General features: G+C 45.4%; 2 protein-coding genes and 4 pseudogenes across 2 annotated transcripts; 5 read left to right on the top strand and 1 right to left on the bottom strand.

Annotated features, from left to right (window-relative positions):
* LOC139176662 (zinc finger protein 268-like) overlaps positions 1-2,116 on the top strand; it is a 26,206-nt pseudogene extending 24,090 nt beyond the window's left edge.
* A 10,888-nt stretch (positions 2,117-13,004) lies between these two features.
* On the top strand, positions 13,005-18,719 carry LOC139176715 (U2 small nuclear ribonucleoprotein B'' pseudogene; annotated as a pseudogene).
* A 3,580-nt stretch (positions 18,720-22,299) lies between these two features.
* Positions 22,300-37,991, top strand: ANHX (anomalous homeobox). The gene is made up of 9 exons (XM_070769262.1): positions 22,300-23,429; positions 25,630-25,757; positions 28,325-28,448; positions 29,202-29,424; positions 29,814-29,934; positions 31,072-31,364; positions 34,797-34,944; positions 37,055-37,139; positions 37,409-37,991. Exons 1-9 carry the CDS (start codon positions 23,181-23,183, stop codon positions 37,493-37,495), a joined length of 1,458 nt encoding a protein of 485 aa, XP_070625363.1. The 5' UTR covers positions 22,300-23,180; the 3' UTR covers positions 37,496-37,991.
* Positions 37,992-43,872: 5,881 nt separating this feature from the next.
* On the top strand, positions 43,873-47,913 carry LOC109570894 (zinc finger protein 384-like; annotated as a pseudogene).
* A 1,487-nt stretch (positions 47,914-49,400) lies between these two features.
* On the top strand, positions 49,401-50,698 carry LOC109571055 (branched-chain-amino-acid aminotransferase, cytosolic pseudogene; annotated as a pseudogene).
* Positions 50,699-62,618: 11,920 nt separating this feature from the next.
* On the bottom strand, positions 62,619-64,202 carry MBD3L1 (methyl-CpG binding domain protein 3 like 1). Its single transcript, XM_070770192.1, has 2 exons — positions 64,037-64,202; positions 62,619-63,514 (listed from the first exon to the last, which is right to left on the bottom strand). Exon 2 carries the CDS (start codon positions 63,494-63,496, stop codon positions 62,909-62,911), a length of 588 nt encoding a protein of 195 aa, XP_070626293.1. The 5' UTR covers positions 63,497-63,514; positions 64,037-64,202; the 3' UTR covers positions 62,619-62,908.
* Between the last annotated feature and the right edge of the window lie 7,089 nt (positions 64,203-71,291).

Here is a 71,291-nt window from a genome sequence, read left to right as displayed (position 1 = left end):
GTTGAAGGATATCCACCAAAAGCTGTTTTTTATACACTAAAAATAAGTAAATGTAGGACCCCTATGAATTCAGTGAACCCTATAAAAGTTCTCAGCAGGAAATCGTACCATGTCTTTAAGTTTGTTCAGGTGAGGAACAATATGAATGAAATTAATGTCAGAAAATAATTTTTAATATGGTAGCATTCATGAAGAGGAAATTCCATAATGCAAATGAATATAGAATAAAATCCTTTTAAATTCATAATTTATTAATAATTAGGATTTTAGTGAGAGAAAATATAAAGTGGATGAATTGTAGATATCAGAAACTTATACTTGGGAGAAACCAAGCCAAAAAAAAACAAGAAAAGAAAAGATGATTTATGATTGTTTTTGTTCGGATGAGGTAAAGCCTCAGTAGAAATGTTTGCTTCACTATTTTTAAAATTTTATTTATGTATTTATTCATTTATTTATTTGGCTGCATCAGGTCTTAGTTGCAGCATGTAGCATCTTTTTTGCATCATGCAGGATCTTTCATTGTGGTGCCTGGACTTGCTAGTTCTGACATGAGGTTTAGTAGTTGTGGTGTGAGGGCTCCAGAGTACCCAGACTTCAGTAGTTGTAGCAGGCAGGCTCTCTAATTGTGGTTCATAGGCTCCCAAGTGTGTGGGTTCAGCAGTTGTGGCTTACAGGCTTAGCTGCTCCACAGCGTGTGGGATATTACTTTCCCAACCAAGGATCAAACCTGCATCCCCTGTATTGCAAGGCAAGTTCTTAACCCCTGGACCAACAGGGAAGTCCCTACTTCACTATTATTGTGGTTCACCTGTACAAAATAATTTCCTTTAGAAAGGACTTTAAGGTTATAAAGATGTCCCAAAATTTTAGGAAAAGATTGGAGAAAGTATATAACTATCAGGGATATACATGTTCATAATAACAACATAAAGACTTTTTAAAGTGTATGACTGAATGTAATAACCAATATAACAGTAAGGATTGCATCATAAACCCTTGGATGTTTAGGATCTTTCTCTCTGTACTCTAAAATATGCTTTGTGTAGTTTGCTACAATTATTAATTAGTTCCTTCTACGAAGTTACCAAGAATAGCTTAAATTATTATCACTTTTAAATCAAATTACCAAGTTAAAGAATGTTCACCCCTTTAATTATAGCAAGGTAATGGCAGTTCTAAGGGCTTCTGGGAGCTCAGTGGTAAAGAACCCAACTGTCAAACAGGAGACTTGGGTTCGAAGATCCCTTAGAGAAGGAAATGGCAAACCCTCTCCAGTATTCTTGCCTGGGATTTCCCACTGACAGAAGAGCCTGGTGGACTACGGTCCATGGGGTTGCAAAGAGTTGGACATAACTGTGTGGCTAAACAATAACAATGGAAATTCTAGCTAATATGTGAGAACCAAAAGTTGTAAGGAATTGGGGTTTAGGGCTGGGGAAAAAATCCTGTTGTTTGCAGATGTGATTGTCTATTTAGGAAAACCAAAATAAACTACAGGCGAATATTTAAACTACAGGCTATAAGGCAGGGTGATGTTTTGCACAACTCTGAAACATGACAGCTTGGCTGTGAACACAATCTGATCTCATCAGTGTTTTCACACTCAGATTCCAGGCCCTGCTGAGGGAAACATCCTGGTCTGCCCTTGAAGTATCTGAAGACAGTTTTGTACTAATCAACCAAAAGCTTCAGCAAACCTCAGACAAGTGAAATACAGATCAGATAGATTTATCTGTACCATATCTCCCAGTCTAAGAGCTGACATTGGAAAATATGTGCCCTTTTTTTGAAAGTAAATATATATTAAGCACAAAGAAAATTGTCAGGAATATGTAGGAACATTATATAAGGAAAAGCATCATTTTACCAAAAAAAAAAAAAAAATCCTAAATGTGTGTACTTATCAAGAAAGCTTCAAATGATGCAAAAAAAGAACTGAAAGAAGAAATACACTCTACCATTTTAGTTGGACACTTCAGCATTTATTTCTCAGTAACATAACTTGAAGATCAAATATCAGGAAGGCTATCAGATCAGATCGGATCAGATCAGTCGCTCAGTCATGTCCAACTCTTTGCAACCCCATGAATCGCAGCACGCCAGGCCTCCCTGTCCATCAGCAACTCCCACAGTTCACTCAGACTCACGTCCATCGAGTCAGTGATGCCATCCAGCCATCTCATCCTTTGTTGTCCCCTTCTCCTCCTGCCCCCAATCCCTCCCAGCATCAGAGTCTTTTCCAATGAATCAACTCTTCGCATGAGGTGGCCAAAGTACTGGAGTTTTAGCTTTAGCATCATTCCTTCCAAAGAAATCCCAGGGCTGATCTCCTTCAGAATGGACTGGTTGGATCTCCTTGCACTCCAAGGGACTCTCAAGAGTCTTCTCCAACACCACAGTTCAAAGGCATCAATTCTTCAGAGCTCAGCCTTCTTCACAGTCCAACTCTCACATCCATACATGACCACAGGAAAAACCATAGCCTTGACTAGACGAACCTTTGTTGGCAAAGTAATGTCTCTGCTTTTGAATATGCTATCTAGGTTGGTCATAACTTTCCTTCCAAGGAGGAAGCGTCTTTTAATTTCATGGCTGCAGGCACCATCTGCAGTGATTTTGGAGCCCAGAAAAATAAAGTCTGACACCGTTTCCACTGTTTCCCCATCTATTTCCCATGAAGTGATGGGACCGGATGCCATGATCTTTGTTTTCTGAATGTTGAGCTTTAAGCCAACTTTTTCACTCTCCACTTTCACTTTCATCAAGAGGCTTTTGAGTTCCTCTTCACTTTCTGCCATAAGGGTGGTGTCGTCTGCATGTCTGAGGTTATTGATATTTCTCCCAGCAATCTTGATTCCAGCTTGTGTTTCTTCCAGTCCAGCGTTTCTCATGATGTACTCTGCATAGAAGTTAAATAAACAGGGTGACAAGATACAGCCTTGACGAACTCCTTTTCGTGTTTGTAACCAGTCTGTTGTTCCATGTCCAGTTCTAACTGTTGCTTCCTGACCTGCATACAAATTTCTCAAGAGGCAGATCAGGTGGTCTGGCATTCTCATCTCTTTCAGAATTTTCCACAGTTTATTGTGATCCACACAGTCAAAGGCTTTGGCATAGTCAATAAAGCAGAAATAGATGTTTTTTTGGAACTCTCTAGGAAGGCTATAGAAGGACTTAATAATGACATCACCAAACTAGACGTGGTAGACATGTCTAGAACATCCAACAGCAGAATATATGTTCTTTTCAATTACATATGAAACATTCACCAATACAGGTCATGTCCCAGATCATTAATCTTAAAATTTTATAAATAATTAAAAGCATACAAAATTTCTTCCATCTATAGTTTCCCTTGTTGGGGAATTAAGATCCTACAATCCATGTGGCATGGCCAAAAATTTTAAAAAAGAAGAGGAAGAATAAAACAAGATACAGATTGGAAAGGAAGATGACAACTATGTTCAGAGACAGCATGATTGCTTTTACTGACACTCCTCTTAAAACTACCCCTCCAAAAAAGGGGCACCAATGTGGAGAGGGAATAAATTGGGAAATTGGGCTTGACATATACACAGTGCTACATATAAAACAGGTAGCTAACAAGGATCTACTATATAGCTCAGGAAACTGTACTCTGCAATGATCTATATGGGGACTGAATCTGAGAGTGGATATACGTATATTTATAACTAACTCACTTTACTGTACAATAGCAGAAACTAACACAACATTGTAAATCAAGTATGCTACGATATAAAAAATTTTTTTTAAGTCACAAGTCAATTCAGCAAGATAGCAAAATATAAAATCAATACTCACAAATCAGTTCTTTTTTTACATACTCAACAGCTTTCCTGGTGGCTTAGATGGTAAAGAATCTGCCTGCAATGCGGAAGACCCAGATTTGATCCCTGGGTTAGGAAGATGTCCTAGAGAAGGAAATGGCTACCTGCTCCAGTATTCTTGCCTGGAAAATTCCATGGACGTGGGAACCTGTTGGGCCACAGTCCACGGGGTCACAAAGAGCTGGACACGATTGAGCAACTAACACTTTCACACTCTCATCATACAATGGGAAATCTGGGTTAAAATGCACCACTATTTATGATAACACCAAAAACCAAACAAGCAACCAACCATGGAATCATTAAATGTAAGTCAAATGAAATGTATGCTAGGAACAACAATGAAGAGGGGAATAATAATGACCTAGATATAGGGAGGATATGCCCTGTTAAAGAATTGGAAGATTCAATGTTGTTAAAGTTTCAGTGTTCTCCACACCGAATTTTAGATTGAATCCCTTTCCAATCAAATTCCCAGGAGGATTTTCTGTAAAAATAGACAAACTGATCTTGAAGTTTATGAGGAATAGCAAAGGAACTAGAATACTCATAATTTTGAATAGGAAGAATATTTGCAAGACTTGTACTATTTGATTTCTAGGCCTATCATTAACTTGCAGTAGCTAAGAGTCGGACACGACTGAGCGACTTCACTTTCACTTTTCACTTTCATGCATTGGAGGAGGAAATGGCAACCCACTCCAGTGTTCTTGCCTGGAGAATCCCAGGGATGGCGGGGCCTGGTGGGCTGCCGTCTATGGGGTTGCACAGAGTCAGACACGACTGAAGTGACTTAGCAGCAGCAGCAGCTATGACAGTATGGTCTTCTGAAAGGACAGAAGATTAGTGAAACAGAAGAGATTCTTGAATTAAAATGACACACTACATAGTGAATTGATTTTTGTCAATATTATAAAATCAGTACTTTGGAAAGTGTAAAGTTTTTTTTTTTTTCAAAAAATGGTGCTGCAACACTTTCACATCTGTTTGAGAAAAATATATGTGTCTCTGTGTATACTTACACTATATACAAAAATATAGAGGTTGAGCATCCAGCTAAAGGACTAAAATGAGGGTTGAACAAAGATTGTTGTGGTTCAGTCACTAAATCATGTGTGAATATTTGCAACTCCATGGACTGCAGCATGCCAGGCTTCCCTATCCTTCACTATCTCCTAGAGTTTGCTCAAACTCATGTCCATTGAGTTGGTGATGTTATCCAACCATCCCATCCAGCAAAGATGGAAAAATACTATATAAAGATATTTTCTGATAAAGCAAGAACATGAGTTAAGCATAGGAAGAGGAGAGAGAAGGGTTGGGGGAAGTAATAGATTGCCATTGATTATTAGGAGGAAACCAAAGGATACTACTTTAACTGTTGTTGTTCCATCAGTCAGTGGTGGCCAACTCTTTGTGGCCCCATGGACTGCAGCATACTAGGCTTCCCTGTCCTTCACCATCTCCTGGAGCTTGCTAAAACTAATGTCCATTGAGTTGGTGATGCCATCCAACCATCTCATCCTCTGCCATCCCCTTCTCCCTCCTTCAGTCTTTCCCAGCATCAGAGTCTTTTCTAATAAGTCGACTCTTCACATCAGATGGACAAAGTACTGGAGCTTCAGTTTCAGCATCAATCATTCCAGTGAATATTCAGGACTGATTTCCTTTCAGTTCAGTTCAGTCGCTCATTCGTGTCCGACTCTTTGCAACCCCATGAATCACAGCACGCCAGTCCTCCCTGTCCATCACCAATTCCCAGAGTTCACTCAGACTCACGTCCATCGAGTCAGTGATGCCATCCAGCCATCTCATCCTCTGTCGTCCCCTTCTCCTCCTGCCCCCAATCCCTCCCAGCATCAGAGTCTTTTCCAATGAATCAACTCTTCGCATGAGGTGGCCAACGTACTGGAGTTTCAGCTTTAGTATCATTCCTTCCAAAGAAATCCCAGGGCTGATTTCCTTCAGAATGGACTGGTTGGATCTACTTGCAGTCCAAGGGACTCTCAAGAATCTTCTCCAACACCACAGTTCAAAAGCATCAATTCTTCGGCGCTCAACTTTCTTCACAGTCCAACTCTCACATCCATACATGACCACAGGAAAAACCATAGCCTTGACTAGACGAGCCTTGGTTGGCAAAGTAATGTCTCTGCTTTTGAATATGCTATCTAGGTTGGTCATAACTTTCCTTCCAAGGAGTAAGCGTCTTTTAATTTCATGGCTGCAGTCACCATCTGCAGTGATTTTGGAGCCCCTCAAAATAAAGTCTGAAACTGTTTCCACTGCTTTCCCATCTATTTCCCATGAAGTGGTGGGACTGGATGCCATGATCTTTGTTTTCTGAATGTTGAGCTTTAAGCCAACTTTTTCACTCTCCTCTTTCACTCTCATCAAGAGGCTTTTGAGTTCCTCTTCACTTTCTGCCATAATGGTGGTTTCCTTTAGGATTGACTAATTTGACCTTGTTGCTGTCCAAGGGACTCTCAAGAGTCGTCTCCAACACCAGAGTTCAAAAGCATCAATTCTTGGGTGCTCAGCCTTCTTTATGGTCCCGTTCTCACACCCATACATATGGAAAAACCGTAGCTTTGACTATGCGGATCTTTGTTGGCGAAGTAATGTCTCTGCTTTTTAATATGCTATCTAAGTTTGTCATAGCTTTTCTTCCAAGGAGCAAGTGTCTTGTAATTTATTGACTGCAGTCACCATCTGCAGTGATTTTGGAGCCCAAGAAAATAGAGTCTGTCACTGTTTCCATTGTTTCCCCATCTATTTGCCATGAAGTGATGGGAGTGGATGCCATGATCTTAGTTTTTTGAATCTTGATTTTTAAGCCAGGTTTTTCACTCTTCTCTATAACTGTTAAGCTGATAATAAAAGATGAAGAGAAGGGGGATTCAAGGCACTATAAGAAAATATAAAAGTAGCAACTGCAACAAAACTATGAAGCTTCCTAAATTAAAAAAATAAATTATTTGAAAGGAGAAACTATGACATGGAACACTGAAATAACAGGGGAGGAAGAGAAAAACTCTTTATGATTATAGAATTCCAACTGATAAATGTAGAAGAAATGACAAAATTACAAAAAAAAATTGGCAGCCTCTAATGGATTGTTTCAGGCAGGAATTAATTTGTGCCAAAGCTTGTATGCAAAAAATATTATGAGGAACAAATAGACTCAAAGTATTTTCCTCCTTGATGCTTCTTAATTATAAAAAGTAATTTCAGAGTGATAAATTTTAGACATTAAGTATTTTTATATATATGATTGTAAAATACAATTTTAAAAGTTGTTTGAAGGAAAATGCATAGTAAATATAAGTATATTAAGAAAAAGGTTGAAAACCTATTATCTAGCCTTTTATTTAAGGAAGCCAGAAAAAGGAAACTAAACAAAAGAAATTAGGAGGAAGGAAATAATGAACAGCAGAAATCAATTACATAGAAGCCAATGTACAGATCCTTACAGCTCAGTTGGTAAAGAATCTGCCTGCAATGCAGGAGACCTGGGTTCAATTCCTGGATCAGGAAGATCCCCTGGAGAAGAAAATGGCAACCCAATCCACTATTCGTGCCTGGAAAATCCCATGGACAGAGGTGCCTGGCAGGCTATATAGTCCATGGGGTCGCAAGAGTCAGACACGACTTAGCAGCTAAGCCACCACCAATGTACAGAAGTTGATGGAGTGGGAGAACGTAGAATCTGCATCTCCTCACTACAAAGGTACCTAACCAGACACTTGCGGGACCTTGATACCCACGTGGATGGGAGCAACCCCCAAGTGATGGGGGTCAGACATGGATGGGTGGGAAAGGGTAGGAGAAGTGGAAATATGACAGGTGCCATGTGGATCCTGGGGGTGTGAGAGGGAGTTGGGAAGGAAGAGTAGAGCTAGACAGGGAGGGATCCTCAGGGATTGGAGGATCAAGGGGAATGCATCTACCATTTCCCCCCACTCTTTCTGCCCCTGGGAGCCTGCTGAGGTCCCTGGCCTAATCCTCCATACTTTGAAGCAGCAGGCACCCTGGGGTCCCCTCTGGGCTGTGCTGGGCCTAGGCCCTGCCCCCACCATTCCGAGGGCCTTTTCTGGCTGTACAGATCATGAGCCTACAGCCAAGGTTTTTTTCCAGTATTTTTTTTCTTTTGTGGTTCTGTTATAATTTCTGCTGGTTGTTTCATTTATATTTTTATTTTTCTAATATATCAGTTAATTTCCTAAATTTATTTTACTTTTTATGCTTTGTTGTTGTCCCCCTCCTTTTTTGTTTTGTTTGTTTTTGTTTCTGTTTCATTTTGCCATGCTTGGTTCATGGGCCAGAGGTCAGGCCTGAACTCCTATGATGGGAGCACGGAGTCTGAACTGCTAAACTAACAGAACCTTAGACCACAGGGACTGTTAATTGAAGTGAGGTCTTCCAGAAGTCTGCATCTGAACCTCCAGACCTGGTTCTGCCCAACTGCCTACAAATTCTAATTCTGGAAACCTCCGGCCAAACAACAGTAAGACAGGAACACAGACCCACCCATCAAAAAAAAAAAAGAGAGACAATAAAAAAGTATGTTACAGATGAAGGAACAAGGTAAAATCCTGTAAGACCAAATAAATGAAGAGGAAATAGGCAACATACCTGAAAAAGAATTTATAGTAATAATGATCCAAAATCTTGGAAATAAAATAGAGGCACAGATAGAGAAAATACAAGAAATGTTTAACAAAGACCTAGAGGAACTAAAGGACAAACAGAGATGAACAACACAATAACTGAAAGAAAAATACACTAGAATGAATCAATAGCAGAATAACTGAGGCAGAAGAACAAATAAGTGAACTGGAAGATAGAATGGTGGGAATAATTGCTGAGGAGCAGAATAAGGAAAAAAGAATAAAAAGAATTGAAGACAGTCTCAGAGACCTCACTAAGCTCACTAACATTCAAATTATAGAGGTCCCAGAAGAAGAGAAAAAGAAGGAGTCTGAGAAAATATCTGAAGAGATTATAGTTGAAAACTTCCCAAACGTGGGAAAGGAAATAGCCGCCCAAGTTCAGGAAGTGCAAAGTGTCCCACACATGATTAACCCTAAGACAAACACACCAACACACATATTAATCAAACTAACAAATATTAAGCACAAAAAAGTATTAAAAGGAGCAAGGATAAAACAAAAAATAACATACAAGGGAATCCCCTTAAGGCTACAAGCGGACTTTTCAGCAGAAACTCTGTAGGCCATAAGGGGGTAGCAGGATATGTTTAAAGTGATGAATGGGAAAAACCTACAACAGATACTACTCTATTCAGCAAGGATCTCATTCAGACTTGATCAAAAAACCAAAAGCTTTACAGACAAGCAAAAAAGAGAATTCAGCACTACCAAGCCAGCTTTACAACAAAAGCTAAAGGAAATTCTCTAGGTAGGAAACAAAGAGATTCACAAAAACAAACCCAAAACAATTAAGAAAATGGTGATAGGAACATTCACATCAATAACTACCTAAAATGTAAATAGATGAAATGCCCCAACAGACACAGACTGATTGAATGGATACAAAAATAAGATCTGTATGTGTGTTGTCTACAAGAGACTTCAGACCTAGGGATACTGAAAAAGAGGGGATATACAGATATTCCATGTAAATGAAAATTTTTAAAAGTTGCAGTAGCAATATTTATATCAGATAAAATAGATTTGAAAAGAAATACTGTTACAAGAGATAAGTAAGGACTACATAATGATCAAGGGATCAATCCAGAAAGAAGATATAACAATTATTGATATAAACATTTATGCACCCAAGGTGGCACTAGTGGTAAAGAATCCGCCTGCCAGTGCAGAAGATGCAAGAGATGCAGGTTGATCCCTGGGTCAGGAAGATCCCTTGGAGAAGGCAACAGCAACCCACTCCAGTATTCTTGCCTGGAAAATTACAAAGACAGAGGAGCCTGGCAGGCTACAGTCCATTGGGTTGCTAAGAGTCAGATGCAACTGAGCACAGCCAATAGTAGCACATCAATACATAAGGCAAATGCTAACAACCATAAAAGGGGAAATGGACAGTAATACAATAATAGTGGAGGACCTTAACATCCCTCTCATCAGTGGACAGATTATCAAACAGAAAATAAATAAGAAAACACCAGCTTTAAATAACAAAATAGATCAGATACACTTAACTGATATTTATAGTATATTCTACCCCAAAATGGCAGAATACACATTTTTTTTCAATTGCACATGGAACATCCTCTAGGATAGACCACATTTTGGGTCACAAAACATGCCTTGTAAAATTTAAGAAAACTGAATTTATGTCAAGCGTCTTTCCTGACCACAATACAACACTATGAAATTAGAAATCAATTACAGAGAAAAAAAAAACTGTAAAAATGCAAACACATGGAGACTAAACAGCGTGCTGCTAAATAATACTGAAGAAATTAAACAGGAAATAAAAAATACATAGAAACAGATGACAACAAAAACATAACCCAAAACCAATGGACCACAGCAAAAGCAGTTCTAGTAAGTTTATAGTAATTAATCTCAAGAAACAAAAAATATCTCAAACAATGTAATCTTACACCTAAATCAACTAAAGAAAGAAGCATGAAGAAAACCCAAAGTTAGTAGAATGAAATAAATAATAAAGATCAGAGCAGAAATAAACGAAACAGAAACGAAGAAAACAATAACAAAGATCAACAAAAGTAAAAGTTGGTTCTTTGAGAAGATAAACAAAATTGATGAATCTTTATTTAGCTAGACTATAAGGAAAGGAAAGAGAGAGAACTCAAATTGATAAAATTAGGAATGGAAAATTTCTAATAAAGGGAAAATTCCTAAAATTTTAAAAGGAGAAATTACAGCTGACACCACAGAAATATGAAGGATCTTAAGAGACTACTATAAGCAACTATAGCCAATAAAATGGACCACCTGGGAGAAATCTACAACTTTCCAAGATTGAACCAGGAAGAAGTAGGAAATATAAACAGACCAATCCTAAGTAATGAAATTGAAACTGTAATTGAAAGTCCTCCAACAAACAACAGTCCAGGACCAGATGACTATGTGTGAATTCTATTAAACATTTAGAGGAGAGCTAACACTGATCCTCCACAAACTTTTCCAAAAAATTGTGGAGGGAGGAACAGTCCCAAATTTGTTCTATGAGGCCACCATCATCCTGATACCAAAACCACACAAAGATAAAACAAAAAAAGAAAATTATAGATCAATATCACTGATGAACACAACCAAAAATTCTCGACAAAGTAATAGCAAAGAGAATCCATTAAATTAGCAAAGAGAACACATTAAAAGCATCCTACACTATGATCAAGTGGGGTTTATACCAGGAATACAAAGGTTCTTCAATATATGCAAATAAATCAATGTGATATACCATAGTAACAAAAAATAAAACCAATGTGTTCATCTCAATAGATGCAGAAAAACCTTTTGACAAAATTCAACACCCATTTATGATAAAGTGGGCACAGAGGGAACCTATCTTAACATAATAAAGGCCATATATGACAAACCCACAGCAAACATCATTCTCTAGCTAACATCATTCTCAAAGCTGAAAGCATTTCCTCTAAGATCAGAACAAAGACAAGGATGTCCATTCTTGCCACTCTTATTTAATGTAGTTTTGGAAGTCCTAGCCAGAGCAATCAGAGAGAAAAAAGAAAAGGAACACAAATTGCAAAAGAAGAAGTAAAACTGTCACTGTTTGCAGATGATATGATACTATACATAGAAATCCTAAAGATGCCACCAGAATACTACTGGAGCTAATCAATGAATTTGATAAAGTTGCAGGATACAAAATTAATGCACAGAAATCTCTTGCATGCCTATATACTAACAACAAAAGAACAGGAATTGAAATTAATGAAACAATCCCATTTACTATTGCAACAAAAAGAAGAAAATTCCTGGGAATAAGCCTACATAAGGAGGCAAAAGACATGCACTCAGAAAACTATAAAACACTGATGAAAAAAAAATCAAAGATGACACAAACAGATGGAGAAATATACCATGTTCTTAGATTGGAAGAATCAATATTGTGAAAATGAATATACTACCCAAAGCAAACTACATATTCAGTGCAATTCCTATAAAGTTACCAGTGGTATTCTTCACAGAATTAGAACAAAAAATCTTACAATTTGTATGGAAACACAAAAGACTCCAAATATCCAGAGTAATTTTGAGAAAGAAAAACCGAAGTTGGAGGAATCAGGCTCCCTGACTTTATACTACAAAGCTACAGTAATCAAGACAGTATGCTACTGGTACAAACACAGAAATATACACCAATGGTATGGGACAGAAAGCCCAGAGATAAACCTATACACCTATGGTCACCTAATATATGACAAAGGAGGCAAGAATATACAATGGAAAAAAGACAGCTTCTTCAATAAATGGTTCTGGGAAAGCTGGACAGCTGTATCTAAAAGAATGAGTTTAGAATACTAACATCATACACAAAAGTAAACTCAAAATGGGTTAAAGACCTAAATGTAATAAGACTGGTCACTATAAAAACTCTTAGAGGAAAACATAGGAAAAGCACTCTTTGACATAAACCATAGTAAGATCTTTTTTGACCCACTTCCCAGAGTGATGAAAATAAAATCTAAACAAATGGGACCTAATTAAGCTTAAAAGCTTTTGCACAGCAAAGGAAACCATAAATAAGACTAAAAGACCACCCTGAGACTGGGAGTAAATATTTGCAAATGAAGCAATGGAGAAAGGATTAATCTCTAAAATATACAAAGAGCTCATGGAGCTCAATATCAAAAAAACAATCCAATCAAAAAATAGATGGAAGACCTAAATAGGCATCTCCCCCCAAAAGACATACAAATAGCCAAAAGACACATGATAAAATACTGAACATCGCTAATTATGATCATTATATTTCTATCTTACATTTCTATTATGTTACTATAATTAGTATTATAATATACTAATTATAATTATTAGAGAAATGCAAATCAAAATTGTAATGAAGTATCACCTCACACATGTCAGAACGGCCATCATCAAAAAATCTACAAATAATAAATGCTGGAGAGGATGTGGAGAAAAGGGAAACTTTTTGCATTGTTGGTGAAATTATAAATTGATACAGCTACTGTGGAGAACAGTATGGAGGTTCCTTAGGAAGCTAAAAATAGAATTACCATATGATCTAGTAATCTCACTACTGGGCATATACCTTGAGAAAACCATAATTCAAAAGGACACATGTATCCCAGTGTTCACTGCAGCACTACTTACAGTAGCCAGGACACAGAAACAATCTAAATGTCCAATGGTAAATGAATGGATAAAGAAGATGTGGTACATATATACAATGGAATGTTACTTAGCCACTAAATGGAATGAAGTAGGGTCATTTTTAGAGATGTGGATGGACCTAGAGTCTGTCATACAGAGTGAAGTAAGCGAGAAAGAGAAAAATAGATATCGTATAACAATGCATATGTGAAATCTAGAAAAATGGTACAGATGAACATATTTCCAAGTCAGGAAGAGAGACAGATGTAGAGAATGGACATGTGGACCCAGGGGAGGAAGGGGAGTATGGGAATAATTAGGAGATTAGGATTGATATATACATTGTGCTATGCAGTGCTTAGTTGATTAGTCAGTCATGTCTGACTCTTTGCGACCCTATGGACTGTAGCCCTCCAGGCTCCTCTGTCCATGGGGATTCTCTAGGCAAGAATACTGGAGTGGGTTGCCATGCCTTTCTCCAGGGGATATTCCCAACCCAGGGATCGAACCCAGGTCTCCCACATTGCAGGCGGATTCTTTACCATCTAAGCCACCAGGGAAGCCCAAGAACACTGGACTGGGTAACCTATCCCTTCTCCAGGGGAACTTCCTAACCCAGGAATCAAACCAGCATCTCCTGCATTGAAGGCAGGTTCTTTACCAGCTGAGCTACCTGGGAAGCATGATATATACACTACCATGTATAAAGTAGATAGCCAGTGGGAACCTGCTACAAAACACAGGAAGCGCAGCTCAGTGCTCTGTGATGATGGTTGGGGTGTGGGAAAGAGGTCCAAAGAGAGAGGAGATATATGTATGTGTATATGGCTGACCACTTCATTGTACAGCAGACACTAACACAACTTGTAAAGCAATTTTTTTTTCAATAAAAAACCAACGTAGAAGAGAAAAAATACTACTGAAAGTTGATCCTTTGATTAGTAAAACTCACTTCTGGTCAAGAAGAAGCAAGAAAGAGGAAAAAAGAGCCTTGTTGGTGGCTCAGTGGTAAAGCAACTGCCTGCAAATGCAGGAGACATGAGTTTGATCCCTGACTTGGGAAGATCTCACATGTCAAGGAGCATCTAAGCCCACACATGACAACTACTGAGCCTGTACACTAGAGGCTGGGAGCTGCAACTGCTGAAGCGCACGTGCCCTAGAGCCCATGCTCTACAACAAGAGAAGCCACCACAATGAGAGGCCTGTGCATCACAGCTAGAGTGTGGCCCCTGCTCACTGCAACTAGGGAAAAGCTTGCACCGTAAAGACCCAGCAGAGCCAGAAATAAATACATAAACTTTTTTAAAAAAGAAAGAGGAAAAAATACATTTCCAATATCCAGAATGAAAAGGGATATCACAATAGAATTTACATCAAAGTAAATGAATGAATAAATTAATTACTATAAAATATAAGTGGAAGTAAAAGAAGGTTTTGTAATAGGCAAACACAAATGACAGTTTAGATATTGTGGACAAATTCCTTAAAAATCACAAGTCAAAATGGATACAATAAGAAAAAAACCAATTTAGTCCTAAATCTATGGAAGAAATTGATTCTAAAAATAAAAACCTTTCCACAAAAAAAGCTTGATGCCTAGATGACTTCATCAGTGAATTCTTCTGACATTTAAAGAAGAAATAATTCCAATTCTGTAAACATTGGAGTTATTATTCCAGGAAATAGAAAAAGTTAGAGCGTACTTTCCCCAAATATTTGAGACCTGCATAACTTTGGTGCCAAATCCAAACAAGCACATTAGAAAAATTGAAAACGTAGACATTTCTTTTTTATGAAGAGAGACTCAAAAGTCATAAACAGGTGTAATCTAGTGATATTTAAAAATTATATCATGAGAGATTCTTACAGGACATGGTAGAACCCTCTGGCTATTTGAACACTCTAACCCAAAACACAATCACACCAAATCATCCAATTTACATTAACAATATGAATGACAAAAAGGAAGAAGAGACTTCTGTATGCTCTGTTTTCTCAGTTTGGCCACGTGGTAGATACTGTGTCTTTAAAGACCATGAAGATGAGGGGGCAAGCCTTTGTTACATTTAAGGAACTGAGTTCATCTGCAAGTGCCTTGAGATAGTTACAAGGATTTCCATGTTATGGCAAACTGATGTGAATCCAGTATGCAAAAACAGATTCGGACATAATATTATAAAATGTGTAGCACTTTTGCTGAAAAAAGAAAAAAGCCAAAACTGTGGAACTGACTGCAAAAACCAACCATGGACAAAAAGCCTGGTCAGGGAACACCAAATTCAGCTAATACCCAAGGAAATGCAGCACTGATCCTCAGGTCCCTGATTACCCTCCAAACAGTACTTTATTCCTTAATAATTTACCAGAAGAGACTAGTGAGATGATATTATCCATGTTGTTTAACCAGTTCTTTGGTTTTAGGGAAGTATGTTTAGTACCTGAGAGGAACTGACATTGCTTTTGTTGAATCTGAAAATGATGGACAGGCTGGAGCTGCCAGAGATGCTCTACAGGGATTTAAGATCACATTGTCCCATGCCATGATGATAACCTATGCCAAGAAATAACATTTGGGATAACTGTCTTTAAAGGACTGGTATTATTTATAGTTTTTGTTTTGATAACATTTGGCCAGGCCATTTTAATAGTTTGGGGGAGAGGGGAAGTGTATGTGAAATTGTTGAAAGGATTTAAAAAAATTACGTGGTCTTTGTTTAGCCTTAGTGAACTATGAACTACGAAAGCCTTAATTTTGTACAATAAAACTTTTATTTGTATTCTGTAAAAAAAACTATATCATGATCAAGTATGGTTTATACTATCCATTCAAGGATGGTTTAATGTTAAAAAAAAAAAAAAAAACACCACACAATCACTGTGATCCACCACATTTACAGAAGAAAGGAGAAAAACCAACTCAAAATATGCAAAAAAAAAAGTTGATGAAATTAAACAGGTATTTAAAGCAAAAGTTCTTAAAACTATTAATAGGAACTTCTTTAATCTGATAAACCATATCTACAAAAAAAATATTTCAGAGATACTTCATGATGCAAACACATAATTTAATTTTAGATGAAAAAATAATGTACTATTCTCTCCTTACATATAAGAATAGAAAAAAATTACAACTATTATCTCTTTAATTCAACAAGGAATATTGGTGTTCCCCAGTGCAATAAGTTTTTTTAAAAGTATGAGGATTAGAAAGAATGAAGGAAAACTAGTCATTCTTACACACTATATTTATGTACTTAGAAAACCCAAAAGAATCTACAAATAAACTCTTGGAATTAAGTGAATTTAGCAGAGCTGTTAGTTATTGACATAATGTCAATATACAAAAGTCAACTGTGTTTCCATATCTTACAAAACAATTAGATAATGGACCTAACAGTACCATTGACAATAGCATCAAAAATATTAGAAAAAAGTCTAAAGAAAGGTGAAAAGCCTCTATATAGAAAACTACAAAATATTACTTGAAATTAAATAAATGAGATCTATTTTGTATTTGTGGATTGGAAGACTCGATATTTTTCTTAAACATTTCCCAAATTGATTGATAAATTCAATGCCATCTCAGAGTCATAGTAGATACATTTTTGTCCATAAGCTTATTCTGAAAATCATGTGAAAATGCAAAGGTGAAGCATAGCAAAGATAAACAGGAGGAAAATTGAAGGATACACACTGAATATCAACTTATCCCATGATTAAAATTATATAATTTTCTATAAAGCTAGACAGAGCAATGAATGACATATCCTTTGAGAACCCAGGAGACCCACACATGTACCATCATCTGATTTCAGACAAAAAGTGCCACTTCAATGCAGTGGTGAAGACACCCTTTTTAATAAATGAGCTGGACCAACTGGGTATTCTGTGGAGAGGAGTCGACACCTCCATATATCATACCATGAACTAAAATTATTTCCAAGTGAATTGCACACCTAAATATAAAGGGCGAAAAGAGACCTTCTAGAAGGTTAAAGAGGGGGAAACTGGTAGCTTTTGAGAAGGCAGGTCAAGTGCAAAAACAGGAAAAGCTAATGTTTGGTGACTTAAGTCAATGGTGGTTACTGTGGAGGGATAGTGACTGGACGTGGGCATGAAAGAGCCTTCAAACGTGCTGGAAGTGGTGAGGATAGTGTCTGCACATGAAAAACTCAGAGGTAAACCCTAAAGATCCATGCACTTTATGTAAGTTGTAAAGATAGAGAATCAAAACATCAAGAACATTCACAATGTGCTTTCATTCTCTTGGACTTGTATGTCTGTTCAACTTTTCGCATGTAATATTATGTAAATCTAAAACGTTTTTGGTTAAATAGGCTGTTTTTAAACAACAGAAATAAACAGATTGATTTCTTCATGCTCTACACAGAGTAGGGAATCAGCAACTCCTGAGAAGATGGGTTCCTTAAACACAGGGACACTCATTCGTCTGTGACGTCAGTGTCCACTGTGGACCTGGAATGTGACCAGCATCGGGAAGGTGGACTGAGTGGTAAGGATGCAGGTTACACTGGGACTCCCCTCCTCCTCTCCCACCCTGTAGTTCAGGGTGCTTCCAGGTGACAGGACAACCACACACCTCAAACCCACCCTCTGCCAGTTCTGTGACCGTAGACCAGTGACTTAACCTTCTGATGGGTATCTTGTCATTTGGAAATAAGGACACCTCACAGAGTCACGTATGCTCAGTAAACAGTCCCTGGACTCCAAGTCCCTGTCCCCAACCAGCACCTGACTGACTACCAGCGGGAGAGAAGGGTTGCAGCACGTGAAGTGGGTCTTGTTTGGAGACAGCACCACTGCCCAGCCACCTCCGAGCCTGAAGCAAAAGCAAAAATCAGTTCTATTCATCTCATCTTTAGAATTTTTTAAAAAAATATCTTGCTCATCATGGATTCTCTGGCAAAAGTTGTGGTTTTTAAAAATACTGTGTTAAAATACTATTTATCTTGATGACTGAGTTGTTTGGTTCCTCACTTGCCTCCCCCTGGTGCAGGCCTTATTTGGACAGTAAAGTTCTCCAGCCTGGGCCTTACAGATCCAGACTCCTGGGAGTATCAGGCACCCACATGCTGGTCATGGCCCTGAGTGGTGATACTGGCACCCAGGGTAATGAAGAAGGTGCACTGCGGGGGCCCTGCACAGGACCCAGAGGAGGGGGATGTATGGCTTTGACCCCCTGAAAGACCTGTGGCAGGACTGAAACTTATCTGAGCTTGAAGGAGAACAGGGTCTAATCCTCTAGCAGAGTTGGCAGCCTCAACTGCCTGTGGGTCAGTGTGTGGGGAGGGTCTTCCTGTTCCCTGCCCCCCACCTGCACCTGCCTTCTTCCAAGAAAGGAAGGACAGCTGAGTCACTCTTGGAAGCTCCTATTTATACTCTGTGTCCTTCACAGCATTTTACCAAGGATGTCAAGTAACCTCTCTCTGTCCAGCATTGCTTTCCCAGGGTGTTCCCCAGACGGCCTGCTCCCTGGAATTCTGTGAACCAAGGCAGGGCCAAATAACTGGTCTCCAGCAGCTGCAAGCACTCAATATGCAGACAGACATTTAACAAATCTGATACCTCCAGCCTACCCACTGGAGGTAGTTACTCTGGGGCCTTCTAGAAGGCATCCCAGGGCAGTGAGGGTGGGAAGGAACTCCATCAGGGGGACCCTGGGGATGAAGGTAATTCCCTGGCTGGAAGAGAGGGGTTCAGGAGGCTGTATCTAGGTGGGCTTCCAGCCTTCTGTGAATCAGGGATTTTATTTGTTGCTTGTATTTTTTGGCTGCACTGGGTCTTTGCTGGTACATGCAGACTTTCTCTAGTTGTGGTGAGTGGGGGCTACTCTCTAGCTGTGTGCAAGGTCTTCTCATTGCAGTGGCTTCTCTTATTGCAGAGCATGGGCTCGAGGTATATGGGTTCAGGAGTTGTGGCTTGCGGGCTTAGTTACTCCATGGCCTGTGGGATCTTCCCAGACTAGGGTCTGAACCCATGTCCCCTGTATTGGCAGGTGGATTCTTTACCCGTAGACCACCAGGGGAGTCCCTGGATCAGGAATTTTTAAAAATTACTCAGCTAATCATTATGGGGAAAGTACATGGATGACCACAAAATTTCTGAACAGAAGTCATAAGAGGGAGGTTACCTAACCAGATTTTCAAGGTGTTAAAAATCAACAGTGTAGGAAAGAAACAAAATGATGAAGAAAATGGCACGTGAGAGTATTGGCTCATTTAAGTTTCTCAATCCAGAGCAAAGAAGGCCTGTTATTATCTCTTCACCAAAGAGAAGAGAAGATATAGATAGGGTTAAAGTCACATAGCTTTAAGCTACTGAACTGGCAGTCCAACCCAGGTAGCCTGGGTTCAGAAGAGAACAGAAAAACTGGAAACAGCTGATCTTTATGCTCTAGAATGCATTATGTGGTAATGATTGCATTTCATACTAGAGAGCATGGAAGAAGGGAGGCAGCATCTATTTAATACTTAACACATCTTGGCCTACCTTTTGTTGGAAGGTCAGACCTCTATTAAAAATGAAGCTTGTGAAGAGTTGGCCCTGATTTAGAATACTTAAAATTATGTGCTTAAGTTAAGAATGTAAACTTTTGAGTCTTACATTTAAAGGAAGTCACTTATAGGTGGAAACTATTTTAAAATTCACTGGACCCATACTGAGAGAACATAAGAAGAGAATATAACTCACTCAGAGGGGGACTGGGAGGCTCAAACAAGACAATGTTTATAAATAGTAACTTCTTATCTGGCAGCCAACAACAACAACTGACTTTATAGATACGAATTAGAATCATAACATTTGTTGAATTGCATTTAAATTTAATTTTATAATGTAGGTAGGTGGACATTTTGGGTTCCACTGACATTTTAACTTCACTGGTGCTTAATGGGTGGACAGCAACCAGCTTAATGGGTGGAATGTTGTCACTGAACTCCCAGCTGGCCCTGGAGAAAGGACCTGGGAACGCATTCCCACAGTGGCAGGGTTTCCTGCAGCAAGCCTCTCATTGCCTCTGTTCACCAGTATCTGCTCTAGAATATTGCGTGGGTGGGGGTTGCTTCCTCCAAGGAAGCTTCCTCATCTGTGTTTTTTCTTTCACTTCTTGAAAAGAACCTTAAAAGGAGAAAAACCAATTATCTTTTTATAAAAAGTAGAAAACATGAATAAGCAAAAAGAAGAAAATTTAAAAGTTAAATAAAAATGATAAATAATTTGTCACCAGGTGGCAATCAGTGTTTAACAAAATGGCATGTATCATTTCGTGTCTGTACTTTTCAGATGGGTTCATAGCACTCACCTTGTTTTGTAACAGGCAGTTTTCAAGAAACAATGTATCACTAATAAGGGTCAGGAGGCACTCTTTCTCTGCACAACTACTAATTAACCTTACTGAGCCCACCTTCTTTCTGAAGTTTGATGTATTTACCAAAAACTTCCACCAGATCTTGGATTGTTTCCAGATTGTGAACAAACACTGAAATGTTTCTCTTTTTGCCAAAGTCTTCTTGCCCATAAGCTTAGGCAGAAGCTCTGGTATCAAAGAATTTTTGCCTCCACCACCATTTAAAAACCAACTTACAGGACTTCTCTGTTGGTCCAGTGGTTAAGGATCCGGTTTGCAATGCAGGGGACACGGGTTCTATTCCTGGTTGGAGAACTTAGATCCCACAGGACACAAAGCAACTAAGCCTGCCCTCAGCAACTACTCAGCCCACCTGCTCTAGAACGTGCAGCACACTCTGAAACCCTGGCGTCACAATGAGAAAATTGTTGCGCCAATAAATAAAAATATAAAACACACACACACACAAACGCAGGACTTCCCTGTCAGTCAGTCCAGTGGTTAAGACCTTGCCTTCTAATGCAGGGGGTGCAGTCCAATCCCTGGTGGGGAGCTAAAATCTCACCTGCCTTGGGAGGCCAAAACCCCAAAACTTAAAACAGAAGCAATATTATAACAAATGCACTAAAGACTTTAAAACTGGAAAAACAAAGAAAATTCTACTTGAAGTCTTCCTGGTCTCATCTCTAGGGCGCCTTCCAGCTTGCTGTGCAAAATTCACAAGACTGTAACCTGTACCGGGCAGAGGCCAGGGCAGGGACGGCGGCAGTTCAGTGATTTCCCCTGTGTGTGGACCAGGGACGTGGAGAACTCGGGTTCTGAGACCCTCACCGTGTGAAGGCAGAGGTGCACCCCTAGGATCACAGGAGGTGGGATCTACAGGGGCCTCCCCTACGATCCCGGCTCCTTGATCCCCCTCCCGCGCGACCCAGGCTGGGGTGCGGATCCCTCCGGGCACGAAGGGGAGGCGGGGAGTGTCTGCCCCATGGGCTGCAACCTCATTAGGGCTTTGGCTCCGTAGAGCTTCAGGGGTTGCTTGGGGTCAGCCCAGGGTCACAGCTTCCTCCTGCTGCAGGGGTTTGGGGGTCACGACACCCTCTCCTCCAACCCAGCCCTGCTGCTCTGGGGCCTTTAATGCCAGCCCCCCAAGATCTTGGCTTCCATGCAGCTCCCCGCCCCCCAATCCCATGGACCCTCGAGAACCTCTCGGCTTACTAAGAACTGCCAGAACCACTAGAACCCCCCACCCCCGCCCCCCGGCACCCAGGCTGATCCCCAGGCCCCCCGGATTTAGGAAGAGAGGGTGAGGCCAGGGTCGTCGGGCCAGGTACTCAGTGATTGGCCAAGGCCTCGATACTTTGTAGCCACCGCACCTCGGAACCGCCTCCGGGTATTTGCGTGCTGAGCGTGGAAGCTGGGAACCGGGGCCTGGCTAGGGGGTGAGTTGGGGGCGTCTGGATGAAGGTGGGTGAAGGGGGCGTTCAGGAGGGAGTTTATGGGGTACGGTGACTGAGTTCGTGGTCCTGGGTGGGGGCCTGGGGAGGCCTCTTGGTCCCCACGGGGAGCAGGGCACCTGGAGAGGTGGGGCGGCTCAGGGCCACAGCCAGGCAGAGGGTGTCCAGGCAGGATGGTGCAGTAGAGCTGTCTATCCCCGCGGAGCCGGGTCCCCTCAGTGTTCCGGGTACCCCTCCCCAACCCATTTCTTTCCCCAACTCCAGGATCCTCTTCGTGTGAGTTTGGCCCTTAGCCTCCTCCCTGCCCTTCCTGGAGCCTGGTGGGGGGGTGGGATGGAGCAGTGGGCCCCAGAGGAAACCTGGGTCCCTCGAAGGATGCGAGGTCTCCGATCTCCTGCCCGTCGTGCTGGGAAGAAAGGTAGGGCCCTGAGACAGGAGCCGGTGACAAGGCGCTGAGGTCTGGGAACAGCGACGAGGGCGCATCTTGCGTCCCTTTAGCGCGCGCGTATCTATAGGTGGTACAGGGCGGCGAGAGCTGGAAACAGGCCAGACCCTTTGCCAGGGAGCGTGGCAAGTCTGTTCAGATTCTTACGTGTGTGGAAAGTGGTTTGGTAGCATCTGCTAAGTACACATCCTTTAATTTGGCTGCCGGCAGCCTGTTCCATAGCCCTCAGGTAGTTGGAACACAGGTCTGGACCTTATGTTTGAGAAAGTGCTCACTAGTGTGGGGCTGGGGAGGTGGTTACAGTTCCTCCTTCCACCGGGTCCTTTTCAGAAACCAGTGGAGACTAGGGGTCCTTCCTGCAGCGCTGCCAGACTAAATATTGCCATAAGGAAGCTCTCTCCGTTTGGTGTATATATACACAGTCAGATTGTAGTTTTAAAATGTGAGAAACAGAGAGGTGATGATGTGGGCAAGGGGCACAAAGGGAACAGAGGTTCCAGGAGTGAGGAGCGAGGAGGACTCTTGCAGCCACAACACACAGCCAGGATCTGGACTGTTGTGGGGACTCATGGGAAACTGCAGGTCCCTGATGCACCTGTCTTCTCTCGCTGTTGCCACATTACAAGTACCTGTGGCAGGAGAGGCCTGGCAGACTTGGCTGAATATAGATGTGTGGTCAGCTGATCGCCATGGGCAGGCCGTGGTCCTGACTTGTCGTCTTGTTTGCAGAGAGGCCCAACCCGCCTGGCAATGCAGAGCTTCCTGCAACTGCTGAGGGGAAACGAGGGCCCCAGCCTGCCCTTGTCGGAGCTGGTGACCCTCGCAGGCAGGCTGTGCCGGGACCTCCAGGATGACCCCACCCAGGTGCAGTCCTTGGTCACAGCCGTGCTGGACAGCCAGTTCCGCCTGTACCTCTTGGACAATGCGGATGTGGCCCTGGTGTGCGCCAGCGTGCTGGCCCAGCGAGAGCAGCACCAGGCCGCCTGCCGGCTGCTGGAGGTAGAGCTGGTCTGTGAGATGGGGGTTGGGGCATGGGGGTGTGAAGAGAGGGGAAGCGGCCACCACCATCCTAAACACGACACAAATGCCCAGAGTCAGCATTTGTCACCTTGTGGAGAGGTGCCATAAACCAAGCTGGGATGGTCCACTCTCTCTCTACTAAGTTTTAACTTGCCTGGTAACTGAAGATGAGACTGTCCAGTTTTGGAATCTTCGTGGTCCTGGCTTGGAAAGTTGGCATCCCAGTTAGTGAGACAAGCAAACAGACCCGTCTCTCAGTCTGCTGGCTGTGGGTCTGCATTCGGGAGCTCTGAAATCACAAGTATGTCTGTAAGTCCTCTGGTGGCACTTTGAACATCAAGTTATTTGGCATGAAAACCTGAGCTATGTCCACATGAAGCTAGTGATGTCTTTATCCACTTTATGTTACTGCGGTACATTTTACTACTCAAATATTGGTATATTTGGTTGCACGATGGTGCTTGCCCAGATCATACTGGAGTGGTGCAAATTCTGTAGTGTATACCTGTGTTACTTCCTAAAATGTGTGAAGTTCTGAATTCCAAACTCTGTGTGGCTCGAAAGGTTTTAATAAGAGATTTGGGGGCCAGTGTTTCCTTTTTCACTCCATATGCATGTATGCATGTACATCTATGCATAAGTCATGCTGAGTTTACTTTCAAGATACTCGGTTCTTTCAGTTCTTTCTATTTCTGCTCCCTCTCCCCCAAGCCCTGTGACATCCACCTGGCTCCCTTCTCCACTGGCACCCCCATGTTCTCTCCTGCCCCCTCCATCTGTTCCTCACCTAGCAGCCAGGGGGAGTTTTAGAACTGCAGATGGGACCGTGGTGTGTGCTGAGGCGGTGGACCCAGAGCCTGCCATCAGTGCTGGCTTGCTGTCCAGTCTTTGGACCCCTCCTGACCCCCTTTGTCATGCTGGCTTTCTTGCTGTTTCTGGAGTTCCTGAGATCCTCTTCTTTTGAATTTTGCAGGTGTCATTTCCTCTGCCCAAGGCTGGAGCCCCATTCTGTGTGGCTGGAGCTTTCCTACGTGTCTGGTTTCTGCTTTAAATGTCACCCTGTACAGCTAGTGCCTCCTTTATTGTCAAGGATATAAAGGAGCCCTCATCCCCCTCTATGGCTCCTTCCTCAGCTCATAAGTAGAAATCTGTTTATTTTTCAACCTGTGTTTGTCTGCCTTCCCTCCTGCACTGCAGGCCCCAGGAGCAGGGGGCGCATCAGCTCTGCTCATTAAAGGATCCCCAACACCTGAAACATAAGAGAACTCAGATTTCCAGCGATGTCAGACGAAATGGATGAACACAGAGTTGTCATAGCTGCTGTGTAGGCAGTCAAGGATGAAATGTGATGCAAAACTCCCAGGAGAGGGACTGTAGCTCACTCGGGATTGTCTAGAAATGCCTCTGAGAAAGTAATGTGTTCTGAGACCTGAGAGAAGCCATGGGGCCACCACCTCAGAAAAGGGCGTTTCCTGCCCAGGGCCACTCATGCAGGTGGGGAGGCCCTAGGTGGTTTCCCTGCCCATAGGTTGTGCCCTGGGTCTACTGCTTTATCCTGGCAGGAGACTGCAGGCTTCGACCCAGCAAAATGGGTTTTTTATTGCTGTGGAAAGAAAGCTAAATGATTCTCAGCACCTCCCTCACCAAAATGGTCCTGAGAACACTGGGGTTCAAGCACAGGGGCTGTGTCTAGGCCAGGCCTGTCCTCAGCATCCTTGGCCCTCTCAAAAGTCTGGTCACATGACCACGTCCCACTGGGTCTGGGAGCCATCAGTGGTGTGACCAGGACCCCTTCATCCCCTTCAGCTCAGAATGTGCTCTCTGAGACCCAGGGACCCACCCAGCTGGTGGGAAAGGCCTCTCATACAAGATAGGGGTGACGCCTCAGGCCCCTCAAATCTGATCTTTCATACGGTCCTGGGCGCAGCTCTGCCTCCTGTGTGCTGTGGCCATAGCCCAGATGTGGCTTTCCCCTTGCCTGCCCCTCACCTGTAGGGGGTAGAGGAGAACTGTGCCCCCCAGGGGCTCCCTGCAAGCCTGGTAGGGACTGGAGCCCAGCCATGGAGCTCATGCCCTCACCATTGGGAGCCAGTGGGTGGCTGGTCTTAGGGCTCAGGCAAGTGGACAACAGGGCTCCAGGGCAGGGAAGGGTGCGGATCTCAGGAGGCTCTTTCCACAGGGGTGCCAGGTGCCAGGTGGCAGCCCCAAGCTGGTGCAGCTCTGGAATGACATCCACTACCGTCTGGCCATGAAGAAGCTCGGCGTGTCCACGCTGACACCGGTGCAGAAGTTCCGGTGCAGGAAGAGGTATGCGCTGGTCTTGGCACTTAACCCCGGGGCTCATGAGGGATTTGCTTTCCAGAACTATAGAAGGGCTGAGGTGAAGTAGAGGGAGGGAGGCGAGATGAAACAGTGATGTCAGTGCCCAACACTGAGCCACCTCTCCGCCTGCTCGGCTGTGGGAACACTGTCCCACCTCTGCCCACGGGACAGGACGGAGAGCCATTCCCAAGACCCAGGATTTCAGCGCAGCTCCTCAGGGCTGCAGGACCTTTTAAAGACAGATAGAGATGAGGGTGCTGTAAGCACCGTGTGGATGTGTGTAGTGCTTAGAACAGCGGTCCCAGTCTTTTTGGCACCAGCGGCGGGTTTTGTGGAAGACAATTTTTCCGTGGACCAGTGCATGTGCAGGGGCAAGGGGGATGATTCAAGTATATTACAGTTATTGTGCACTTTACTTCTGTTATTATTACATCAGCTTTGCCTCAGATCATCAGACATTAGATCCCAGATCATCGGACAGGGGGACCCCTGGTTAGAAGACAGTCTGGCACATGATAGCTGCTGAACAGATGTTAATTAACAATCACCACTATGACCATAATCAGCACTAAGTAAACATTACGACGACCAGTTCTAACCATCACCATTATCACCATTCACGCATGAGGACACCGAGACACAGACAAATTAGTGACTCACCTGGTTACACACTAGAGAGACGCAAAGGCAGGATTCCAGCTTAGACGTTGAAGCTGCAGAGCCTTTGTTCCTTATTTGGGTGTGCTCCACCGTCCAGAAGGGGCTGCAGGTCTCGCTCTGAGCTCCCGAAAGCCCAAGTGACAGGAGTTGCTGAGCCAAGGGCCTAGTTGATGGAGGAAGAGATGGATGGATTCCTTTTGGGTCAAACAGAATTTTTCTCAGAGTGCCCACCAAATATGTCCTCAAAGCCAAGAAGTTTATCAGCCTTGAGGTTATCAAGGGTTGCAGTCAGTCCCCTCCCTATAGGTTTTTAGGGCCTGCCTGAGGGTGGTTCAGCAAAGTGACTTGGGGAGCGGTTTGCTGTTTGTGAAGAGGCCCCTGGGGCTCTCCTGGAGCTGCACTTGGATGTAGATGACGGACTGGAGACTGGGGAACAAAGCAGATCCCCTAATTCAGAGCAAGGAATGCCAGACAGGACAAGCTCAGTAGAGGGCTGTGGCTCGGTGGCCCTTTGTTACGGTGGGGGCTGCAGCACAGGGCGCAGAACCTGAATGAGGCCTGAGCACAGGACGGCACTCTGGGCATGAGGAGGGGTGATACACGTTACAAATGGTGGTCAGTGCAGGAGCAGAGACAGGAGGTGCTTGGAGGTTCTGGGAGAGGCCGTGGCTGGGGAATGGGTTGTGTCAGGATGGACTCAGGAGGATTTGCTGAGAGGTTGAATGTATTGGAGAAGGTAAGATAATAAACCCAGGCTCTTGGCCTGATTGGCCGGGACGTGGTGTTCTCTCCTCACTGGAACGGGCAGGACAGGCTGGGGGAAGATGTGAAAAGTGGGAAACTGAGCTTCACTGGATGTATGGGGTGTGTTCTTGACATTCATGGGGATTTTTAATAGGTATTTGGATATCAAATCTTGTAGAAAACCGGTGTTGTTCATTTATATGTCATTTAAAGAAAACTATTTATTTTTGCCTCTGCTGGGTCTTTGTTGCTGTGCGGCTTTTCTTTAGTTGCAGTGAGTCACTCAGTCATCCCCAACTCTTTGTGACCCCCATGGGCTACACAGTCCATGGAGTTTTCCAGGCCAGAATACTGCAGTGGGTAGCCGTTGCCTTCTTTGGGGGATCTTCCCAACCCAGGGATCTAACCCAGGCCTCCCGCATTGCAGGCGGATTCTTTACCAGCTGAGCCACGAGGGAAGCCTATGAATACTGGAGTGGGTAGCCTATCCCTCCTCCTGGGGAACTTCCTGACTCAGGAATCGAACCAGGGTCTCCTGCATTGCAGGTGGATTCCTTACCAACTGAACCATCAGGGAATCCTTGTAGTGAGTGGGGGCTACTCTCTGGTTGTGTTCTGCAGGCTTCTCATTGTGGCTTCTCGTTGCAGAGCATGGGCTTTAGGGTGCTTGGGGCTCAGTAGTTGTGGCTCCCAGGCTCTGGAGCACAGGCTCAGTAGTTGTGGTGCATGAGCTAGGTTCCTCTGTGGCACGTGCGTTCTTCCCAGACCAGGGATCAAATCCGTCTCCTGAATTGGCAGGTAGATTCTTTACCACTGAGCCACCAGGGAGCCCCTTGTCATTTTTTCTGTGGCAAAAAATTCCGTTATACAGTCAGTAAAGCGGATAGCATAACCCACCTCAATATCTTCATCATCCAGCTTCAGCAGTCAGGACCACTGGTCAGTGAGGGGTGCTGGGAACCCTGATGAGAGTGTGGAGTGTGGGCCCAGGCACCACCAGGCCCCTCCCTGCTCAGGGCTTGGATCCAGGGCCTGCAGCACACGGTGGGGAGGAGGGTGGCCGCTGAAAGGAGAAGAGTCCAGGGGGCACAACAGGTGCATCCAGAGGAGCAGGGGTCTGTTACCACCTCCTCAGTGTCCTCCTCTAGGAATCCACCACCTGCCTCCCTCTGCCCTAATGGCCTCAAGAGCCGGAACTTCCCCAGAGAAGTTCGCCAGAAGCTGGAGGACTTTGCCTCGGGCGTGAGCACCAACCCCAGCAAGGCTGAGCGGGTAAGAGCAGATATGAGCATGGCCAGGCACCCTCCCCTTCGCCAACACTCCCTGTCCTTAGGGGAGGCCCACCCTTGGTCGGTTCACCCCCACTGTTAGGTGGGGGACTAACGCCCTTGGGGGCTTGCCACCCTTAGGTGACATCACCACCTTAGGGGGTAGATCCACACCCTCCCTAGTGGCCTATCTGCCAGGGCGATGGTGGGCTCTGACCACCCTGAACTCCCTTGGGGATGGCGCCCTTTGGTTGGCAGCCCTTGCATGTCTACCCTGCACAGGTTGGGGAGTGAGTTTCATCACAAGCATCTTAATACCCTGTCAGCCCGTGTGACTTCAGGAGACACTCACTGAGCACTCGCTGAGGCCGGGGATCCAGCAGGAGGGGTGGAGGGGGCTGTGCCCTCCAGGAGCAGGTGGAGGGGGCAATAGTCTTCCCCCTCAGACCCTGCTGCTCAGAAAGCTGGCTTGCTCTCTCCTCCCCGCGTCCAGTCAGCTGGGCTCCCCCAGAGCAGGGCGCTGTGGCCAGTGGTGCCAGTTCACATATGAGAGGTGCCTGGTCGCAGGGTTGGTCATGGCCGATATGCTCTGGCCTGGGAGGGTGAAGGGTCAGTGGTTGGGTGGCACCTCGGGAGGATCTGGTTTGCCAGCTGCGCGGAGCCCTCCTGGCTGTGAGTGACTGGGTGGTGGCTTGCCCCCTTGGTGCTCTGGCCTCTCGGCTTGGGAGTGGGCTAGTGGTGGGTTGTTTTGGGGCAGGAGGGCCTGGCCTCTGAGACGCACCTGACCACGGAGCAAGTCTACAACTGGTTTGCCAATTACCGGCGGCGCCAGAGGGCCCTGATGCAGCGTGCGGCACCAGCGCCAACCCCAGACTCAGCAGAAGACCTCACGTCGGGGGAGGCGAGTCGGCACCTACCCCCGCAGCCAACAGACCACCCCCAGCTTGGCTCTGGGCTTGTGGACAGGCCTCAGTGGTCAAGTGAGTGGCCCCTCTGACAAAACCTGTATCTAGGACCAGCCAGGCCTCCTCCTCCAGTCCGAGTCTGCACGTTCAGCACCTCACCCTGTGGGAAGTGAGCTCACTGACGCTAAGGGTCAGGTTGGGCTCAGGGTGGCCCAGGTGGGCTGCAGCAGCATTTTGCTTTGAGCGATTACTGTGAGGTCAGGCCCAGGAGTCGGGGAGTTGAGCCAAACACCAGAATTGGGGTGGCCTGGGTTCATAATTGTGGGTTTCAGTTCAGACCAAAGACAGATCAAGGGTCAAACAAAGAGCAGCAGGCAGCCAGCGTGACTGCTCTCAATCTGCTGGGAAGGAGGCTGGGACTCCAAGCATCACCCAGCCTCCCTTCCCCTCTGATCGGCTTTTAGCAGGACCTGAGAAAAGTGGGCCTCTACAGACCCTGGAGACCACCCAAGGGCCGTGGGAGCCGGTGGCTCTGACCCCAGACTTCTCTGGAGACGAGACTATGCCCAAGTCACTGGCTCCCAGGTATTGCCACGCACATAGGCCGGGGGACTGTCTCCCTGTTCAGTTTCCCACTCTCGGTGGGAGACCAGGAATGGAGTGGGCATAGGAACACCAGCCAGACCCTGGGACCAGGTCTGCGATGGCTGAGGGCAGAGATAGCTGTGATCCCAGGTAGGAGGGGGAGCCACTGGCAAGGAACCCACGTCATGTACAGCACACTTGCTTCCTGGAGCCTGACTCACAGCCTGACTTCATGTAAATTTTGGAGAATGGGGAAACAGACTTAGAAGAACATGCAGAACTATCTCCTAAAGGCAAATGGCCTTCCTCGTGGTTTGTTTATCTCCAGCATTTGGTGTGGTTGGTATATCTCTAAGTTAGTAACCACTAAGTTAGTAAGTCCCTCCCACAGCCCAGTGTCTCATCTTACCTTGCCGCTCCTGTGACGCTGCACAGACTGCTGTGAGAAGACTGCTGGCCAGCAGGGGGACTGAGTCTGAGCGAGGGGTCATGTTCGTGCTGTATAAGCCATCAAGCTGTGCCCGCTTTTCCCTGTTACCCTTGTGTTATTAGCATCTCTCATGACATTACCTGAGCTGACACCTCACATTCAGGCCAGCACTACCCAGCCATGTGGCCTTAGGCAAGTTCCCATGACCTCTTGGTGTCTCACTTTTTTCATCTGTGAAATGGGGACAGTGATAAGCTCTGCCATGCAGGTCATCACACAGATTATAGAGGTGGGGAGTTGTTAACAAAAGCCCAAGAGCGCCATCTGAGATACAGTGAGCGTTTGTGGAATATTGATTCTTTGAATTATTAACTTCTGCGTGATAGTCCTTTAGGATCCACCTTCATATAGTCCCTCAACTGTTAGGCTGTTCCTAATCATTTTCAGCTTTCACTATTGCAGAACAATGCTTCATTGAAAGCACTTGTAAATAAACTGCTAATGTATCTTAGGTTTCTAGCAGTAATATTTTTTACTCTTGCAGCCCCAGGGAGGATGGTGAAGGCAGCATGACTGGGAATGTGGTGGGCCCCACAGCCATCTGAGCCCAGATTCCCAGGCTGAGCTGGAATATCCTCCCAGGCCCCCCTTCCCTGGTCTGAGGGAGCCTCTGCCCACCAAGGGGTGGTGTTCCCTGTGTCCCCCAGGTCTCTGCAGGGTGGTGAGATATACCAGGAGGGACCTAACCATGATCCTGCCACTCTGCCCCCTGTCTGCTCTGGCCCTGGTCTCTGTCCTCTGGCTGCTGCCAACGATATGCTGGATCCCTCTCTGGCTGCCCCTGAGTCGTGGCTGATGTCTCTCGCACTGGCATCCTCCAAGGAAGTTTCCTTCCAGACTGGGCAGCTGATCCACAGTCATGGGCTGGACCTCACCATGCGCCCTACAGACGCTGCTCTGGCTGTGTCCTTCACCGCCCTCAGGGAGCCCAGCCCCACAGGTGGGTCCACTCTAGACAGACCACGTGTTTCTACATCAGATGCTTTGACGGCTTGTGTCTCATTTGAAGGGGCAGGATTTTGAGGGGCGAGGACTTTCTGCCTGAATCCCATGTATTTTATTAGACCCACAAACCAGTGCAGTTGGAACAGTCTCTTCCCACGAACAGCTGGATGTTTTTTTCATTTATTTTTGTTTTCAAAATAAAATGTGCACATGACTGAAAAATAAGATAGTGAGGAAAGAGTTGGAATGGAATGGAATGGCTGCCAGCCCTGCCTCCAGTCCCCGTGACTAGCTTGTCCACATCTGCTAGCACAGAGGAGGGCTGAGCTGCTCGGACTTCTACCCTCTTGTCCTGGTTTCTTTCTTAGTTGTAATTGTAGCTATACATACCCTTAATGAAAATGTATTCAGGTATGTATCTTGTGCACCAAACATGACAGCATCTTGTGACCTCCATAAGGAGGATATTGGCACTGAATTCAGCCTGTCACCTAAATTTCTTAGTCTTCTGTGGTTATGCATGCATGCTAAGTCACTTCAGTCATGTCTGACTCTTTGTGACCCTATGGACTGTAGCCCGCCGGCTCCCCTGTCCTTGAAATTTCCCAGGCAGTACTGGAGTAGGTTGCCGTGCCCTCCTTCAGGGGATCTTCTTGACCCAGGGATCAAACACATCTCTGTGTCTACCTGCATCGGCAGTCTTTACCACTAGCGCCACTTGCGAAGCCCTCTGTGGTTATATATATATATATATATATATATATATATATGTCTTATAATTTCTCGTTGCCTTTCTTTTTTCTTACATTGTCTGCTTTTATCACGTCCTTAGCTTCTCCCAATATTTCAAACATCACCTCTGAAGACTTGTTGCTGGGAGCCTCCTTCTCCCTGTCTCCATCCAAGTGCAGTCTGCCTAGGCCTGGGATGGAGCCATCATCCTGAGAGCGCCTGGGTTTGCTTCAGTGTTGAATCTCAGTTCCCTGACCAGGGATCAAACCCTCCTCCCTTGCGTTGGAAGGTGAAATCTTAACCATTGGACCGCCAGGGAAATTCCACTTCAGTGTTTCCTTAATTGCAAGTCTTGTTCTTTCTTTCTTGACTCTTGTTATGTTAGAGAATGTCTTTAACTTTAGAAGAAAGGGTGACCACAGGTAAATTTTCTGATTCCTTGCATCTTTTGAAATTGTCTTTAATCTTCCCTCATGCTTGATTAATGATTTGTCAGGGACAGAATTCTGAGTTCAAAACACTTTTTTCCCTTAGAAATTTGAAAGCAACATATCAGTACAGCATCCAGCGCTGTCATTTTAAGTCAGATGCATTCTGATCTTTACATGTTTTACATATTTTTCCTTTCTTGGAGCTTTTTATTTTTTAAGTCTTGGTGTTCTGAAATTTCACAGGGATGGTTCTAGGTGTGAGTCTTTTAAAATCACTTTGTTGTTAAGCCTTTCAATTTAGAGAGAGAGCAAGGTCTTCTTTAAGCTCCAGGCATTTTCTGTAATATTCTTTGATAGTTTCCTGATAATTTCCTCCTTCCAGTTCTCTCTTTACAGCACAAATGTTATTTGGATGTTGGAAATCCTGGGCCAATCTCCCAAAATGCTTACCTTTAAAAAAGTTGCTTTTTATTGTATATGCTTTTGTCTTAAAATTTATCTTCTGATCTAATTAAAAAAGCATTTATTTACTTGTTTTTGCTGCACTGGGTCTTGGTTGCAGTGAGCAGGGACTACTCTCTGGTGGCAGTGTGCAGGCTTCTCACTGCAGTGGCTTCTCTCGTTGCAGAGCACGGGCCATAGGCGCACGTGGGGTTCAGTAGTTGTGACTCATGGGTTTAGTTGGCATGTGGAAAATTCCCGGACCAGGAATCAAACCCATATCTCCTGCACCGGCAGGCGATTCTTAACCACCAGATCACCGGGGAAGTCCTATCTTCTGATATTATGACCGTTACGTATTTTAAGAGAACTCCAAGCTCTCTTTTCTTAATTCTGCTTTTCCTTTCTTCATAGATTGTGTTACTTTTTATAGATGCAATATCTATACTTCTCTGAGTATCCTGCTTACAAGCTTCAGTAAATATGCTTTGTTGCCTGAAGGAGGAAATGTTAGGATCGTGGATTCAGGTCCTTTCTTGGAAACAGGAAGAGGTGGGGCCTGAAAGTGGAAAAGCCTGGAGACTTATTTCTCTGAGGTGGTTTTTCCTTCTGAACAGATTGGTCTTTCATTTCTGAGACCTTTTCCTGTCCATATGTACTAACAAGGCTGGAGTCAGGACAGGCAGTGGCCAGCCTCATACTGGGAAGAGGGGAGCTGGTTTTCACACCACGTCAAGCATTATGTGAGGGTTGATGTTCTGTGGGAATTGGTGAGCTCCCTGCTGACCACCTGAGCACCTCATTTTCCTTCCCTCTCTGCAAACTCCTCAGGGTCCTTGACCCCTGCTTACACCCTGGCTTCCCTTCAGACACCCCACCCACCACCCTGGCATCGGACGTGTGCCCTGCATCTGCCGAACATGGACACCTCCCACCTGATAATTGCCCTGCCCATGACACTCCCTTTGTTCTAGGCTTGGGGCTCTTTATTTTCCTTATTCTTAGAGGAAGAAGCTGTAACCCGTTGATCTATTCTGTGTGAATTGAATTGTTCAAATTTGCACTTAACCATATTTCATGGACCTCAGAGTATCTTTGAAGTTCTGTGGGAAGAAGATACGACAGAGATGGAGGCAGTCACACAGCAAACGGTTCGGCAGGTCTGAGCAGCTGAGAGATGAGATGGTTGCTCTGGCAGACAGGAGGGAAGACCGTTGTTTGGGGTCTGAGATCAGGAAGCTTGCTAGTTTTATTGGCCAGATGGACTTAGGGCACAAATGAATCTTCGTGCTTAGCTTACTTTGCTCCTAAATGTCAACCCGGAACAGATCGAGTCCGTGTGGTTTTCCTTTTTAGAGTGAATGGCACCCTGAGAGAGTTTCTACAACATTTAAGTAAAGAGAAAGGGTGGGGCAAGGGAGTGACACCTTGCACTGACATGAAGTCAAGGTGAAACCCAAGTTAAAAGGGGAGGGAAGTGGCGGGTGGCTGGGCTCAGCCTGTGGTGAAGCAGGGAGGCACCGAGGAGTCTGTCCTCACACGGCAGTGGTGAATGTGGGCAGATTTGGATACTGAGTCTTTGTTGGGCTGGTGTGAGGTCTAGAATGACAAAAACTTGAAGCCAGTGAAATATGACATTGTTTTGGTCTCTGGAAGCCTGAAAAAGCCACTGAGATGGATAGAAGTGGCTTCTCTTTCCTCAACGCAGAGCTGAGGCCGGGGGCTGGCAGACTGGACGCTGCCTCTTCATGGACCTCTGTGTTGGGCACGTGGACTGTGCTCCTGTCTCCCAGCTCTGGGTTGTGGGGTTTCCTCCCCTGCAGGATTTGCTGACCCTCCCAGCATCAAACCCCAGGGCACATACCTGGAGGAGGATCCGGGTTCCTGTGGTAGCCAAGCAGAACAGCAGGCAGGCAACCTCCGGGTAACCCAGCCCCCGGCACAGGCTCCTGATTTCATCCTCAACCAGAGGTAGGTGCAGAGCCATCGGGCTCAGGTGACACTTCCTACGGGCCACGCATGGGGTGATGCCTGGACGGGAGACTCACCATCTGCCACGGGGTAGATGAGGTCTTTTCCTTATGGATTTCTGGAAACCTCAACAGTTCCCCCATCCTACATGATCATAGTTTTTCCCACAGACAAAAGAACACTTGCAAGCATGGGAGCAGATACAGGCATGTGGATGGTGCTTCCCCAGAGGTCTCCCTGGGCTCTAGCAGCCTCTTTCAGGCATTTTCTTTTCCCCAAAGATTGTTTCAGTTTCTGGACAGCATCAAGAGCCTGCTTTTATATTCCAAATTATAATTTTAAAGGAGCTTGGGAGGGCTGTGAATAGGGGATGTGCTGCAGACTGTGGCATGGGGCATGACAGTGGTTCAGATTTCACAGGAGAGTATTGGGCCTCTGGTGAAGGGGGAACCTATGATAGAGGGTCACAGGACAGGGTCCCCAGGGTTTGGGGTCTCCCAAATCTAGGAGCTGAAGATCAGGTGCCCAGTGAGGGCAGAATTACTGGGGGACATGCGAGAGGAGGGGAGCAGCCTCCTGAGGAAACAGGCTCTGCTTGTGGTAACAGCCAGATGATGTGGGTTTATGAGCAGAAGCCCTATGGAGAGGAGCAGCCACAGGGCCCCCTCGGGGCTGCTTGGACTCTCCACTGGTTTTCTCACCCTTGGACTCCGATGCTCCAGCTCATCTTTGTTCTGATCTGATACCCTTGATTCTTTATTTAAAAACAGCTTCGCTGGGTGTAAAGTAAACCAACAGGTTTAGATGGTACAAATGACAGTTTTCTGAGTGTGACTTATGTATTCATCACAAACCATAACTATGCTTTAGGTCATGGGCGACAGAGCTGTTTCCATCTGCCTCCACCCCTCACTCCCATCTCCCCAGGACCAAGGATCTGCTTTCTTTAGCTGAATTTTCTAAGAATTTCATATGAGTGAAATCATACAGCATCTGCCCTTTTTTTATTATATGGCTTCCTTCACTCAGCCTAACTGCTTGAGACCTGTCCTTACTGCTGTGTGTATCAACACCCACCTCTTGTGTGTATCAACACCCTTTCTCCTGTGTGTATCAACACCCTTCCTCCTGTGTGTATCAACACCCTTTCTCCTGTGTGTATCAACACCCCTCCTCCTGTGTGTATCAACACCCTTTCTCCTGTGTGTATCAACACTCCTCCTCCTGTGTGTATCAACACCCTTCCTCCTGTGTGTATCAACACCCTTCCTCCTGTGTGTATCAACACCCTTCCTCCTGTGTGTATCAACACCCTTTCTCCTGTGTGTATCAACACCCCTCCTCCTGTGTGTATCAACACCCTTCCTCCTGTGTGTATCAACACCCTTTCTCCTGTGTGTATCAGCACCCCTCCTCCTGTGTGTAGCAACACCCCTCCTCTTGTGTGTAGCAACACCCCTCCTCCTGTGTGTAGCAACCCCCTTTCTCCTGTGTGTATCAGCACCCCTTCCTTTTTCTTGCTGAGTCCTAGTCTTGGTGTGGATTGACATATGTGCTGGAGGCATTTGGGAGCTCCTGGTTTGAGTTTGGTGTGTGCCTGGCTGCACACATGGTGGCCTGCACGTTTGCCTTCGTGTCTCTGGGGTGTATACACCTAGCAGTGGGGTGACTAGGTCACAGGGTAGATGTGGTTTGACTTCAAGGACCTGCATGACTGTTGTCCTGAGTGGCTGCACCTATCTCCTGCCCTGCTCCCGCTGCTGCTCTCCTTGACTTGGTTCTAAGCACCTTCTGGCTTCTTCATGCCTCAGGCTGTCCCTTTGTGGCCTTCTCTCCCTTTACGTCTCTGCTCACCACCCCCTCTTCTGTGAGCTTGCCCTGGTGTGCTTGCTCCCTGACTACCTGAGCCACCTGCTTGAGGTGTTCTGAGGCCCCTCTAGCATCCTGCACACCTGAGCGCCTTGCAGGAGGAGGCTGTTCCCAGAGAGCCTGTCACCTGGAAGGGCTTCAGACAGGTAGAAAGCTCTCCGAGTATGGGGCTCATAGGGGACAGTGTGACCCTCAAACAGGGCCTGGCAGAGGGCCTGTCCTGACACCGTCCCTTTTCCAGCTCCTCAGACCTGACTCCGGCCCCACCAGGCTTCCCTGGCCCCATGTCTGCCGTGGAGCTGAGCCAGCCCCCTCCCTCCAGCCAGGTGAGACCCTCCTACAAGTACTGTGGGCTTCCTTCCTGACTCCTGGGTCCCCAGCTTGGGTCTTCAGGGTGACTAAAATGGGCAGAGCTGAACGTGAGCCAGGGACGTTTGGAGGCTGGACTTCAATGGAAGGGGAGCTGGGAGGCGAGTGTTCTGGGGCAGGGTTTCCTACCGAGTCCAGAGGGTGAGTCCCAGGGTCGGGAGTGCCAAGTGGGAGGGCAGAGCGGCAAAGGGCGTCTCCGCGTGTGACACTTGCGTTGGCTTCCCAGGTGCAGTGGTCTGACGGGCAGACCTCCAGCGACGCCTTCTGGGGAGCCAGGATGCTCCTGGAGCTTTCAGCGGGTAGCCTGGGCTGAGCCGCCTCTTGGGAGCCTGGCCAGTGCTCCAGGGGAGCAGCTGTGGACATCCAGCAACTCAAGTAACAGAGCTTTATCCCTACTGAAGAAGGAGGTCCCCAGAGTTTCCTGGGGGTTCTGCTGAGCCCCCCATGCCCTGTTTGAATAGTTTGGTTGTCAACTTTCTGTATTGGAAGAAGCATCTGAGAAACATTCCTGAAGTCAGAAGTCAAAGGTGGGTCTGTTCTATGCAGGCAGCAGCAGATTGCAGTCAGGTTCCAGGGTGGGTTCTGGGCAGTGAAGGCCTTTCTCAGAGAGGGGATGTTGCCCTTCGGGCCTCCCACCTGTCCTGTGACAAGGCCAGACTTCTCCCAGTAGATGTTGTGAGTGAGGTGTAGGCAACCTCTGGCATTTCTGAGTCTGGGGTTTGCACAGAGGCACGTGCACTGGGGGAGAGCCTGCTAGGCTGGGGGGGTGCCTTGCCCAGGGTTGTGAGTCAATGTGTTTGCCCAGCGAATGTTCTGTTCAATTAAAAGTTTAATGTTCTGACTCCCTGTCCTTCATTCACTTAACTGTCCTGGACACCTGCCCCTCTTAGGCCAGGCCCACATTTCACAGTGTGAGGGCACTAATTCATGCATCAGGACCCTGGTGATGGACATTCAGATCCTTTCCAATGGCTCTGTTTTATTAGCATTGTCACATGGGCATCTCTGCCCTCTGCCTCTCACCTGGTGTTATGCCCCGGGAATGAGAAATTGGCCCAGAGATGGAAGCAGTGGGCAGGGAAGCACAGGCCCCAGGGCTAGGCTGGTTGCAGCTCCTGGTCCTCCCGTGACACGCTTGAATGGGAACTTTGACAACTAGGACTGTCACCTCCAGGAGCAGCCCCTTGACCCACCCTTGCCTTCCCATCGTGTTGGTTGACAGAGGTAATATAATGGGTAATAGAGTCAGGTTTGTGCCCTTGGGGCTCACAGGATAGTGGGGGAGGCAGAAGAATAAAGGGGCACTTCCAGGTAGTTGCTGAAGGTGGGGTGAAGCGGGGAACAGCTGAGAACTAAGGACACTTAAAGAGACCCTATGAGCTTCCCTGGAGGGAATGTCTCAGCTGAGACTGCCTGTGCTCAGCCCCCACAGCCCTAGGGCCCCCACGCTCACTGCTCCCCCCGCAGCCCCATCCCATCCCATTGTCATCCCTAGAACCACAGGGCTGAGTGTCAGGAGTGACAGATGTGCAGCTCAGATGGCCACTCACCTTCTAGGTCCCTAAAACTAGGGCCTTTCAGTTTTAAAACATTTATTTGGGAACAGTTGAAAACTTAAGAAAATGTTGAAAATGGAAAATGTATCTTATTTTCTTTGAACCATTTGAGAATAAGTTACTGACCAGATGCCCATCATCCCCCTAATGCTTCTGTGTGTTCCCTTCAGATAAGGCATTCTGCATGACCACAGCTCCTCCATTGAAATCCGGAAGTCAGTCCTAATTGCTAGACCTGGAGGAAGTCCAGTTAGTTGTCCCAATATTGGCCTGAATGAAAGAATCCACATCCACTCCACAACATGTGCTGCATTTACTCAGAAAATCTCTCAATGCCCTCCCGCCTGGGACGGTCCCTGGTTTCTCCTGGACTTCCGGGACCTTGACTTGGGGATTACAAACCAGTTTCTGTGCAGAATGTCCCCCAAAGTGACCATGTAATTTGGGGTATGCATTTGGAAGGGATATCCCAGAAGTGATGATTGGTCCTTACTGCAGCCTCTGGGCCTCATGTGAATCTTGCTCACCCTGTTACTGCTGGTGTTCATCTCCATCACTTGGTTAGGGTGTTCCCAGCCAAGCTTCTCCACTATAAAGTTACTCCTTTTCTCTTTGTGTAAGTATTTTAGGGGACGGTGCTTTGAAGCTATGCAAATATCTGTTTCTCATCAAAGTTTGTATTAACTAATTCATTGGTCTCCCTAATCTGCTTACCTGTTTCTCAGAATTCATGAGCACTTTACTTTCATTTCCCAGTTCTAGGATCTCAAACATCACCAACTTGCCCCCACATGCCCATACAGTGTTCACCCCATCACCAAGAGTCACTCTTCAACTTTATGGTTTACCCTTCACCCCATGGTGGTTGGTGTAAATAACTGAGTCCACGCACATCATTAACTCGCTCTTACCCACACAGGCTGTCCCCACATGAAGCACACTCTTTAGACTCACTCACCCTCATTCATCCAAATTCTGCACAGAAGGGCAGCACAGTTAGTGAACATACTTTAGGGTGAGGGGTCAGGGCTTATAACACCCTGGGCTGCCAAGGGATGTGCCACCCCTCAACTTTCCCAGGAAACACGCAGAGCTTTGGGTCTGTCCAGATCTCTCCTATGGTCAGCAGAGCCTGGGTGCCCGGCAAGGAGTTATCTGTGTGGCAGCTGGTCAGATTAGAAGCAGGACCGTGGTGAACAGGTTGCATGAGGACCTCCACGGCGTTTTCCTCCTTCCCACCTTTGCAGACACTGGGCTCTATCCTGAAAGTCCTAGAGCCCTGACTTGGCAGCTGCATCATGTCTGTTTTGGAGAAAATGGACTAAAGTGTCTGGAGCTGACCCTTGACAGACAGGACCTCCTGCAGAGGGCCACCTATGTGGGGTCAGAACTGTGGGTGAAGGCAGGAGGCTCCTCCCCCTCCCCTCCTCCACTCAGCACCTGGGGGGACGGGGCTCTGCCCTCAGAGTCCTGCCAATCAGGCTGCCTGCTCAACCACTTCTCTCCCTGCTTCCTGGCTTGACCCAGGCCCCTCTGAGAAGAGGAGTGTTGGCCCCGCAGTCTGTCCTGCCAGCCTGTCTGTAAAAGGCCATGGACGGCAGTGAGAGGCCGTGCCCAGGTGGAGTGTTCTCTCTCTCTGTCTCCCCTACTGAGATCAAGACACCATGGCTGTTCCAAACTGCTGATGGCAGGTGGAGAGGACTGGAGGGAGGTGAAGAGTGGAGCTGGCTACTCCTGGACATTCAGAGCTCCAGGAGTGCGGGAATTGGGTGCAGGGTGCAGTGTCAAGCTCCAGGATGCCACCCCTGTTCCTCTTTGTCCTCATCCTCCCATGGCGCCTGGAAGCAGAGAGCTGTTTCCAGAGCTCCCAGCCAGTCAGGGCCAGAGGGCCCACGCAGCAGTGGGTCTGCCTCTCCTACCACCCACCCTGGTCTGGAGAGAAAGGAACAGAGCAGAGGGTGCTGGTGTCCATCCCTTAGGGCTGCTGTAACAAAGTACTGCAAGGAATTACTTCCCTGGTGGTGCAGTGGGTAGGACTCCGAGCTCTCACTGCCTAGGATGCAAGTTCAGTCCCTGGGTGGGGAACTAAGATCCCACAAGCCATGTGATGCAGCCAAAACAAACAAAACCCCCAAAGTTCCACAATTTGGGTGACTTAGAACAACAGGAATTTTTGATCTCATGGTCCTGGAGGCTGGATGTCAATCTAGGTGTGGGCAAGGCCTGAGAGCACCAGGGGAGGATCTGATTCAGGGCTCTCAGCTTCTTGGAGTTCTTGTCTTAGGACAGCATAGCTCCAGCCCTCACAAGGCATTTTCCCTGTGTGTATGTGTGTCCAAATTCATACACATTCATGTCCTTTTTACACCAATACCCCTAGGGTTAGGGCCAACTTGAATGATTTCATCTTGACTCATTTCCACATAATGTCATAGTCATAGGTACTGGGGGTTAGGACCTCAACACATGAATTTCTGGGGTTCATCATTCAACCTGTAACAGTGTTCTTGTCTCTGCCAGCGACCTCCCTCTCCCTGCTGGCCCCAGATGCCATGGCCCTTCCTGGAGCAACCCCATCAGGCTTACTGGGGACTCCAGGCAGAAGACCCCACCCCTCCTGGCTGCAGGACTTAGGTCTGGGGCTGGAATCCTCTGCCCAGTGAGGGCTGGGAGGAGACTGTTCTGGGGTTGGAGGTACTGAAGTATTAAAGGTGCTGAGCCAGAGGGCACCTCTCCAGGGTCTTCAGGGTCCCCTATGACCTGGACAGAAAGCACTTGCAGCTCTAGCCCCCCAAGGGGAAAGGAGGGGAAAGCCCCTCCTTCTGTCTGAGACAGGCGGCCCCCCTATGTATAGCCTGTGGAGCCCTGGGGTGTGGTGGGAGCGTCAGCAGAGCTGTATCCATGTTGGTGGGGCCAGAGGGCCCAGACTGTGTCCTTCATATCCAGAGAGTGGAGGGTGTGGATGGAAGTGAGGTGCAGACACCATCAACTCTAACCCAGTGTAAAAACACTAGCATGGAGCCACCCCTGGGGAGTCCCAGGTCAGTGTGTGCATAGGCGGGGCTTCAAGTGAATCTGGGCCCCTCGGGGTTAGACCACTGGGAAGCCTGTCCTGTGTGGCCAGTGATGGTGTTCATTGGACTCACATGTTTGGACCTTGAAAAGTGAAAGTGAAGTCTCTCAGTCACGTCTGACTCTTTGCGACTCCATGGACTGTAGCCTAAGAGGTTCCTCCATCCATGGAATTTTCCAGGCACGAGTACTGGAGTGGGTTGTCATTTCCTTCTCCAGAGGATCTTCCCTACCCAGGGATTGAACCCAGGTCTCTGGCATTGCAAGCAGATGCTTTTACTGTCTGAGCCACGAGGGAAGCTTGCTTGGACCTTGGTGGCGCCCAAGTGAGAAGTCACCCAAAGCTTCGTGGCTGTGGTTGTGGTGAGCCACGCCCCCCATACATGGGCCCCAGGGCACCTCTGTGTCATCACCTGAGCAGGATGCCACCCTCCGACAGCCGTGCTGTCCCAACCCAAGCTCAGGGACACAGGCGGGAGGGCAGATTGCGGGTGCGGCTCCTGTGGGACACGTGGTATCGGATGTGGGCATGGGACCTTCATCCTTGGGTTTTGCCCCAGGCTTCTCTTTACCTTCTCACTAGAATTTCAGCAGGACCACAGGCGACCCTTGAGTCAGGGGATTGGGCAACCACCCTCTGTGGTCGTAAGGGAGTAATGACTTATGGTCGCCCTCCTGCTCCTGGTTTCGCCTTGGCAGATCCAACCAACTTGCATTGTGTATCAGTATCAGGTCAGTCGCTCAGTCGTGTCTGACTCTTTGCTACCCCACGAACTGCAGTACGCCAGGCTTCCCTGTCCATCACCAACTCTCGGAGTCCACCCAAACCTATGTCCATTGAGTCGGTGATGTCATCCAACCATCTCATCCTCTGTCATCCCCTTCTCCTCCTGCCCTCAATCTTTCCCAGCATTGTGTAGTTCTGCACTATTTCCTATTGGAAAAAATCCACATGTGAGTAGATCCGAGCAGTTCCAACCTATGTTTTGAAGGGTCAACAGTATTTTACAAAAGCATCCCTGGTTAAGGTGTTCTTCCTCAGGGCGCAGAGTGGTGCTTCTTACAGAAGCCGTCACAGGGGTCCTCCTACAGAGCTGTGCGTGCACACAGGGACAGGCCAGTCCCACAGCCACCTGAGGGCCAGTGCCCCTGTGTTCTTGCTCGAAAGAGTATTCTTATGTTGATGCTGTTGGAAAAAAGTTGACACACTGAAAAGTGTGTGTTAAAACTCACGATATTATTTAAGTTTAAATGTGGGTTTTACACCAAAATGAGAATATATTAAATTTTTTTCCGGTTTTAATGGAAGTAAACTCATTAACAACTTGTCCTTTTTGTTGTGAAAGTCACAGTTTAATAGGCAGTATATTTGTAATACTACATAAAGTGAGTTTCTTCTGTAAACATGGACATCCTACACTAAATGAAATATGTAAGCATACCAAGCTTTGTTATTGCAATCAGAATTTGTTCAAGGTCACTTAACACTCAGCTATTAACTGTGAACCCACGTGGTCCGGGGTCTTTTCCAGTGGAAGATGTCTAAGCACCATCCCAAGCTTTTCTGTACTAATTGATCTGTTTGTGATGTGTGCTTGGTCGCTTCACTCCTGTGGTCTGTTTACATTGTCCTTTTTCAGGTCTACTTTGTTAATGTGTGTGTTTACCAGGAAATCATCGTTTTTATGAGTAAATCATCATTATCGTCTAGGTTTCCAATTTGAAGCAATGGATTTCTCTTATTTGACTTTAATTTTTCTTCTGTTTCTGGTTTTCTACAGAATTGTCACAATTGATGAGCACATTCTGATACATTATTTTGAACTGCAATCCATATTTTATTCAAGTTCCCTTCCTTCTGCCTTTTTATGTTCCAGGATCCTATCCAGGGCACCACATGACATGTGGTCATCATGTCTGTTCAGGCTTTTCTGGGCTTGTACAGTTTTCGACACTCCCTTTGTTTCGATGCCTATGACCCTGTGGAGGAGGACTGGGCAGGTCCTTTGAGGCTATCCCGTACTGGGATTTACTTGGAGTTTCTCTCATGATTAGACGGGTCATGGGTTTTGTGGAAACAGATCACAGAGGTCAAGAGCTTCCTCACCACTTTATGTCAAGGGAGCAGGCCCTCAAGACACTTATCACTGTTGATGTTAACTTCGGGCACCTGGGTGAGGTCCTTTGTCAGGGTTCCCACTGTGTGTTGAAGCCTTTCCTGACTGCTCCCGTTAATCCTGACCACTCTCTTCTCTGAGTTTCCTAGCTCTGATATTCAAATCACAAAGTAGTCGTCTCCCTCCTTCCTGTAGTATCTGTTCTCTGGGAATCACGTGTCTAAGAGTCTCCAGAAAGTTGATAGTTTTGGGGAGAAAGCAATATTCTGCTGTCCCTCCTGCCCCTGGCTCAGCCCTGGACTCATGGTAGGAAGGCGGTCATTAAATCAAGCTTCTGAATCGAGTCCCCCTAAACTGAGTTCCCCTGCTGAGTTTATGACCCCGCTTTCTATCCTTTCTTCTTCCTTTTCTTGTCCCATCTGTGCTCGCCTCAGGACTGAGAAAGATCAAAGAAAAGGGGAGGGGAGGTTGAAACCAAACAGGACTCTGCAGGGCCCTCCCAGGTACAAAAGACCCTCTATATCCCCCATTTCTTGTTTGTAGAGAAAGGTTTATTCTCCTTGGCCTTTCCTGAGTTCCAAAGAGCAGACATGTGTAGTTCCTAGTTAGGAAAGGGAGAGAATGCACGCAGGAAGGAAAAGCAGACCCAGATGGTCTTAGAGGAAACAGCCCTCATAATTGCCATTTTTAATGTTTGTGTGTTTCACCGGTTTCTGTGTCATCATAGGCAAAACAGCTAGCAGAGAGGAGATGAAGAGGTTGGAGTTCATTGTTATCTTGTGATATTTCTTAATCATAGTTTTGAAGGTCAGAATATCTCTGGGTTTGCAATCCTCTGGCCAAGCGGTCCACGGCTCGGGTGTAGGTGAGCTCACCTTGCTCTGGAGAAACAACCTGACTTTGTATGTTAATGATGAAACCTGCAACAGCACTACGACCCTGGGGTGAGTGTTCAGTGGGCACAGGGTTGAGGTCAGAGGGGACAAGAAAGTGGGTGAAGTTTTGGATAGAGAGGTTAGTCATGAACTTGGCCCAGGAGCTCAGTTTTAGGGGACATGGTTTCATGGAAGGTTGCTTCTGAGAACAGAGATTAAAGGGGGACTGCAGCCGAGGTGAGGGAGACACAGGGATTCTGGTGGTGGGAGAAGAAGTTGTAGATCAGAGAGCTAAGGAAGAATTTGGAAGTTTGGCTGATGTGGAGGAAGGAATTTCCCTCCACCTCTTCTGGCTGGTCTTAGATTTAAGTTGATATGAAAACAGATTAACAGGAGAAGGTCACATAAAGGTTTAATAACAGATATACCCAAGAAAACTGTGTAACTCTCCAAAATACTCTAAAACCTCACCTTTTCTTTTTTTCAGAGATAATGCACTTATAAACACAGAAATGGTTACAACAAAGATGGCCATATGAATGGGTATATATACATATATCAATTTTTATATATAAATCTGTGTCTGGAAACTGACTATGGGTCTTAGGAAGGTAAGTCCAGTCATCGCATTTCCCCTAAACTCCCCCTTTTCTTCAGCCCCTCTTGTGTGGTTTCACAAAGAATCCACAGCTCCTTGGACTGGGAATGGGGAGATAGAGTACAGGGCCTCAGCTGGCAGAGAAGGTGAGAAGCTCCAAGGAAAACCATAACCCACACTTCTAAGCCCCCTTGACCACTTTGGGGATCTCCTGCCCCTTGGCAATCACGTCTAAGGCCTTGCCCCTTCACAGATAAAGGGCATCTGACTCCCCATCTCCTTCCAGCATTAGGTAGGAAGTTAAGTGAGATCATGAGGGGAGGACAACCACTCCCAGGGATGGGGGTACTGGAGGAACCTCTATTCTTTTGCCAGCAAGAATAGAACAGGAGGCTGCTTGCATTTAGGGGTCCCTCTTATCTGACATCTGGGAGGACCAGCCTTTAGTCCTTCCTCAGCCTGAGTCTGGAGCTTTATGAGGGTAAGGAGAGAGCTGGTGCCCATGCTGGGAATGTCTCGGTGAGGTCATTAGCGAACACCTTCCCTGAGCACCAGCCTACAATTTTAAAACCTTTGCTTAGGTGGGGAGGCTCCTCGATTACACCACCAGCTCAGAACTCTGCCCATCAGGAGGGCTGACGTTCCTTCCAAAGAGGAGTTGGGAAGAAGGATGGTATCCTGTCAACCAAGGCTGTGCCTGCGGAGATGTGCCCAGGGAGATGGAGCCATGGTCTGTCAAGAAGAAGAGGACTTTTCCCACTAAGAGGAGTTGGGGAAAGAAGGGACCAGGACTTCCTCCCCTTCTTCCCAGTGGACAGCAGCACAGGTCTCTATAAGCTCACCAGGTGCACCACCAGGGTGGGGCTGCAGGTGACAGTGAGGCAGATGTCCTTATGGTGCTCCACTGTCTTATAGGGGTTTAGGTCAAAGGGACGCTGGGATGGAGGGTTGGAGTTTCTGTCCCCACATCCCCACCTTTCAAGACTGCCCCAGGGGACTGTTAGTTTGGTGACTGTGGCTACTGCTGCTGTGGTAGCTGTGAAGCCAGGGGGGCCTGGCATGGGCCTCAGGACAGACTGAGAACATGATTTTCATTAACAAGATGAAGGATCAGCTGTTGCCAGAGAAGGCTTGTGGGCTGGCTCTGCTCCCTTACCCCACCTTGCTGACAGTGCATGCCTTGGTGTCCCTGCTCTTGGACATCAGTATGGACACAGAATCCAAGACAGACCAGCCAAGTGTCCATTACACAGAACATTATGGTGTTCCCTGTGCCATCAACAGATCTGATGACCGCTGGAGTCTCCTGTTCTCAGAGGTGGAAAAGAGAAGTGAGTCAATCAAGCATCCTGGTTTGGTTATCACATCCCTCTCAGGCTCCCTTGTGACCACAGCCTCATCGGCTCAGACCTTCCCCATTTAGCTCTCATGACTGTCTTAGCTCTTCCCCCAGCTCACAAGCCCTGCAGGTAGTCCCCAACATCACTAAGAACGTAGCGTTGACCCCAGCAGAGGAAGGAGGTGGTGGTGGAGCTGGCACTGTGGCTGCCTCTGGGGCTGAAAGAAGAACCAGGCGCTGGAATCAGGGCTGCCTAAGATGAATGACCCATATGTCTTTTCCCCTAAGGATGAGGATGGTCATCAGAAAGACAGCAAGACCTTCAGGTGCTGGATGTGCTCCCTGACTTTCTACTCAGGTCAGAGATGCAGATCCACTCCAAGTCACTCACTGGGGCCAAGCCCCACAGGTGCCCACCCTGTTCCAAGACCTTTGCCAATAGCTCCCACCCAGCCCAGCACACCTGTATCCACTCAGGTGCTAAGCCCTACAGTTGTAATTTCAGTGGGAAATCCTTCTGCCAGCGCTCTCACCTCCAGCAGCATACCCAAATCCACACCAGGGACAAGCCGTACAAATTGCTCACCCAGGCTGTGAGAAAGCCTCACACAACTCCATCCTGTAGAGATAAACCCACAGGTGCCACAACTGTCAGCAGGTGTACACAGCCGCAACCTCACTGGAGGGGCACCTGTCCACACGCAGTGAAGTAGCCCGAGGTGCGCTGTCTGCACCCTGTGTGTTGGAAACGTGCTTGATGAAACACAAGCACAACACAGCTCTCCTGATCTCCAGCAGCAGGTGCAGCAGTGGCAGTGACAGTGGTGGCTCAGACCTTCCCGTTAAACATCACCTTCAGCTAAAGACAAAAGAGGAGGTGTGGGGGATGGTGGTTTGGGACCTCAAAGGGGAGGAAGGCAATTCACATGCAGATGGAAAGCAAATGTTTGGTAAACAAATTGTTGGGCTGCACCTGCAGGCCTGCATGCCCTGTGCTTGCCCAGCCTCAAGACAAGAGAAAAAGCCTGGAGTCAGAGATGGCCACAGAGACATCAGTGGTTTAATGGATGGGGGATCTTACATATGTGAAGTGAAGCCCTGGAGCGACACCCCACCACATGTGGTAGAAGGCAGGCAGGACAGGGCAGCAGTCTTCCCTGTCCGGGAGGAGTGAAACCATGTATAAGCCCCGTTTTCTTGTTTTTTGAGTTAAGGCTGATTCAAGAGTTAACAAGTGGGGAATGTGAAGATGTGGAAACAAAGAATAGCTGTTGAGGTGTGGAACTGGTAACAATTTAGACTATAATTCCCCCACATAGAAGAATTACTGGACTCCAAGTTTCCTAAAAGATACAGATAAAGGCCTGACACACATGCCCAAGTTGTTTTTACAGGAAGCAGGCTCTCTCCTGACTGCAACACTGTAAACCTAGACAGGTTGAAACCCGAAAGTTGATGATGCTTCAAACTTTACCTTGATGCCAACCAATCTGAGAATTGAACATGGGTTGCTTATGCCCTGCTCTGTGAACACTATAAAACTCCTCACTAGCTCCTCCAAGACACACTCATTAGCCTGTTGTGGCCCCCTCTGCCTGGCTCAAAGCAATAAAAGCTACTTTTTTCTACTTCACCCGAAACTCTCTCTTGTTTCTATTCGGCACCAGTGAACAGAGGCTGAGTTTTGTCAACAAGTCTTGATAAGCACAGATTAAAAACCAGTAATATTTTAGGCAAAAAAAAAAAAAAAAAATTCAACTATATTTATCAGCTTACTTAGTCCTATATAGTTTTTTTTTTTTTTTTGGACAGTGTTATGAAATCAGAGTTTCCATTAGACTTTTAAAATATCTTGCCTAGTTTAGCAGTATGACTTAAAATTTATCAGAAACATCCTTTCAATGACCCTTCTTTTTTAAAAATTTATTTGCTTATTTATTTATTTTTGGCTGCACTGGGTTTTAATTGCTGTGCTTTCTCTGGTTCTGGTGGCTTCTCTTGTTGCAGAGCACAGGTTCTAGGTGTGTGGGCTGAGTAGTTGGGGCACATGGGCTTAGTTGGTCTACCTCATGTGGAATCTTCTTGAACCAGGAATCAAACCTATGACCCTGCATTAGTAAGCGGATTCTTATTTACTAGACAGGCAATGAAGTCCTCTGTGACTCTTTTTGAAGATATGGCAGTTTTGCAAAGCATCAGCTTAGCTGCCTATGGATGATAAAAGTCTTAAAAAGGCAAAGGTTAAGATCTGATTACAATTCTTCTTGGCAAAGAAGCTTATCCAAGTTGTGACATGCAAAATTTTAAGATAACAACTAAAATTATAACATTATACCAGGACATATACAAATTTCAGGAACTTTGAACAATTTCTAGTATGTATATTAATAACATTTGTTCATATTGTATAATCTGAGGAGGCTTATCATTCATTTGACAATGCTTTCTGTGCAACTTAACATACCAAGAAATTATAGTCAATTATATATTTTTATATATATATTTCCCTCCCCCCCCCCCCCGCCCCCCCGAGATGCCTCAGGGGCTCTCTGAAGCATCCCAAAGCTAGCTGAAGTCAAAAGAACTGTCAGGTAGTTAGTATAGGAAAAATGAGTCCAAAATGCTGGTGACTAAAAGACAAACTGAGCTTGTGGCGCCGGGCGCAGCGTGTCGCCGCCGCTCTCCGCTGCCGCGCGCCCCGGAAGGCTCCCCATGGCCAGCCCGCCCCCCGCCGCCGCGGCCCTCGTCCCTCAGGACTGCAATAATGGATGCTCCGCAGAAGGTACCGGAGAAGGCGGATCCAAAGAGGCGGTGGAGACTTTCAAGGCTGAAGATCTAATAATCACACGAGCCACCGTTTTAAAGGAAAAACCAGACTCCAGTACTCCGGTTTTTGGAACGGTTTTTACAGATCACATGTTAACAGTGGAGTGGTCCTTGGAGCTTGGATGGGAGAAACCACGCATCAAACCTCTTCAAAACCTCTCACTGCATCCGGGTTCACCGGCTTTCCATTATGCTGTGGAATTATTTGAAGGGTTGAAGGCATTTCGGGGAGTAGATAATAAAATTCGTCTGTTTTGGCCAAACCTCAACATGGATAGGATGTACCGATCTGCTATGAGGGCAACTTTGCCGGCGTTTGACAAGAAAGAGCTTTTAGAGTGTATTCAGCAGCTTGTGAAATTGGATGAGGAATGGGTCCCCTACTCAACATTTGCGAGTCTATATATCCGTCCTACGTTCATTGGAACTGAGTCTTCTCTGGGAATCAAGAAGCCGACTAAAGCCCTGCTCTTTGTAATCTTGAGCCCAGTGGGACCTTATTTTTCCACTGGAAGCTTTAATCCTGTGTCCCTGTGGGCCGAAGTATGTAAGAGCCTGGAAAGGTGGGACCGGAGACTGCAAGATGGGAGGGAGTTATGGCTCATCTCTTTTTGCCCAATGTGAAGCAGTGGAAAATGCATGTCAGCAGGTTCTGTGGCTCTATGGAGAAGATAATCAAATAACTGAAGTTGGAACTATGACTCTTTTTCTTTATTGGATAAATGAAGATGGAGAAGAAGAACTGGCAACTCCTCCGCTAGATGGCATCATTCTTCCAGGAGTGACGAGGCAGAGCATCCTGGACTTGGCACACCTGTGGGGTGAATTTAAGGTATCAGAGAGACACCTAACCATGGATGACTTGACCACAGCTGTGGAGGAGAACCGGGTGAGGGAGATGTTTGGTTCAGGCACCGCCTGTGTTGTTTGCCCTGTTTCGACTACACTGTACAAGGATGAGACTATACACATTGCAACTATGGAGAATGGTCCTAAGCTTGCAAGCCGCATCTTAGAAAAACTGACTGATATTCAGTACGGAAGAGAAGACAGCGACTGGACAATCACTGTAGCCTGAATGGACAAGAACGGGACGTGTGCGCTTGGGACAGACGGTGGCATTTGAATTATGGGAAATGTCTTTGGCTACCTGATTTTAGTTGTGCTGTTGTTCATATTATCTGCGTTACCAGGGTGATTGTTTCCTCATGCCAGAGAAGACAAATCACAACTGTCCAATGATCTTTTCTAAACTTGCTCCTAGAAATTTTCCTTACCTTCTCTAGAGAGTTGATTATGGAAGCCATATAATTGTAGAATTTTCCTCCATAATCTTAGTGCCTCCCTTAGGGCTTCACTCAAATTTTTTTTTTTTAATGTTTATTCTTTAGCATAAGTTATGTTCTGCTTCTCAACCAATGAGTGTCTTTGTGTTTGAAAGCTAATCTGAGTACATTTCATAGGTACCATTTCCCGGGCCACATCTCCATTCTCAGAAAAGTGTGTTGTTGTTGTTGTTTATAAATCAAAACTTAGAGAAACTGGATTTCTTTCCCTTACATTTCTTCCAGGTCCCCTAAGTCCTCTTAGGGAGAATCTCTCCTCCTTCCTGATATCACAGTCTGCACCAGGCTCCATTGGTACATCAACAAGACCACCCCTGCTGTCTCCAGATTGTGTTTAATTCGTGGGCAGGCTTCACTACAGGACTGAGGGTCTTGTGCCTTATAGATCTTTGCATCCCCCAGCCTGGCCCATAGTAAGGAATGAATGAACATTTAGCTTCTATAGAAGTGTACCTTCTTTGTTTCTATATTATGAAACTTCTTTACTAGAATTTGTGATTGATTCTGACTTTGTCTATATTTACCTCATGTTGTCTTTAATTTCCATGGACTGCCAAGTCATTAGAGATACTCTGATTGTAGTTTGTTGGAGGAATGATTTATTTGAAGAGTGTCTGGGAATTAAAGTAATAATTCTAAAAAGATGGTGATATCATATCAACCAAATGGAAATGACATGTTATATGTTATATGTCGAATACATAAATGTTAAAGTGTTAAGTACAAAATAAATCATATTTAGTTTTTTGGTAGAAAGAAAAAAAAAATAAAAGACAAACTGAAAAACCTGTGAAAGTGGAACAAAAGAACATTTGTGGACTGGAGTGAGAACTTCAGGTGAAACAAACACACCCCCTTCTTGGCTAGCCCGATTTTCATAGGGCAAGCTCAAGGGGGAAGAGACAAACATATAAAAGGAGGAAGCCAAGATGGATTGAGGCCACTCCTATGGGGTCAGTCTGCCTTCACGCCTCAGGGGTGTACTTTCCTTGCTTGCCAAATAAAACTCTGAACTGTAACTGAGCTATGACACTGGCCAGCTGTTTCAAATCTTTGCTGTGGCAGACAGAACTGAGGAAATTACACTCTTCCCCAACATATCTTTAATTAGAATTTGATAGCAGTTTGTAAGAAATATAAAAAAATGTTTTTTAAAAAAATTTGGTCATATAGAGTATTTAAGAACAAATATAAATCAGTTAAAGGCAATATAGTTCAAACAGTCTGTTATCAGACACAGCGTTCTAAGGAAACTTGTTCTCTTAGCAAACAGGGACCAAGTCTGGTCCTGCATCAGTCTACTTTTAATAACAAAATCTATTTACCAAGTTGAGTATAATCTAATCTTAGCCTGACTATGTATAAAATTCCTTTTTTACCCAAAACGTATCCCATTTTCCTACTGTATAGTGAAATGTTTTATTATTTTCAGTAGCTTTAATTACATATTTAAATTAGAATACCCAACTCTTAAAAACCTCAATTTTTAGTGAAAACCAAGAGGCAAGTAATAGTTAACAAAATCTGGAGAGACTATTTTAGATTTTTTGAGAACACAATTATTCCTATGGAATTTACCTAAAAGCTTTAAAGTTTCACCATATCAGGTTATTTTTCTCTCTGACAAATTTGCAAAAGATATAATAAGATTTCATTTAATTTTTATTAAACCTAGGCGCAGTAAAAGTATTATACTTAATGTTGATAACTCTGAAGACACGTCTTTATTAATTAGATCAACAAACTTGAACATTAATACCATGTATTAATTTAATAATATACATTTCCAAGTTTATGTGAGCCTAAAATTCATTTAGCTTAATTTCTCTTGTTAGAATTGTCTGCTTTATAAATGCTTACTTTTCTTTAGGTCAGTTAAATAGAGCTAATTTACAAATTAACTTCAGCAATGCTCTCCAAAGACAAGGACATATATAAACACACAAACAGACCTCATAGTTCTTGTTTTAAAATTTCAGCCTTATAGTCAGGTTTAGCAATGTAAAACCCATCAGTTTACAAAAGAAGTTGGATTAAAATTAGGTTTCTGGCAGATAGAACAAATAAAACTCACTTGTCTAGATAGATAAATATATACTTAGGATTTCTATTTAACTTTGATGAGTCAATTTCTAAATTACTTCACCCTCTCTTCAAAATTTGCATTTTAAAAAGATGGCAGAGGTAAGAGTTCCTGAGAAGGCCAGGTGGGACATTTGCATCTCAAAGGCACAAGCCAGACCCCCCTAGGATGACTTTGCTTCCCCTTTGTTTAATATTTACAAGCCTCTCAAGATAAATAGGGAAGGTTTGTTGTTGTTCAGTTGCTCAGTCATGTCCAACTCTTTGCGATCCCATGGACTGCAGCACGCCAGGCTTCCCTGTCCTTCACCATTTCCTGGAGTTTGCTCAAACTCATGTCCATTGAGTCGGTGATGCCATCCAACCATCTCATCCTCTGTCGTCCCCTTCTCCTCTTGCCTTCTATCTTTCCCAGCATCAGGGTCTTTTCCAATGAGTTGGCACTTCCCATCAGGTGGCCAAAGTACTGGAACTTCAGCTTCAGCATCAGTCCTTCTGAAGGAGGAAACAGACAGAACAGGCTCTATCTTGAAAGCAGGACGCTATCTTGGGCTGGACTGTGGACTTTGAGCTATATGCTTAGTATCTATGGAAACGACATACCAATGGAAAACCAGACCCCCTGGATGAAGGAGCCTCAGGACTTGTACCTAGAATCTCTGTCACCTAAAAGAATATGCTAATTATCTCTGTAACAGAACAAAGTCATAAATCCCTTAATGCTTATCGGGGTATGACCACAGGCCTATTGATAAATGTCCACTGTTTAACTATCTGGGCTTATCTCACATGAATCATGGGTTAACTTTGATAGTATCTCTCTTTTACCTTGTCCAGATTAGTTTCAAGGAATTTGGGGAGGTGGGTTTGAGCACATACACTTAGGGTATATAAGGTTTTCACAAAAACTGGTCAGGGTCCTTGGCTAAGAGGAGCCTCTGCCTTGGGCCTGCCGGTGTAATAAACTGCACTCCACTATCTGCATTGTCCTTCTGAGTGAGTTTGTTTCCCGGAACGTGTGGCTACAACACTTCCAATGAATATTCAGTATTGATTTCCTTTAGGATTGACTGGTTTGATATCCTTGCTGTCCAAGGGACTCTTGAGAGTCTTCTCCAGCACTACAGTTTGAAGGGATCAATTCTTTGGCACTCAGCCTTTTTTTATTGTTCAGTTCTCACATCTGTACATAACTACTGGAAAAACCATAGCTCTGACTATATGGACTTTTGTTGGCAAAGTAATGTCTTTGCTTTTAATATGCTGTCTAGGTTTGTCATAGTTTTTCTTCCAAGGAGCAAGCATCCTTTAATTTCATGGCTGCAGCCACCATCTGCAGTGATTTTGGAGCCCATGAAAAGGTTTGGGGAGTGGTAAAAGGATTGGTCCCCTTCATGGATTACAGTCTTGTTATGCTGAAGGGGCTTGCAATGAAGCTATGAGCCACGCTGTGCAGGCCCACTCAAAATGGATGAGTCATAGTGAAGAGTTCTGATAAAACGTGGTACACTAGAGGAGGAAATGACAACCCACTCCAGTATCTTGCCTTGAGAACCTCATGGACAGTATGAAAAGCAAAAAGCTATGACACTGGAAGATGAGCCTCCCAGGCCAGAAGATGTCCAGTGTGCTATAGGAGAAGAGAAGAAGGCAATTACTAATAGCTCCAGAAAAAATCTTTTTGCCTTTTCTACTGTCCATGGAGTTCTCCAGGCAAGAATATTGGAGTGGGTTGCCATTTCCTCCTCCAGTCAATAGTAAAGGAAATCAACTCTGAATATTCATTAGAAGGACTGTTGCTGAAGTTGGAGCTGCAATACTTTGGCTATCTAATGTGAAGAGCTCATTGTAAAAGACCCTGATGCTGGGAAAAATTGAAGGCAAAAGGAGAAAGGAGTGGCAGAGGAAGAGATGGTTAGATAGCATCACCAACTCAATGGACATGAATTTGAGCAAACTCCAGGAGATAGTGGAGGACAGAGGAGCCTGAAGTGTTGTAGTCTATGAGGTTGCAAAGAATTTGACATGGCTTAGAGATTGAATAACAACAACCAGAAAGAATGAAGTGGATGGTCCAAAGCAGAAGTGACACTTAGTTGTGGGTGTGTCTGGTGGTAAAAGTAAAGTCCAATGGGGTAAAGAAGAATCTTAAAGAGGAACCAGGATTGTTAGGTCCATGAATCAAGGTAAATTGGATGTGGTCAAGCAGGACACATCAAGATTGAACATCAATATCTTAAAAATCAATGAACTAAAATGGACAGGAATGGACGAATGTAGTTGAGATGACCATTATTATATCTACTACTGTGGGCCAGGATCCCTTATAAAAAATGGAATAGTCTTCATAATCAATGATAGAGTCCAAAGTGCAATACTTGAGGGCAACCTCAAAAACAACAGAATGATCTTGGTTTGTTTCTAAAGGCAAACCATTCATCATCACAGTAATCCAAGTTTATGCCCCAACCACTAATACTGAAGAATCTAAAGTTGACCGGGTTCTATGAAGACTTACAACACCTTCTAGAACTAACACCAAAAACGATGTCCTTTTCATTATAGGGGATTGGACAGCAAAAGTAGGAATTCAAGAGATACCTGGGATAACAGGAAAGTTTGGCCTTGGAATACAAAATGAAGCAGGGCAAAGTCTAACAGAATTTTGTCAAGAGAACACGCTGGTCATAACAATCACCCATTTGCAACAACCCAAGAGACAACTCTACATAAGGACATCACCAGATGGTCAATACCACAATCCATTTGATTGTGTTCTTTGTAGTCAAAGATGGAAATGCTCTATATAGTCAGCAAAAAAAAAGATCTGGTACTGACTATGGCTCAGATTATGAACTCCTTATTGCAAAATTCAGGCTTAAATTGAAGAAAGTAGGGAAACCACTGGGCCATTCAAATCCCATATGATGATGCTAAAGCTGAAACTCTGGTGCTTTGGCCACCTCATGCGAAGAGTTGACTCGTTGGAAAAGACTCTGATGCTGGGAGGGATTGAGGGCAGAAGAAGGGGACGACAGAGGATGAGATGGCTGGATGGCATCACCGACTCAATGGACGTGAGTTTGAGTGAACTCTGGGAGTTGGTGATGGACAGGGAGGCCTGGCGTGCTGTGATTCATGGGGTCACAAAGAGTTGGACATGACTGAGTGACTGAACTGAACTGAACTGATGAATAGATTCAGGGGATTAGATCTGCTAAGCATAATAGCTGAAGAACTAGGTATGGAGGTTCATAACATCGTACAGGAGGCAGTGACCAAGTGGGCAGAGAAAGCCAAGATTTTGGTGGTAACATTCGGAGCAGTGAAAACCTTATTGCAGGGACATGCAAGGAGACTAAGTGGCTCATTCTCTGAAAAGCCCCCGGCTCCCTGAGGTTTTTGGCAAAGCATTTTTAAAAGGTAAGTGAAGGGGGGTCGGTGTTGCAAGGTATATGATCAGCTTGTGCACAATTCTCTGATTGGCTGATGGTGAGGCAGCAGGGTGGTGTCACAGTGGTTCAGATTATGAGTCCTTAGGCTCCAGGAGGCCTGGGGCTATGTGCTTATGGTCATCAAGTAGTTCTTCCATTTGGTGGTGGGGGGGGAGGTGGTTCACATCTGCAAAAGAACTCAGAAAATTTGCATCTAATACTATTATCTGAGAACTTGAGGGAATAGCTAAAGCAGAGGATAAGGGGGAAGGCCTGTCCTGGGTAGGCCCCGCAGGGTCCTGCTATTACACCTTGAGCTGGCCTCAGGTGTCTGATCTGCCATTGGTACTGAGCTCCCTCTGGGAAAGTGGTGGCTGAACAGAAGAGATGGATTATCTTGGGGGCCCCCCCTAGAATCAGGGGCCCCTCTGGCTCTCTACCCGCCACTGCACTGTGTGCTGCAGACCCTTGCTGGTTCATCTCATGTCTTTCAGCTGGGCGAAGAGCAGAGGCAGCCACTCAGAGCTTTCACAGGCTGCACAACATCCCCTGAAGTGTTTGTATTTTAAAATAGCGCCATTATCATTTCAGTGGAACAAAGCTAGTAGAGGTGATGGAATTCCAGTTGAGCTATTTCAAATTCTAAAAGATGATGCTGTGAAAGTGCTACACTCAATATGCCAGCAAATTTGAGAAACTCAGCAGTGGCCACAGGACTGGAAAAGGTCAATTTTCACTCCAAACCCAAAGAAAGGCAATGTTAAAGAATGTTCAAACTACTGCAAAATTGCACTCATCTCACACACTAACAAAGCAATGCTCAAAATTCTCCAAGTCAGGCTTCAATAGTACGTGAACCATGAACTTCCAGATGTTCAAGCTGGATTTAGAAAAGGCAGAGGAACCAGAGATCAAATTGCCAACATCCACTGTATCATTGAAAAAGCAAGAGAGTTCCAGAAAAACATCTATTTCTGCTTTATTTATTATGCCAAAGCCTTTGACTGTGTGGAACACAAGAAACGGTGGAAAATTCTTCAAGAGATGGGAATACCAGACCACCTGACCTGCCTCCTGAGAAATCTGTATGCAGGTCAAGAAGCAACAGTTAGAACTGGATATGGAACAACAGACTGGTTCCAAATAGGGAAAGGAGTACGTCAAGGCTGTATATTGTCACCCTGCTTATTTAACTTATATGCAGAGTACATCATGAGAAATGCTGGGCTGGAAGAAGCACAAGCTGGAATTAAGATTGCCAGGAGAAATATCAATAACCTCAGATATGCAGATGACACCACCTTTATGGCAGAAAGCGAAGAGGAACTAAAGAGCCTCTTGATGAAAGTGAAAGAGGAGAGTGAAAAAATTGACTAAAACTCAGCTTTCAAAAAACTAAGATCATGGCATCTGGTCCCATCACGTCTTGGGAAATAGATGGGAAAACAGTGGAGACAGTGACAGACTTTATTTTGGGGGGCTCCAAAATCAGTGCAGATGGTGACTTCAGCCATGAAATTAAAAGACGCTTACTCCTTGGAAGAAAAGTTATGACCAACCTAGACAGCATATTAAAAAGCAGAGACATTACTTTGCCAACAAAGGTCCATCTAGTCAAAGCTATGGTTTTCCCAATAGTCATATATGGATGTGAGAGTTGGACTATAAAGCAAGCTGAATGCCAAAGAATTGATGCTTTTGAAATGTGGTGTTGCAGAACACTTTTAAGAGTCCCTTGGACAGCAAGGAGATTCAACCAGTCCATCCTAAAGGAAATCAGTTGTGAATATTCATTGGAAGGACTGATGCTAAAGCTGAAACGCCAATACTTTGGTCACCTGATGCGAATAACTGAGTCATTTGAAAAGACCCTGATGCTTGTAGAGATTAAAGGCAGATGAGATGGATGGATGGCATCACCGACTTGATGGACCTGAGTTTGAGCAAGCTCTGAGAGTTGGTGATGGACAGGGAAGCCTGATGTGCTGCAGTCCATGGGGTTGCAAAGAGCTGGACATGACTAAGCAACTGAACTGAGCTGAACATCTCAGTGGGGAGTGAGCATCTGGGCTGGCAGCAGCTGCATCCAGGGCCCTGGTAAAGCTTCAGGCTGATGTGGGCCTGGGGAATTCAACAGCCAGCACTCTGGTCCCAATTCCACTGCTGATCAGTCCTGCCATGGGGAGACTTGCTCAGCTTTTTGGGACTTGGTTTTCTCCTTTGAAACAAGTGATGGTGGCTGGATGCTGGATGGCAGGAGCAACTGGAGTGGTGCTGGCTGAGCATTCACCAAGGGCTTGCAGCACAGAGTGCAGAGCGTGCAGGGGAGCTGTGGTTCTGGGGAGGCCCCTACAAGTTATATGTCTCCTCTACTCAGCAACAGTCCCCAGCACACAGCCCAGTTCCACTGGCAAATCACACTCCCAAAACCAGTTCAAGTGGAGCAGCATTGTCAGTGGTGGGGACAGAACTGGTTACTTGGGGTGCATCAGGCCAGACCTCCCACACGGATGAGGATCCTTGAAGGCCAAGAGGGAGGAGAACTTCGCACCCCATCTTCATGACATTTCTACCCCTGCACCTACTTACTGGGGAAGGGTAATATTATTTGTTGTAAATAATATGCACTAGGTTTGAATATTATATTAACATCCTGTTTCTTTCACAGCCTAGAGTTGTGATTTGGTTCTTTCACCATTCTGGGCTCATTGAAATGACATGCAGACTTTGACATTCTTCTTTTAATTAAGAAGTCTTGCAGGTTCATCAGCTTGTTGTGGGTGAAGGGAGAAGGGCCAGCTCTCTGGCTGGTGAAGGAAGCTCCAAGTCTCCCTCCTCAGAGGGCTGATTCATTTCATGTCATTCAGCTGGGCCAAGAGCAGAGGCTGCCCCTCAAACTTTCACAGATCGAACAAGAACACCTGAAACGTTTATGTGTTTAAATAACACCTCCTGGGACTGGGTCCTGAACTTGGACAGTGGCCACCATCTGACAGCTCTGTGGGAAGAGGAGACACTTCCTGCTTCTCTTGTGGAAGTTTCTTTTGATCAAATATGAAGAATTTATAGTTTTCTGATTTAATATCTTGAATTGCATTAGCTCTAAGTGAGGTAAATATGCAAAGAAATCAAGATGTGCAAGTAGATAGGATGAAGCCAGAGGAAGGACATTTGTAGAAAAACTAAGGGCAGTAGAACTCTCCATCCTCAGGCCCTTCTAGGCCTAGATTCGAGTCCTCCTGAGATCCTGTCCATGACCTCAGAATTCCTTTTCCCAATGATTTTCTCTTCAGGGGTAAAGATTTGTGATGCAGCTTTTGAGGCTACAGCTGCACCTCATTACATAAATATCACTGTTCCCTGTGACCTAGATTTCCAGCATCCTTGCACTTCTGTTCTACAATCCCCTTTAGGGCAGGAATTCCCTGAAGGTTTGTCAGCCGATCAGCTATGTCGCAGTCACTTCTCCCTGCCCGGTCCTGATGGCTCCTTTTTAGCTCTGCTTCATAAGGATATCTGACTGTAATCCTGGCCAGTGTATGACCCCATACTTTCCTTGCTGTCCAGTGGGACTTGTGGGTCCCTGTGGTTCTGAGGCCTATGATCTTGGACAATCACTACTTCACATACTTAGTCATGTTGTTACTAACTGATCCTCATGGGGAAGCTGGGGCCAAGCCCATGAGCTTACAGCACCCCCCCACACACACACACCCCGACTCCCATCCCTGGGATGACTGTGTGCTTTTCCACAGTCTTGTGGTGTGGTTATGTCAGGGTGGTATGGACCTTTCTTATTGGACCTTTGAAAGTAGAGACATGAAAGGGAAGCATGTGGAGGTCCAGTGGAGGAAATGCCACCAAACTGATGATCCGCAGACATGCACAGACACAGCACTGATGATTGAAAATACAGAATGCTTCCAATATGGGTGGTAAACAACACTGCTCCAAGCTGACCTGAACACCCACCCCATGAGCTAATACCCACCCCATCTAGCATTTTGAACATCACTTCCTGGAAACACCCTGTAAGAGCAAGGGCCAGATGTAGGAGGCTCAGCCGAAATGCCTGGGTCTGTTACCTAGAAGACATCTCCCCGAGTCCCCTTTTCTCCCATCCAGAGTTCAAAGGGTTTGGCTAGAACAGAATAAAGCAGAGGCGTTGGACACATTTCTGGGTCCTTCTTGACCTGGATCCTGTCTAGTTCACAGGGATCCATATAAACATTATTCTCTCCATTAAATCTTCAAGGAAACTGTGACTTGGGTCTTGTGGATTCATGCCATGTCATCCCTCAGGGATATCAGGATTGGTGAAACAGAAACAGACATGGCCTCAAATGAAATTGAAATGTGACCTCAAGGCAAGATCATCTCCCCTCCCAGGAAACCTTGGAGTACATGTGCCCCTGGACTCTATGCCATGACCCGCATCACTGTTCCTCCACACCTCCACCCCAAAGCCCCAACAGTCTCAAACTGCCTAAGAGAGATTCCAGATCCAGACCCCTCCTGGGTCCTTCAAGATGGGAAACAGGCTATGACAGGAGGAGTGAGTCATGAATATGGAGGCAATCACCCTACTTACTGGGACTTGAAACTGGAATGACTAGGTCTCTGGGAAGCATGAATCCTGGGGTAACACCAAGGCTATAAAAATTGTCTGTTTTGGATGTAAAGATGAATAAACTCAGGGAAGAAAATTTGAGGGAAAAACAAAGCAGTCTTTTTTCATTTTTTCCACACATAATCCATTCAGACAGTTAAAGCAGAGGCTCCTCTACAAGTAGTACAAACATGCCAGACATAAAGCAAGCTGTACTGTTTTGCCTTGAGTTTACTGAAGAGACGGCACTATCTCTACAGCTCATGCAGACAACCAAAGCTGAAGATGCCCAAGGACTAACAATTAAAATTACACTAATGTCACCCATTCTGCCTTTTCAGGCATGAGCTTCTGCTGCTCATTCTTAAGCAGTCATTCTCTGAAGATGGCAACAATGATGATAAGAGCTGTCTGCTGACGCTTGGTACCTGCTGAGCAGCATGATGGGCAAACTCTGCCTGCATCATTTCGGTTATGCTCATCACCCCATGAGGTTTTATTTCCATGTTATAGCTAGAGATATGGAAGGTCAGATATTAAGTAACTTGGTGAGGAAGGAAAAATATTACTTAGAAAGTGAATTAAACACTCAGCCAAACTGTCAGAGAAAGAAATAAGGCATTTTCCAACATACTGGCAGACCCAAAGTTGATCTCCCTAGGGCCACCTGTGAAAGAACCAGTAAAGAATGTATATCATGATGATGAAATGTGAACCCGGCAAAACATAAAAGGAATCATGAGGAAGAGAAAAAAATTAGTGTATCTAAATAATTACTGGTTTTAAAATAAGGCATTCTAACTAAAGTCCCAGATGATTGCCACATTCTAGAGAAGATTCAATTTAAAAATGTCTCATTTTTAGGGAAGATATAAATACAGATACTCTGTTTTTTAAAAAAACATCTCTCTCTCTCTCAGAAATTGGTAAATCCACCAGGAAAAAGTAAGTAATGATGAAAAGAATTTGAATAGTACAGCACACGTGTTCTGGAGAAGGCAATGGCACCCTACTCCAGTACTCCTGCCTGGAAAATCCCATGGACGGAGAAGCCTGGAAGGCTGCAGTCCATGGGGTCGCTGAGGGTCGGACACAAGTGAGCGACTTCACTTTCACTTTTCACTTTCGTGCATTGGAGAAGGAAATGGCAACCCACTCCAGTGTTCTTGCCTGGAGAATCCCAGGGACGAGGGAGCTTGGTGGGCTGCCGTCTATGTGGGCTGTGACTTAGCAGCAGCAGCAGCACATGTGTTCAGGCAAATAGACATATATATATATATATATATATATATATATATATAAACAAGTCCAGGCTTCTTATTAATGATGCTGAAAACAGTCCCTCTTGACAGCATCATTTTCCCAAATGACATGTCAATTTTCATGAATGAAATTTCAAACACAAGTAGGTCTAGAAAACAAGGGAAAGTCTGGTATTTCATTATGTGCACTTCTGAATTCATATGCAACAAAAGTCAGAAAAATAGAAAGAGATATCTTATTTGAGAATATAGATGTAAAATTTTTTTAATGAGATGTTTGGGAATCTTTTTGGGAAATATTACAAACACACACAAAAAATGTAATTCAGACTAAGGAGTTCGTAACTGTGAGAGCAAAACCTTGAGTAATCTTATGACTTTGATGACTCTGTTAACTTTCAAATACAAATAACATACATAGTAATTAAAAATGAGAGAACTCAATTTCCCACCTCAAAAGGAAATCCCTGTCTATATTTTCTGTCATACAGAATTTACAGTGGAGGAAAGTATTAGTATATCTTAAGTTTCAAGAACTCAAAGCAAGAACACTGCAAAGAGATGTTAATAAAGTGTTGTGTGAAATTTCACGTGCATCATCTTCTCTTCTTCACAGCATTGGCCCAGGGCATCCTTCTTGGCCCCACACTTTCTCTGCCTCGCCAGCCAGTCTGTCAGCGACCATTGCTATCGCCAGTCTCTCTCTTGCTGTCTTCACTCTCCTTTCCTGATTCCTGATATCCTCCTCAGTTACCAGACACTGTTCACAGAGGACCTGTGGGGTGCCAGAACCAGCTCCTGGAACGGTCTGTGACAAATCTGAAGACCACGCCGGGGTGGCCATGGGGCTGGAGTTTGGACCACCTGTATGTACCCCTGGCAGGGACTCACCTGGACAACTTGGTGCAAATTTTTGCAAGGCTTTGGCTAGATCCAGAGGACTTAACAGTTCCCCTGCGCTGCTGCAAGCCTGGAGTCCTTGCAGTCTCTTCTGCCAGTACAGCTGCTGGGGGTTGTCCAAGGTTTCCTCCCAGGGATAACATCTGACCTCATTGCTGGGATGGGATGTGATTCTAGTCACTGGTCTCTTGAATATGTAACTGGACATCCTCAAAGGGATTGAGATGTTTAAACCAGGCTTTGGTTTGAATACTTTTCCACAGTCACAATGCTTCCTCTGTGAAGTCTTCACCATCATACTTCTTCTCCTTGTACCCTATGAAAAACCATGAAATTGAATCCAAATGATAAATGAAATCTGCCTTCTTGGACCATTATTTTGGCTCTTTTGTACTCTCAGCCTCTCTTTGTCCCTCCAGGGTTAGATTGAACATCATCAAGCAGATCTGAGTCAAGAACAGAAAGCTCAAGGTCAAACCTCAGGGTTACCCCAGCTCATTCCTCCTTCATAGTTTGTAAGGTGAACTCTTTCACCTCCTTCACCCCTTCCTTTATGAGTGTGACTATATTCTTTTTTGTCCTTATCACTCTCAACTGCACCAGTTCGGGTAGTTTATGTCACATGGTCTTCAGTATTTTTTTAAATCCCAAATGCTTCAGTGTCAGGTGACTTCATTTGGTTAACCCACTGACACTTGTTCATAGCTGCTTTAGAGCTTAAGAATATAGTGACATTAACAACTGTCCCACCCTTAGCAACTCACCCATATCCCTGATGTTTATCTCCACCCAGTTGGTCATGTTCTAAATAAATACTTCAGAAAACTTATTAACTCACTACTAATTTCTGGTCTGTGATTTTTTCCAAGACTCCTACAACAGATACCTGCTCCTCAAGATCCTGTTATACCAGATCACCATATTTTCATCTTAATTTCTTGCCTTCTAGTCATATCAGTCCTGGGTTCCATGGACTATGATCTCAGTAATTCTCTTGGAATAATCCAAAATTCCTTACTGCTCATCACATCTGTCTTGCAAAAAAAAAAAAAAAAAAACTTCAAACCTGACACTTGACTGCCTTTACCATAGCTACTGCTGGTCTTATGGTAACTGCTAAGAAAAGCACACAACATGATATTTTACTACCACTGCAAGTCCAAAATCATCTGCATCCATTGGAAAGCATCCATAATGCCTGGGAATTTTGTTTTCTTTTTATGTGTTGGCATATTTACTTTTGGATTTTCCCCAAAGTCTGTTTCAGGTTTTCTCCACTTTCCTTTTTCCATCACACACATCCCATGTCCCTTAACTTGCCTGATATTTCACAGAGAAGCTGTTAACTACTACAATGAAATTTTACCGCAGTAGTCCCCAAATCTGCAACTATCTCTAAGATTCCATTATTTTCAAAGTTCCTTTAATTATATTTAAAGAAGCATCTTTTATCTTCCAATGCTGATCCTCATTTCTTCTTCCTTCTTAGTAAGTTCACCATCCCAATATATCCCTCTTTACTTTCAGCCTCTCCTTTTCCACCGAATCCTTCCTTCAGCATTTAAGTACCTACAAATCTCTCTAAACTACACGGAAAGCCTTCACCTAGTCTTCCCAGGAACTTCCTGAACCACAGTCTTTCTACTACTGCCCTTTAGCTGTGAACCATTGAGAAGGGTGATCTACATCACGTGTCTCTGCGGCCTCACCTCCAACCAACTCCTCAGACCTCCTCACACTACCGTCTGACTTCACCATTCTATGGGTGCTTCCCTTGGTCAGGTCACAATGACGACTTTGTTACTAGGACAAGCATGGAGCTTTTCATTATTCAACAACATGGTCCTTAAGTGCAAAATGTTTAAGTATCTTTGGGTCAATTTAAACACATGAATCACATTTTATAGCTGTGACCCTTACAATCTAAATATGGAATAGGTATGTTGGATAAATTATGTCTCACAAATTGGAATTGTGCTGCAAATGAAAAGCACAAAATAAATTTCAGGAACTCAATACTGAAAAAGTAAAATATGTCATTATTAATTTTTACATTGATTGCATTCACAAATGAAAATATCTTTAGCTGTAATGGGTTAAAATATACAATTAAAATAATTTCACTTGTTTGTTTTTACTTTTTAAGATGTGGCTACTAAAAATATAAAGTGCTTAAAGCTATTGTTGGACAGTGCTGGTTCAAGCCATAAGAAAAAATGAAGTCCACAGAAAGAGCTCAGCAAAGCTGTTCCCATGGGAAAGAGTCTATCTACCTCAACCTCACCCCAAGATGTAGCAGACTCTCTCATACACACACACACACACACTTTCTAAATCAAATATTCCCACCATTATGCCTCAAATGCCTTGAGGCTGCACTCCTACAGTCTTAACCAGAATAATCTCAAGAAAAAAGTCAGAAGTCAAGATAGTTTATCAATTATGATGAGTCAAAACCAGAGACTAAGGATAATTTTAGGAGGAATTTCCTGCTCATTGACTTCTGTTATTAATTCAATACTCTTGAGAAACTTTTGAAGGAGGGTCATTTTAAAAAATCACTTCATCTTTACTATGTAAAATATACAAGATATGTAAAGAATAATAACTGTAGCCAATAAATGGAATCAGGATGATAGGATACAAACATTGTTATTAGTGAATCAGTCAGAGGACAGATGGCGTTAATTTGGGCCTCATTAGGTTGATTCTGATTGGATGACCAACATATCGATTGTATTATGCTGGCCCTCCTCCTAGTTAACCACCAAGCCCACCAACCAGACTAGTCCTTGCTGACAAATCCCCTGGCTCCATGCCCTGATAGCACCTGGAGAATTTTCCCAATGTCACACTCTGTCACTTCTCTCTCCTTCCTGCCACAGGCCAGGGAAACATTTTCTCTGTGGTTCATCCTCTGTGCCTGCCCAGTTGTCCCTCAGGTAAAAGAAAGGACCAGGGTGCAGACTCTGTGAGCTGCAGGAAATAGGACAAGGACTGGGGTATGCTCACAGAAGAGGAGAAGATCTTTAATGTGCTGGGTACGTACCCAGGGACCAAGAAGCCCCAGTGAGTCCTGAACAGACTTGAAGAAGATGGTGCAGGACAGAGCAGAAATATTTGGGTGGGTGGGATTCTTTTTTTTTTTAATATTTAAAATTTTTATTTTTTTATTTCTTTAGGCTGTGCTGGATTTTGTTGCTGTGCAGGTTTTTCTCTAGTTGTGGGAAGCGGAGGCCACTCTCTAGTTGCTGTGTGCAGGCTTCTCATTGTGTGGCTTCTCTTGTTGAAGAGCATGGTCTCTAGACACCAGAGCTTCAGTAGTTGTAGCATGTAGACCTAGAGCGCGAGCTCAGAAGTTGCGGTACATGGACTTATTTGCCCTGAGGCCTGCGGAATCTTCCTGCACCAGGAATCAAACCCTGCATTGGCAGGTGGATTCTTATTCACTGCACCACCAGGAAAGTCCTGCTTTAATAATTTTTAAGTGTACTGTTCAGTGGTATTCGGCATATTCAGATTGTTTTGCAACCTTGACGACCACTGTCTCCAGAACTCTTTTCATCTTGCAGAGCTGAGATGGTGTCCTCATTAAACATTCAATCTCAAGTCTCCCTCCCCCAGCCCCTGCCACCCACCATTCTACCATTTCTTTAGGAATTTCACTCCTCTAGCTGAAGCTGAAACTCCAATACTTTGGCCACCTCATGTGAAGAGTTGACTCATTGGAAAAGACCCTGATGCTGGGAGGGATTGGGGGCAGGAAGAGAAGGGGACGACAGAAGATGAGATGGCTGGATGGCATCACCGACTGGATGGACGTGAGTTTGGGTGAACTCCGGGAGTTGGTGATGGACAGGGAGCCTGGTGTGCTGCGATTCATGGGGTCGCAAAGAGTCGGACACGACTGAGTGACTGAACTGACTGACTGACTGAGGGACCTCATATGAGTGGAATCATACAGTATTTATCCTTTCATGTCTGACTTATTTCACTGAGCATAATGTCTTCAAGTTCATCCATATTTTAATGTATGTCAAAAATTCCTTCCTCTTAAAGGCTGAAAAATATTCTGGCAGTAGGTAGTTGGTGTAGGGGATAGGAAAGTGGCTGGCAGCTCCCTCCCTCCCTTTCCTCACCTCCCCCAGTCTGAGCCTCTCTCCCCTAGGGGTGGCTGATTCCCAGCATTCAAGGACCATGGTGGTCTTGGAACCAGGAACAGCCCTCCAGCTGCACCTGGGAGATGAGGTCCTTCTCCTGGTCCCGTTGAGGCCTATAGCTCACACTCTACAAGAAGGTTTACTCTTTTAAGACATGTACACAGAGAATTCAGAAAAAGACGAAAGGTGAATTTCCAAAGTCAAAATGAATCATTCAAAGTTCTGAGTCTATAGCCTTCCAAGCAGTTGGCAAAATGGACCCTGTGGAGTCCTATACCAAGGTCACAGGTGTGGAGCTCTGTACCAAGCTCACAGGACAAAATTATCCAGAACTGACTGAGTCCCATAGCAACTGTTGCCATGAGCTCCTCTAACCTAGACTGGCCTTCTTCGACTCCATACTAGGTAAAATATCCACCCTATAGCATCCTGACCAATCACCTAATGCTACACTTCCAGTAGGAATTTTCTTTGTCTTGAGGCTATAAAAATTGGCTATTAGCCCACAAGAGGGTTCAGCTCTCCTTGAGCCAGCCTGTGTTCTAACAGTATTTTCTGCTCTAACAAATTCTATTCTCCTCTCATTCTTCCTCATATATGCTGTGCTTCTCATTATCTCTGCCCTTTGTTCTTAATAAACTCACTCCCTTCTGAAATACCCCGTGTCTGGAAATTCTTTTCCAATCCATACATAGACATGAACAGACCCTAAGATTCTCCTCCCAGACCTTGCTGTTCTGTCTGAGTAGGTGATGTCTCCTTCCTCCTTTTGACTTCCAGGCCTTGGGCTGTGGCAAGGGTCTGTCCTCGGCTCATTGATTCTGTCCATCCCCTAGAAGAGGCTCAGATGACCCAGAAAACCACCTCTAATCCCACCCAGGGAGTCCCCTCCCTACCCCAGAAGATCCCAGGAAGACTGACTTATGGCTACAAACCATGAAAAGCCCCTTCTCCCTCCAGATCTGGGGTCTGACTCAGCTCATTATATGTGTGTTGAGAGGCCAGTGAGGCATAAGATAACTTCACACCTTTAACATATTGGTCATTCAAGTATCCATCATGTGTTACACGGTGCTTTCTACATTCATCCAGGCACTAGTCCCCACCCTCCAGAGCACGCAAACAATGTTAGATAATGATAAACACATATTTATAACATATAGACACAGAGCTTGAGATGTACCAGGTTCAAGCATTTTTCAGACATTCACTCTTTAATACTTTCCCTAATATTGCAGGAGGTAGAGTTAGTATTGCCAAGTATCAGAGAGAAAAACTGAGGCATAAACAACATTGCTCCCAAATCTTGTATCTTCAGACGACACATGCTTAACACCTCACGGTTTCTGTGACTCAGGAATCTTGACGCAATTTAGCTGGGTGCTTCTGACTGACCTGCAGTGCCTCACAGGCTGGGGCAGCCATGTTAACTGAGGCTCTTCTGGGGGGATTTGCTCCCAAGTTCACTCACATGGGTGTTGTCAGGATTCTGTTTGAACTGACAGCCTAGTTCCTATCTGTCTGTTAGATGCGACTTTCCCTTGATTTTTCCCGATGGGGCCTCCATACAGGGCAGCTCAAATCACCTGTGGTTGCTCTCCCAGTTCCAGAAAAAGACAGAGTGAGAGAGACACAGAGAGAGACAGAGAAGGGGAGAGATGCTAACAGAGGAACAGAGGGAGAAAGGGAGAACTTAAGAGAGCAAGTAAGAGGGGAGTGGCAGTTTTTATTGTAATGGATGTGACATCCTATCACCTGGGCTGCATTCTGTTGCTCACACGAGGATGTCAGTGTCACATAGGGATGTACACACCTGGAAGCAGCTGTCACTGAGAGTCCTTGTGGAGCCTGCCCAGCAAATGGACCAAGAGGCACAAGACCTGAATCTAAGCAGGGAGGGTTGGAAAGTTTATGCCAGTGGATGACAACATCTGAATCTCCTCTGATTTCTACCCTTTGAAGGTGCAGACTGAAAATGAGAACAGTGGGCAATGACTTTCCCAAGATCACTTGGCTGGAACCCAGACCTGCTTTGAGAGGTATTCCCTGCTGTGTCCAACCCTTCTTGTAATAATGATCTGTGCCTCAGATACATGTGACACCAGCACACAGATGTTGAAGGCATTGTTTCACATCCACCAATGGTGTCCCCAGGAAGTAGACACTGGTCTGGTCCCCACTGTGCAGGTCTGGAGACTGGGGAGGACCCAGGAGGCTTTTCCAGGATAGAGAACTGCCTTCTCAAAGCAGGATCCTGGTTCCATTCCCAAGAAGTGGTGGGGAGGGCTGTGCAGTCAAGACGGGGCTTTGAGTGGGTTTGAAGGAAGAAGTGACCTCACTTCCTCGGTGACACAGCAAAACAGAACTTGAAATGTGGTAACCCAGCAGCCACGTTCTAGAGCCAGCTGGCTATCCCTACTCACTTGACCAGAGGTGCTCAATGTAGCGACCTGTTCTCATGTTGTGGCCTGACATTCTGGGCCCCAGCTTCTGGAAAAGTGAGAGTGGGGGCCATTTCAGACACAAGGTCAGCCTTCACCTCCAATACCTCTGGTCATTTGACAAGAGGCCCCCGAAGGTAACACAGGGCAGCCCTGGCCAGACCTCCCAGGCCACAGCTATAACTCCACATGGGCAGCCCAACCTATCTGGTCAGTTCCTGTGTGTGTTTGAGAGAGAGAGGTGGGGGAAGGTAGGAGATGAGGGGGCAGGAGCAGGTTGTTAGGTGTTGGAAGTCTGTTCATCCGTCGTTAGCAACCCAGACCAAGGCTGGCAGGCTGGGAAGGTCAGCACTGGGAACCAAGTTCCTCGCCCCCCATGTTATCCACGCACCCTTGAGGTGTCATCTTGTTCCCTTTCTGGCTCGATTCTGTGCAGATGGTCCTCTGCCTGACCTGGGGAGCATAACTACAGTGGAGGCACCCTGTAGTGATAGCCAGGTTTGCTCCTGATGCCTCCGGGCCTGGCTACCTTGCCCAGGAGATCATGGAGGAGCCAGTGGATGCTTCAGCTACTCCATTGCCCTGGCCATGGGGCAGGTGTCCCAGGCCACCAACCGCTGGGGCCAGTCTGATCTGAGAGTGGTCGTGGAGGGCCTGAGATGACCAGGGCGGGCCTGGAACCCCACCTTGAATCTGAAGCCCCCTGGGGCCCTGCCGGGGTTTTCCAACTAGAGTGCCCCTCAATCCCACTCCCAAGGGAACTGACGTCCACTCCTCCCTCACTAACAATGTCAGAGGGTAGAAAGTCACTCTTCACAAATTTGTTGAACAGTAGAGAAAAAAAATATTGTTTCACTTAGCACTGGACCATGTGTATCTTTGCTTTTTGTCCTTTTGCTGAACCTGGGATCTATATAAGGCAAGTCTCAAAATTCCCTACAATGTGAAAGAAAACCCAAGTCTTTATTTGAAATCAGCAGGATCCCCACTGATTACATCTGCCCTGTTCACTGTCTCCTAACTAGGAAGGGAGGAGCTTCACCCAGCCCTCTCCCTCCATGTCAGGGGCAGATCAAGCCTCAGGAAGCTCAGAGGGAAAGGCAAGCAGTCTACGCTCTGGAGGTTCCTCAGCTCTGACCTCATGGCTGTGAGCAGCCAGCTGACATCCCCAAGCCTGTTTTCTCAGTTCAGCGGGGCTGTTTGTTGAGAATTCATTGGGATAATGGTCTTAGTGCTACTAATGCAGGGAGGCCTGTTGCTCCTCAGATAACAAGGTGCCTAGACTGCAGTCACTGTATCACCCTTCTCTGTCCCCACCAAACCCAAATGGTCCCCTTAAAGGCTGAAATCTTTTCCAGTGCATGTGCTCCTGTCACTACTCCTGGACACGCCCCTGAGGGGCGGGGCCTCCTGGCTGAGCTCCAGGTCGCCACCCTCCTGCTGTTTCAGGTGGTCTCTCTCCTCCTCTCACCCATAGTGAAGGGATGATGTG

The sequence above is a fragment of the Bos indicus genome, chromosome 17 (assembly GCF_029378745.1).
Source record: "Bos indicus isolate NIAB-ARS_2022 breed Sahiwal x Tharparkar chromosome 17, NIAB-ARS_B.indTharparkar_mat_pri_1.0, whole genome shotgun sequence".
Lineage (NCBI taxonomy): Eukaryota > Metazoa > Chordata > Mammalia > Artiodactyla > Bovidae > Bos > Bos indicus.
The sequence above is the reverse complement of the archived record's forward strand: the minus strand, read 5'-3'. Positions and strand labels throughout refer to the sequence as shown.

Bases quoted from the DNA above. Each gene is read 5' to 3' on its own strand.
- ANHX (XM_070769262.1), top strand. From the start codon at position 23,181: ATGCAGAGCTTCCTGCAACTGCTGAGGGGAAACGAGGGCCCCAGCCTG. The intron at 28,449-29,201 runs GTAAGAGCAGAT...GTTTTGGGGCAG, and splicing joins ACCCCAGCAAGGCTGAGCGG to GAGGGCCTGGCCTCTGAGAC. The intron at 37,140-37,408 runs GTGAGACCCTCC...TTGGCTTCCCAG, and splicing joins AGCCCCCTCCCTCCAGCCAG to GTGCAGTGGTCTGACGGGCA.
- MBD3L1 (XM_070770192.1), bottom strand. From the start codon at position 63,496: ATGATGGTGAAGACTTCACAGAGGAAGCATTGTGACTGTGGAAAAGTA.